The sequence below is a fragment of the Phoenix dactylifera genome, chromosome 10 (genome assembly GCF_009389715.1).
Source record: "Phoenix dactylifera cultivar Barhee BC4 chromosome 10, palm_55x_up_171113_PBpolish2nd_filt_p, whole genome shotgun sequence".
Lineage (NCBI taxonomy): Eukaryota > Viridiplantae > Streptophyta > Magnoliopsida > Arecales > Arecaceae > Phoenix > Phoenix dactylifera.
In genome coordinates this window covers 6232741-6304829 of record NC_052401.1, presented here as the reverse complement: position 1 = coordinate 6304829, position 72089 = coordinate 6232741, and the positions used below count along the sequence as shown (strand labels likewise).

At 40.8% G+C, this 72089-nt stretch overlaps 2 protein-coding genes, 1 long non-coding RNA gene and 1 pseudogene across 4 annotated transcripts; 2 read left to right on the top strand and 2 right to left on the bottom strand.

Annotated features, from left to right (window-relative positions):
- Positions 1 to 7787: 7787 nt before the first annotated feature.
- Positions 7788 to 9886, bottom strand: LOC103697394 (annotated as a pseudogene).
- A 5888-nt stretch (positions 9887 to 15774) lies between these two features.
- Positions 15775 to 43187, top strand: LOC120112176. The gene is made up of 2 exons (XR_005513681.1): positions 15775 to 16057; positions 42894 to 43187. It is a non-coding gene; the product is annotated as an uncharacterized LOC120112176 (long non-coding RNA).
- Positions 43188 to 44135: 948 nt separating this feature from the next.
- LOC103705192 (cytochrome P450 71A1-like) lies at positions 44136 to 46477 on the bottom strand. The gene is made up of 2 exons (XM_008788827.4): positions 45171 to 46477; positions 44136 to 44983 (listed from the first exon to the last, which is right to left on the bottom strand). The coding sequence occupies exons 1-2, from the start codon at positions 46050 to 46052 to the stop codon at positions 44363 to 44365; spliced, it is 1503 nt and encodes a 500-aa protein (XP_008787049.1). The 5' UTR covers positions 46053 to 46477; the 3' UTR covers positions 44136 to 44362.
- Positions 46478 to 56153: 9676 nt separating this feature from the next.
- On the top strand, positions 56154 to 65315 carry LOC103721261 (protein transport protein Sec61 subunit alpha-like). Of its 2 annotated transcripts, none has more exons than XM_008811398.4 (8): positions 56154 to 56318; positions 56765 to 56822; positions 60361 to 60708; positions 62550 to 62777; positions 62854 to 63208; positions 63289 to 63413; positions 63647 to 63782; positions 64848 to 65315. In XM_008811398.4, the coding sequence occupies exons 3-8, from the start codon at positions 60365 to 60367 to the stop codon at positions 65085 to 65087; spliced, it is 1428 nt and encodes a 475-aa protein (XP_008809620.1). In that variant the 5' UTR covers positions 56154 to 56318; positions 56765 to 56822; positions 60361 to 60364; the 3' UTR covers positions 65088 to 65315. The 2 variants fall into 2 exon arrangements, with proteins under 2 accessions (XP_008809620.1, XP_008809619.1); XM_008811397.4 differs by having other exon boundaries at positions 56650 to 56822.
- The last annotated feature ends 6774 nt before the right edge of the window (positions 65316 to 72089 follow it).

Here is a 72089-nt window from a genome sequence, read left to right as displayed (position 1 = left end):
AAGTGATTAAAAATTTGACTTGATTCTTCTTATATACTTTCATTTACTTTGTCTTTCATTTTTAACTTTCTTATGCTCTATACTCTATTTGCTCCCTATCCGGTGGAGTTGGGAAGGGGCACGAGGTACTACCACTAGCCTTCCTCTTGTGCCGTCCCTAATATGCCCTACACCGAATAGTTGGGTCAAATAGTGCCGGGTACTACCACTAGCCTCCCCATTGGCACCATCCCTATGATGAGCAATATAGAAAGGTTAAAATGTTTACTTCAAACTCTCCCTGTTTAAGTATAATTAATTATGGATTTTATCCCTTCCAAAAGAATGCTCACAAATGTCCCAAATATATTATGCTTGTTTTGCTTTTCCTCAAGATTGAAGTATTTGCCTTTACTTAGATTTTACTTCTCTTGAATAATATCTATTTTCTTTTCTTTATCTCTCTCTCTTTTTGTTATTCTCAAGTAATTTACATGAAAGAGCAGAATAAAGAAATAATCTTATGTGTCATATAGATGTATATCATGCAAACAACATTTTCATTATGCTCAAGTATTCATAACTTCTCACAAGTTATTTTACATCAAAATTTAAGCATATACTTGTGTATTTCATGGTTATGATATAGGCAAAGAAATAATTTAGTTTGGGCAAACCATGAAACAGTTTCTAAAAGTATAAGTCAGTCAATACACACATAGACATGATATCAAAAATTAATAATTAAAGAATATAATCATGCCATAATAAGATTTAAGTTATTGACTTTGCTCAATTAATTTATGAGAAAGGTATCTAAAATTACCTATTCATTCTATATTCTTCAAGCCAAACTAGATTTCTTATGTGTGAACTTTTGGCTGAAGAAGATCCTCTCTCTTGTTTGCATGTAAATGTTTATTGTATCTTATGTGGAGGTTTCCTTCAAGTTGAAATCTCTCATTTTCTTGCTTAAAGATCCTGCATTATTAACAAAATTCTTTTCTTTCTTGAAGGAAAATCATTAGTTTCTTCAAGATACAAAACATTCATACCATATATTTCTTAACTAGATGACTCAACGTACGATATGACAATAATTGAGTGTTGAGTCATTTTACTCAAGAGATTGCCTAAATATAAGCAAGCATATGTCACTTGAACTTAAAGAGATAGTTTCATTAACCAAGATGGTTCAAAGACAAGCATGTGAAGCAATAGGAAGATTTATCAAGATCAATTCTTTTTTTTTATTTTCAGAATCAATTTAGCTTAGATTCTATTTGCTTAAGATAATTATCAATAAGACATGTTAGCTAAGTTTTAATCAACTTATCTTAAACGGTTGTTTCTATCAAAATTCAGATTATGATTTATTTGTTATCAATAAAATGTGATTCATTAAAGTTAGATTGAAGTCTTGCACAAGGGCACACAATGATCATACAATCTGGTCTACTAACTGTATGATAAAATAATTATTCTATCATGCTTCAATACAGCTTTAAAACAATAGATCTACTTTGCTCATCCTTTTCAAATTCTACAAGATGGGGTCATAGACATACCTTCTTCATGCCAATCTTCTATAAGAGTTGTCTTGTGGACTAACTTTGATCAATGAAGATCCCCTTTCTTGTTTGTTTTAATTTGGAGTTTGAGAGAAGATGTTAATTCATTCATCATATTTCAAACTCACTTTGCAATATAACTCTTCATTAGTAGAACCAAAAATGATGTCATCAATGCATACTTTGAGCAAATAAGATATCACAAATTCATCTTTTTGATGCATAGATTTATCACTATTACTTTCTATCAAAAAGGTTGCTTAAGCTTTTATATATCATGCTTTTGATGCTTGTTCTAAATCATATATTGCTTTATCATATATGTAATGTGTATTTTTAAATATGGTGGTTATTTTTCATAGATCTCCTTTTTAATGAAGTAACCACTTAGGAGTGAATTCTACACATTCATTTGACAGAATATAAAGCTCATGAAGCAAGCACATGATAATGATGATCTTTACTTCTAATCATGCAAGAATCTTTATCAAGATCTATTTCCTCTTTTCTTGATTTAGTCTTTTAGTAGTCATAAATTTTTCTTCATTAAGTGCATATGTAAAAGATTAACCATATAATTTGATTTTAGTATTTTGATAATAAATCATTAGTCTCATAAAGAATAAAATGAATTGATACTTCTACAACTAGAATTTTTCATGAATGTTCTATATGCATTGCTTGATGAATGATATCCAAGGATAGAAGTATCTTTATCAGATTTGGCATTATTTTCATAAGAGCATATCAAGCATAACATGTACGACTGAAAAATATGAAAGATATGCAATGGTTCATTTTTCATTTTTCAGAAGATCAAAATTTTCATCAAAAATAGAAATCATATGTATGACAAGCAGTGATGATAGTCTTTTAAAAATTATTTAAGTAGATGACTATCATACATAATTATCTTTTTCATTTCTTCAAGAATTCTATTAATCCTATTTTGCTTATGGTGTCCTTGGTGCTGAAATCATTGGATTTAATATTATTTTCTGTATAACCTTTATCATTTGAACCACTTTTACAAGATTTAGTAAATACAGAAAAATACTTCAGTTTTATTTTTCAAGAATAAATCCAATGTAAGCTTTTGAAAAACTTGGAGATGGAAACAACATCTTTAGATTTAGAAATGATTTTTGTTTGTTTCCTTAGTTAGCATGCATAGCAAAACTTTGACCTTTAAGTAGATAATCTAAGTAAGCCTATGGCAAGGTCTTTTGAGATTAAGTACATACTAGCATGAGTTGATTTTATATGCCAAGGATGGTTTCTTGGTATTCATAGTGCATATATTCAAAAGCATACCAAGTACACATTATCATATCTATGATCAATAAACAATAATGCCATGGATAATAACTCTCAATCAAGCATATAGAGAATTCATAGAGTTATTCTTAATAAATTGATTAATCATTTAGCAACTTATCCAATAGTGAGTAAAGTATACTAAAAAATGAAGAGATTTGATTATATTTCCAAAAGTATTTTCTATATCACAAAATTGATCACTACTAGCAAATCATATCAAATACTAAAGCACAAATAATGATGAGATGCAAGAATTACTGATTTCATTATTATTTTTTTGTTAATAACTTTTTAAGTTTCTTTATGTTCCATAGGTACCTTGGTACACCTATGTGTACATCCTTATTTTCTCATTTTGGGTACCCAAGCTTGCTTGAGTCCTTGAGAGTTAGGACATATGGTTCCTTTTGGAACCCATATCTGTTTAATAGTAATAACTTTACCATTTGATTTAATTATACTAGAACGATAGGTAAAGTTGTTATTCCCATCCTTTTCATTTTTGAAATAAGTTATCTTATTTAATGGTTTGCTTGGTAAATTGATAACCTTTTTCTCTAGAGATTTATGGCTAAGTGAAGGAGTCAAGCTAAATTTTGATTTATCAAAATCAGCATGTTGGCTTTCAAACATCATTTTTAATCTTTCTGAACTTACAGTGAATTTGTTAATAAAACATCTTAATTGGTTAATTTCTTTACTTAAGTTTTGATTTTCTTTAATTAAGCTATGATTTTTCTGAATCAATTCTTCTGAAAATGACCTTAAGCTTTCATTTTCAGAATTTAGTTTCTTAAGATTTTTATTCTTTACAGTTAATTTTCTACATTCACTATACAACTCATGAAAAGCATTTAATAATTCATCATAAGAGAATTCTTCTTGAAAATCATTTGAGGTAAGAGTAGATTCAGATTTTACCTTGTCTTCTTGTGCCATAAAGCACAAGTCAGTTACCTCTTGTAGTTTCTTGGAGCTAATATCATCATTGTTGCTCCTAACCTTTATTTTTTGGCTTGACTCTTTCTTGGTCAAGGCTTTCTTCCTTTTTATCTCTTTCTTCCTTTCTTCTTGCTTCCTCTTTTTCTTTGTCTTTAGGAAGCTGATTTGCCTCGGAGTCGACTCGGACCTTATTGGAGTCGACTCGGCTAGCTTGGGAGTCGACTCGGAACTACTTGGAGTCGACTCGTTCACAGGGTCTTCAAGACTGTGTCTCTGCCTTTCAGACTGTTCTTCTCTAGGAGTCGACTCGGACAAACTGGGAGTCGACTCGGCTACTGTGGAGGATTCTGCAATCTCATTGTTAGTACGCAATTGAAGCACATGTGAGCTAATCTGAGATTTATCATAAATAGTTTCTAAAGTATCCCAGATCTCCTTAGCAGATAAGCATGCAGAAATTTCATTAAACTTCGTTTCATGAATAGCACAATATAATATGTTCATAGCATTAGCATTCAATTGTGCTAAGTCCTTTTCATTAATAGTTTGAGAGAGTGTATGAAGGTCATTTATTATGATTTTCCATAAATAATAGTTTTGTGATTGAATAAAAATGCGCATGCGTGCTTTCCAATATGTGTAGTCTATGCCATTAAACAGTGGAGGCCTATCAATTAACTGTCCCTCTCCTAGAAAACTATCTATTTGAGTTGTCATGATCTTTGGCTCTTGATCGTGAGATCAATAATTAATCTTGAGCACCTGCCTGATACCACTTGTTGCCCAGTAGATACAACCCAAGAGGGGGGTGAATTGGGTCTTTTTAAAACTTTTAAACTACTTCTAGTACTTTTTGATTAATTATGCTAAGTTGTATATATGCGCAGTGAAAGTTAAACTTAGCAACAGTTTGATGTATAGAATGTGACTTGATTAAATATGCTTGCAACTAAAGGATGTCCAGATAAGAGTTAAGCAAGCAGTTTATCTAAGTAAGTGAGTGTGTTAGTTAGACAATAAGCAGAAGCATTACAAACACAACAAACATATAGTGGTTCGGTGCACCCCAGCACCTACATCCACTCCCCAAGACTTCTTGGAAATTTCACTATAATCCTACAGATTACAGTCGGTTGTTTTACAAGCTCACAACCCAACTTGTTGTTTTACGAGGTCACAACGAACTCGGTCGGTTTTCCCAGGCTCACCGACTAGAACCACTCCGATTGTTTTTTCCGGGATCACAATCAAACCCTTACACCGTTGGTTTTTCCTTTGGCTCACCAACAAACCTTTAACCCCTTGATTCAATCCCTTGATTGAATCAAGTTACAAGATATTAAAACAAAGAATAAAACAAATCAAAGCTTCTTAAACAAGCAAATATAACAATATAAACAAATAGAGTAAAGTGAAGTCCTCAAACGAGTTTTGAAGATGAAGGAGCTCGACTTCTTCTTTACTTGACCCTCTTCTGATTTGGCACGAAGTAGAGGATCACCGAGGCAGCACACTGATGGAGAGGAAGCTTTGGGATTCACTTGGAAGCTCTTCTTCTCTCTATTTCTCTTTGGATGGCCCTTTTTGTGCTTATGGGAGATTTCCCTTGTAATCTCTTTCCTAAATATTTTCTCCCACTTCCATTAGTTCTCCCCTAGCTCTCTTCTTGTTTTTATAGCTTTAGATGGCGTGGAAACAAGAATATAGCCGTTAGAGACAAAAATAGAGCCGTTGGACACAGTCTGCACTTCCTGACAATATTACCGTTGGGATTGGAGTCGACTCGCGCGATCAGGAGTCGACTCGCCTGTTGCAGGAGTCGGCTCGTGCTTTACTGGAGACGACTCGGCCACTGTTCCAAATTTGAATTAAAGTGCATGCCTTGACTGGGAGTCGACTCGTCTTATCCTGGAGTCGACTCGCCAACTTCTGGAGCTGACTTGGCAATTTCGGAGTCGGCTCATCCACTGAAGTCCGTGGATCCAATTTTGAATTTGATCCACTCGAGTCGACTCGACTGTCCTGGGAGTCGACTCGAATCTCAGAGCCCGAACTCCCGATTCTCTGTCTTTTGGCTCATCCAGTCTTGGAGTCGACTCGAACTTCCTCGGAGTCGACTCGGCTCTCAGTTTCTGAAAGTTGGTCTTCTGCCTTTTGACGTGAAGCTATCGTGGAGTCGACTCGAGCTGTCTGGGAGTCGACTCGAATCTCAGAGGCAGTAACTTGATCTTCTGTCTGTTGATGGTCGCGCAGTCTCGGAGTCGACTCGTGTATTGCGGGAGTCGACTCGAATCTCAGAGTCCATGAAATGCTCTCTGACTTTTTCTTTATGTACCGCTGAGAGTCGACTCTTGCTTTCTTTGGAGTCGACCTGCCAACCATCGGAGTCGACTCGCGTTCCACTGGAGTCGACTCGAATTTCAGACCCGAAAACTGCTCTCTGACTTTTCTGCCTGTGACTCCTAGGAGTCGACTCATACTTCCCCGGAGTCGACTCGGTAAACATTGGAGTCGACTTGAATTCCTTAGGAGTCGACTCGAAGACTATTCTTTCGAATTTTTCCTTTTGATTTTACTCCTCCAATTTGAACCTTTTGAACTTTAAACTTGGGCCAATGAATTGTAGCTTTCTTCTAACTTTTCTTGAGAGCTTTTGGAGGCCTTCTTGTGTTCTTCCAACTTGCTATGTTCCTTGCAAAATAAATATCTTTCTCCTTGCAACATAAACATTAGTATCTATACTTCAAGGTTTTGTGATCATCAAAATCAATCTATGAATCAATCTTTGGGTCATCAAGGGCCATATCCATCATAATTGCAAAGTGATCAGTCAGCAGCCAATTTCACTAAAAGTTTTGGTAGGTCTGCTACGTCAATCTCTATAAATTTGGAAGGGCCTCCATTTTATTTTAATTATCACTTATGGCAAATCACTTTGGGGTTCATTAGCACAACAAAATCCTTGTATTTATTTTCTAAATGTTTTTTTTTTCTTTTGTGGTGCATGTAGATGGTTCACCTCACTTGTTTTTCCTTTCTGTAGTTGGAGAACCATGAATTGAAAACTTTGCTAGAATATTGTACCCTTAAGGCATATTACTCTAACTTTTAGTTGCTTGTAACTTCCATTGAATCTTTAGCCAGGAAGATCCAAATTCTTAGATTATGTATAAGAAGACAGGATGATGTTGACTTTCATGACAAATGCATTGGTGGATGTCAACAGTTTCAGCTCGAGCGAGAACGATGGAGGAGGAAAGGAAGCTTGACAAGGAAATGTTACTAATACTAATGAGTCACGGCAACATTTACTTTGAGATTCCAAAGGAAAGATTTTTCATTAATCTTAATCTTTTGCCCAAATCATCCATAGAGGGCCCTTAAGACTTGGTTGTCAATGAAGAATCAACAATATTATCATACAAAAACCTGAAACATATGCGGTAGAAAATTGACAAGAGGGTGATATGATACACCTCGGGGAGGGCATATTATCCAACTATATCACTGCCCGCTGGACATATTTGAATAAAGTTTTAGACACCATCTAAAGCTTTACTTTTGTAAGTCTAGTAGGCAGTGCATAACACAAGAATAGCATCGACCATGAGGAAGAAGAGGTTGGTCCTATCTGGAAAACAAGCAGTGGATGAATTATCAAGTGAAACCAGCTAACTTACAACGGAAGATGTTTGACAGTAGCGTGATGTATGGCAGAAAGATTTTTTAAGTGTTAATGTCAAAGTGTCCTTTCAAGAAAACTAAGAGCTCAAGATGTTTGAGAGCATTGTGGGCATCATTTGGTATATATAAAACTGGAAATCACGTTTGTAACTATCTAATCAATATTATCATAAAAAAAAAGCTATCTAATCAATATTATAAAGAAGGCATTAACAATGAATCAATGATTGATCTTTCCCCTCATAAGCATGCTAATGTCGTCAAAAGGAAAAAAAGCTATCTAATCAATATTATAAAGAAGGCATTTAACAATGATCGATCTTTCCCCACATAAGCATGCTAATGTCTATCAGCAAATCAATCTGGAGTAATATTTATCACTTCAGACAACATCCGTCCTCTCAAATTCCATAGATGAAAGTTCAGCACATGCAAATTCCAAGCAAAGACTTTTCTCTTTGGTTAGAGCATTATAACTCTAGCCATGATATTCACAGATCATAAAACATTATGCACATAATTTTTCCCTTGGTTCTGCAATCTCTTCTTGCGCCTAATCTTACATGAGTAGATGACTAAGCAATATAACTTAAATGATTTATGGCTATTTCATTTTGTGGTTTATGGCTACGAGGTGAAGAGCAGAACTCATGTGCACCGTAATTCCTGGCGCTTCATTCATGTCGATGTCTTCTCTGCTCGTCCCAACAGGCAGTTCCCAGTCGAAATGGTATAACAAGCTCGCAAGTGCTAGCTCCACTGTCAAAGCCCCCAGATTCAGTGCAGGGCAGATTCTTCGACCAGAACCAAATGGTATGAACTCGAAATTATGGCCTTTGTAGTCGACAGAACCATCCATGAATCTCTCAGGAATGAACTCTTCAGGGTCATCCCATGATCTAGGATCTTTTTGCTATCCCCCAAGCATTGACATACACTCTTGTGTTCGGCAGGATATCATATCCATGAATCCGAGAGTGTCTCATGGACTCTCGAGGAACCAGCAATGGGACAGGAGTGTGCAGCCTCAGAGTTTCTTTCAGCACCAACTTGAGGTACTGCAGCTGCTGAAGATCTCCTTCTTCCACCTCTCCTCTAGTTCCTAAAGAAGCTCTTATTTCTTCTTGTGCTTTCTTCATCACTGTCGGGTGTCTTACAAGCTCCGCCATGGCCCATTCTAAGGTCGCAGAAGCTGTATCCGTTCCAGCAATGAAGATATCCTAAGCAAAAGAAGAGAACAAAATTCGCTTTAAAATCCAGTTCAGTGAAACTCCACAAGAATCTTAAGAAAGGACATGAGTAGCAAAGCCTTGCATAGAACACAGTTTTTTTCGCAACAAAGAAGCGAAAGCAAATCCAAGTATGCAAAGTTTGATGAATAATATGAAGGTGCAAGAAACGGATACCGTTAGCACTGCTTTGATGTTATCTTTTGTTAGATTTCCATCCTTGTGCAGCCGAAGCAATACATCCACTATGTCTTCATGCTGGGGTCTCGTTCTCTTGGGGTCAAGGTGCTCCCTGATGACCTGCTCATAGAAAGCATCAAGCATACTAAAGTTCTTCTCGAGCCTACCTGCAACTCCACTTATCTTGTCCATCCAGCCTATTGATGGGAAGAAGTCTGCAATGAAAAAACCGCCTAACAACGCCTGCGCTTCGGTAAGAATCCTGTGAAATATACCCTTCTCATAATCGCTTTCTTGGTACTTCCTACCCATCGCAGTTCTGCAGATCATATTATTGGCCAGCGTCATCATCAGCTTGCTAAGATTTATAGGAGTTGGAGAAGAACGGGAGATACGATCGACCATTAGCGAGATCTCATCTTCCCTTATAGACTGAAATGATTGCACCCTCTTGGCACTGAAAAGTTCGAGGATGCATAACTTTCTCATCTCTCTCCAGTATTCACCATAGGGCGAGATGCTGATATCCAAGCAGTTGTAAGTCAACTTGCCGGCAGCAGCAAGGCGAGGCCTCGAGCACAGGTCGAGATCATGAGTTTTCAGTACTTCCCTGGCCATCTCCGCAGATGAGACTACTACTGTTGGCACGCTACCTAGTTTTAAGTACATGAGAGGGCCATATTTTTGAGAGAGCTGCCATAAGGAGTGATGAGGCTGCCTACCAAGTTGATGCAAGTTCCCGATTAAGGGAAGCCTCTTTGGGCCAGGAGGGAGCCTGTAATCTGCCTTTCCCTGCTCCATTCTTTTGTATCTGAAAGAAAGAAGAAGGGAGGCCAGTGTGACAAAAAGAAGCCATGCGAGTATGATGCAGATAGCCATTATCACTAGGAGGCAGAGCAAGGCAGTGAGCTGGAGGTCCATCTTATTTGTAGCAGCCCTGGTACTGGAGAGGATACTCCATTATGGGCTCTTACTGTTTCAGGAATTATTAAATGGATGAATATTGATGCCCATGACTTCTTATCTGATGGTGATCAGAAAATTCCAAGCTAGTTTTCAAAACATCGGCACATGAATTTGGACATAACTGGATTCAGATAGCAGAATTTTCACACTATGGCTGGACCAGCTGATAAGGGTGGTGGAAGGCTACTATAACTTTTCCTTTGGAGAAGAGTTTTTTAATTAAAGCAATAGTTGTGCACGGCTTAGGAAGAAGATACGTAGGCAATAAATGAAAGCGGCACGCATCTTTTTTGAAACTTTCTCCTTAGAAAATAATCCATGGACCCTGCTTAGCTGCTACGTAGCGGACACTTGCCGGCTAGCTGGAATCCTTATCTGTTGGAAAACTTTCTTCTCACTTTCTGAGATAATTCTATTTGCCGGCAGAGTGCATGTCATGCTCATTGTCATTCTCATGGGTGTTGAGTAAACTAAATGCTTAGGTGGGGAACATTGACTTCTTATCAAAGTATCTAATATTGTAAAACGCATGACGAATTGATGAGGTTCTCTTGGATTAATTTAAGTTCCTATAACATAGTATTTTCTTTCTATTCCATCTTCTTTAGATTAGCCAATAAAGAAATGTAGCAAGCACCTTCTTTGAATCTATTTGGCTGCTACCTAGTGAGCACTTGTTAGCTAACCGGAATCCTCCAATTTTGGAATAGGCAAAGGTACAGATTTTAGAGAGAAAACACAACCTTTTTGCCCTGGTTACTTGAGCAACAAAGCAAATTCAAACAATACACATACACATAATATATATTAGAGAAGAAAGAATTTCCTCAATCCGTTTAACTCGAATCTCTTAAAAAAAAAATTTAGAAGAAGATAGAAGAATTGTTAAAATAGAGCTTAAGTCCTCTTTTCTTTCATAGATATCCCACACCTCATAAATTGAGGTATATAGCCCCTATTTATAATACTAGCATCAAAATTTGGATTGAATTTCTCACCTCGTTTGGATAGAACTAGATCTCCAAACATAAATATGACTAATAGAAGTAATTAAGAAAGAAATTAAAATTTGAACAAACCGCTATCCAGATGTGTTAGCTCTCGATAGGCAACATAACAGATCTTTATCAATGACATTTTACGGCGAAAATGTACAGCTATCTATTACAGTCAATTATTAGCTTCTGTGTCCATTATCTTCCTTTCCTTTGAATCACATTCCCAGCCTTCTTAACTTCATTCAAAATTTTCAGGCTGATTCCATTGTATTCACACGACATAAACCTTGCCTTCAGTTTTCTCTTTTGTCTCAATCTTGTAACTATTGCTCTAAGGCTTAGGTTTTAACCTGCATGGATCTGTATGCATATAATTCTACTAAATATGATCAATCTTGTTACAAACTTTTGATCACACGAGCAAAAGTATGCATGCGGCGCAATTTTCTTGTAGTCACAGTGAAGTGAGCGATGCACAAGGAAGAGCTTTCAAATTTGAGGTACATTTTAAACTGAATTTTGCCGAGGAATTGGATGGTGAAATGAGGCACAAAGAGGTGGCATTACATAGGATCATTATTAATATGCTCATAGAGTTTCCTCTGCATTCCTTAATAAAGATGATATAATAATTATTGTTTTGACCAATAACATACCAAATTCTGCATTTGGGGAAAAAATGTAATGAGTCTACCAGCCACTGAAATGTTTCATCACAACATTGCTCTTACTTTAATTTATTTTAAAAACAAAATAAAGTAGTGAACATATTATTATAAATGTTTCAATGAGTTAGGTATAAGCACCAACAAAGTACCCATGGCTTAGTAATTGCACCAGCTAGATGATGCACTCCTCTTTCTTTTCCTTGTGCTTGGAGAAGAAGAATATTTTTCTTATTACAATAAAAGAAGCTATTGCTAGCTTTTTCAAGTTACATCATGAGACTGACATTAAAGTTGAAAGATCCCACATCGGCTAGACTCGTTTCAGAGCTTGAGCTTATGAGGCGGGTGTCTCCAAATCCTGCATACACATTTTGGATGGAAAACAAAATCGGAGAGGGGTCTGAGCGGCGCGTGTGCGCACATGCAGATCCCGGAATCGGACAATATCTGGCAAGGAAGCTCCGTGTTTCCCTCCTCATGTAGCCCCCACATGGGCACTGGGTGCCTCACGTGCCCCGCGCTGGTGGGGGCATGACATTTGGTATCAGAGCCGAGGACGGTTCTAATTCGAGGATGGGTGAATGAAAGATCTCATATCGGCTAGACTCATTTCAGAGCCTGGGCATATGAGGCGGGTGTCTTCAAATCCTGCAAACACATTTTGGGTGGAAAACCAAACCAGGGAGGGGTCTAAGTGGCGCGCGCGTACGTGCGGGCTCTGAAACCGGACAATATCTGGTAGGGGAGCCCCGTGTTCCCCTCCCCTCATATGGCCCCCACGTAGGCACTAGATGCCTCACGTGCCCCGCGCAGGCGGGGGCGTGACAAAAGTCATATAGACTTCTTTAAATTTGGACAAGCTTTAATCCCCTCTAGATTAATATTATCCTTCATTTAGAGGTCGTCAATCATGCATAACAATCCATATGACTTTCTTAAAGTAATAAAGAACACTTCAACAACTATGATAACAACATAGGACTTACATAATATCAGAAGCAACCCACCTACTTGAAGAGAAACACCTCAACACCCTTGAAATAAAGACATGTTTAGCTGTATCTCTTGAAGTATAAATTATTAGCTGACATCTGACACTTTGCCTTACCGTTCTGTTTAAATGGAAGCATTTATTCTGCCACACATTCATTCTGCCTTTTCTCTCCAAGTTTTTCAAAACTTTAAACTGTTCTCTAGCCAAAAATTAACTCATGAACCAGAGGTTTAAGGATAATTTAACTTCAAAAGTGTAGCTTTCCTTCTTTATCTTATCTAATGTATGAAATTTTAGAACTGAAATTCTGCAGAAAAGCAAAATCTGGAAACATAATGTAAATGAAAGAAAGAGAAATCTTGTAAGCTTAAAAAATTCTACCCGAAGTATAAATTTCCAGATATCCATTAATTTATATATGTTATGGATTGCTGAAACAAACCCAAACAAACACCTTTTTCATGCAATCAATATTTATATAAATAATATGCAAGATCTCAAAATTTTGTGATGGTGTAGTATAATCAAAGCACTTAAATATAATTCACCCAATCAGTCATTAAGGGTGTAAGGTATTTCCATATTAATTAGCAATCTTAACCAACATATTCTTATTGGTTTTGTTCATCAAATTGGTAGGTCTAGCAATGAATTCAACATATCTTTCAAGATTGTGAATGTAATCAATCATATTTAGAGAACAACCAAATTTGACATTTTGGTATTAAGTATGATAGAATTTGTGGCGGGGGTGCATCTAGATTTTCTTGATTCTTCATAAAAATAGAGGATTCATTTTAGTGTCTTTTCTTTAATTCAAGGTGATTATGTATGATACTTATAGTGGCCAAAGTGATTCATATCGTATTTAATGATTCTCCTAAATATTCATAGTAGTCAAAGTGGTCCACATCGAGCCTGGTGATTCTCCTGGATTAATCTTGCATTCCCTAATGGAGGGATTATGGAGTTACCAGAAATTGATAATATTTAACAATAAAAGCCTGGTAATTGCATAAATACTTTAAAACTATTAAGTAGATATTTGATTCATCTCTTCTTTTTTTTAAAATCCCAATCAAATGGATACTGGAAATTTATTTTGCAAGAATGCTGAGAGTAAGAGAGAAGGTTATTGGAAATAAATTATAGTCGTATCGTGGGGTCGGATTTTACTAAAATACTTCACGTTTAAAACTCATCTTACATAACATGGCAGAATTTCCATTGAGATATGTTTCTCTTTTATAATTGCTTTTCCTTTTCCTCTTCCTCCCTTTGCTTTTATTGACTAATTACAAGCCTGACATGGACTCTTGCATTAAAAGAAGGATGGGAGTTGAGGGAAATTCACATAAGGGAAGACATCTTCAAGTGGATACAATGCTTTCCATGAAGGAAAAGAATCGATACTATCAAACCAGCATAGCTTGGAACCCTCAGGAATGTTATGCCCCAAATCCGGATCATGACATGGCCGTGCTATTGCAATCTTATGCACACAATAACACGAAGCCACTTAAAATTTCATAATAAAAATAAATAGTTTCATGTACTATGTCATAACATTATTCATGAAATTGGAACAGTACAGAGCTTCTAAAATTTGATTATTACATAATATTTTCAGTTACCCCAACCCTAAATAACACCAAACTCCCTGCTCCTAGTAGTGTTATTTATCTGTAGAAAAAAAAATAGATGAAAAGATATGAGCTACACAACTCAGTTAGTAACCAAGTACTATCTTATTGGATCAAGCACAATTATGCCAATGCAGTGTTTAAGAAGCTAAGAGTTATGGCAAAATAAAGCATTTTATAGATGATATACACAAATCAGGTTATAAAGTAATGCATGTTCCATCAATGAAAGTTCATAAAAATGAATATGCATCATATAAAATTCTTGCCATTATTCATGCTTTAAAATCCATAATCGCCATTATTCATGATTTGAAATCCGTACTTGTCATTATTCATGCTTCGAAAACCGTGCTCTTAGATGGTAGTGCAGCTATGGTCACTATTATTACCCGTGACAGGGCCGTAATATTTATCAACTACTATTACCCGTTGGCGGGGCCATATGCCGAGCTATTATAACCCGCTGGTGCGGGCCATAATCTTTGCCAACTATTATTTTCCATTGGCAGGGTCTACACCAAGCTATTATAACCCGCTGGTGAGGACCGTATGCCGAGCTATTATAATCTGCCGGCAAGGGCCATAATCTTTGCCAACTATTATTTTCCATTGGCAGAGTCTACACCAAGCTATTATAACCCGCTGGTGAGGGCCGTCTGCCGAGCTATTATAACCCGCTAGCGAGGGCCGTCTGCCGAGCTATTATAACACGCTGGCGAGGGTCGTACATAGCAATCTTAGAGTTCATAAATCATTATTCTTTTTCCTTCATAAATCATAATTATCATAAATATGTTGGAAAATAATAAATGGCATCATATAATTTAAAATGCATAAACATGCCTCAAAAATATCATTTTTCATGCAGTCATAATTTCATTACTCATACACCATTAAATATTCATGAAGGATGCTCTTTAATCAAATTCATAAATCATATGCAATCATATACTTGATCCTAATTTTGAGAAAAAATATATCATAACCAATATATTTTCATAATTGTAAATAAACAGTAATTTAAAACTTTAAGATCAGTGCCAAGGTTACTTACAGCAATTTGCTTTCCAATTCCTAAGTTTAGGTACCAATTCTTCAATTACCTGTTAATTGCATGTTCAATTTCATTTATTTACATTCTTTCTTAATTAATCCGTTTACAACCCAACTATAGAACTCAATTTCATTCTTAGGTCCCTAACCTAGTTCAGGTCTAGGTCAGCTTCTGGTTCAGACCTGATTCAATATTTGATTCATGTCTGATTCAGTTTGTGGCACAAGTCTGAGCCAATTTTATCTTCTGGTTTGGACCCAATAGCCTTCTATTAAGGTTTGTGTACTTTAGGCCCAAGTAGTTTTGAGTTCACAACTACTAGGCTCGGACTGAGCCCAGTCTGATTACGAGCCTACATCGATAATTCGGCCCATGGCTATTGAAGTCCTTTCTTCCTCGGATTTTCTAGTTTGAAATTGGAATATTGGGCTTTGAATCCAATAACCCAATTTCACATTTAAGTTCAACTATGGCCCACCATTTTTTTTTCTTTTCTTTTCTTTTTCTTTTCCTCTCTCCTCCTTTCTTCTTCCTTCCCGAAGCTTCTCCATTTCTTCTTCCATTTCCACCGCGATCTCCTCCCCCTCTTCTTCTCCTCTCCTCCCATGAGGCAAGGAGGCTCGGGAGGGACTGGCAACGGCCGATGGCGTTGGGCGGCCGGCCTGCGGCACCCACGGTCACGCCCGTGGCCGTGCTTGCAGTCGTGCCCGTGGCCGTGCCCGGGGCCGCTTCGGCGGCCCGTGGCCGCGTCGGCATCCCGCATCCCACGGCCCGCGGCCGAGCCGGGAGGTGCCTGTGGCTGAGGGTTGGACGCCGACGACTCCAGGTACGTCTCTCCCCTCTCTATCTCTGATTCTTCTTTCTTTAGTCTTGTTAACATCGGGTAAAAATAAAACAAGGGTTAGAGTTATCTCGCTCTGGAGAGAAGCTGCAGCTACTTTCTCCGACGGCACCGGTTGGGGGTTCGGAAAAGCCTATCCCTGGGAGAAACAAGAAGAAAGAGGCTCTGTGAGGGAGGTGATGAGATTTGGAGTCCCCTTTTCTTCTCTCTGTTGTTTTATAAGGCGATGCACCACGGTCATGGCCCGCTCACGACGGCGATGCTCGCGGCGGTTGAGCGGAATCCGTGGCCACTCAAGAGGCCGCGGAGTTGCTGCGACGTCTCCGCCCTCATCACGCACGCTGGAGTCGGCTGGGCCTGCCGGCTTCAGCCCTTTTTGGGGGCCTGTTCTTACAAGGACTAGTGTCATCGATGGAGAATGAAGTGCTGGAGCTGCTTGAAGGGTTGGCCTGAGGTTTCATCTCTTCAACATCCAAACTTTCCCATGACATCCCATCATGCAAAACGATCGTGTTATTTTTGCCAAATAGGACTTTCTCATCATTCATCAAATGTTCTTGGCTCTTTTCTTGGACTTCTGAGGGATTAGATTCTGCAACACTGTCACTCCTTGAGCTGTCATATTTTGCAAGATGTTCTATGGGATTGTGGGTCACACGGTCTAGAACAAGGAGCTTCAACCTCTTCTTGATTTGAGTATTCCAATGGTTCTTGAATTCATCATCGGTACGGCTTAGGAAGTATGAAGCTATCTTGGACCACCTACAATGCATAGAAGATCCTTTAGTCATGCGAAGAAGATCGGCGACCGACATGCTTCATTCCTTACCGGTGTGTTTATATAAATGATTAGTGCCTCAAGAAGATAATATGGTAATTGAGATAAAGACTAAGAGAAGAATTTCAAAGGAGGAGACCTGTTACCATGGCAGGATTGGAGTTGGACAATTTCATTCTCTTCATCCTCAGAGAATGCTCCTCTCTTAAGATCAGATCGAAGGTAATTAGTCCATCTTAGCTTGCAGCTCTTCTCACATCGGATCAAACCTCTGTGAAAAGGCGGCAACACCACATCATCTTATTAGATAATTACTCTAAACTAATTCCAACTCAAAATTATGTGCAAGCAACCAGAGGTGCACACATAAATGCAGGCATGCATCATGGTTGTTTTTTCTGAGTTTGTAATTTTATGGAAACTAGTGAGTCTAAATTCTCATTCATGCCAAAAAGATCTTTCCAAAAAAGAGTTCTAATTTTTTGAACAAGACGTCAACAATCTATCAACTTCCATATAGAATTTACAACAAGCAACCAACCAAGTAGTATTTTCATAAATCTCCCTCATTTAAGCCTTGTATAGACTAGTTTCCATAAAACTTATTTCTAACCAAAGAAAGAGAGATACCAGCAAGCTTTGGAACGAGTCGCCAACAATGTATCTCCTCATTCATGATGAAGTTGACGAGCTTCTGATCTTCCTCCATTGTCCATGGACCTCTCTTCAATCCAATCTTATCGCAGCATGGCTGTCTCCCCATGTCTACACACACACACACACAAAGAGAGAGAGAGGACCAAATAGAACAAGCACACAAGCTTTGGGTGGAGAGCTAGTGCATGAGAAGCATCCTTTAGAAGGTGTTATAGAATAGAGGACTGCCCAAGCCAAAAATGGCTTGGGGAAAATCACCTTCGAAAGTCTCGCTGAAAGATCCTTTGGATGGGCATGAAAAAGGAGAGGTGGTCGACAAGCACACATGCATGCAGCCAGGTCCATTTAGTCCCATGCCTTTTCTTTACAAAAACTTTGAAGGAGCGGACTCCCATTCGTGTCACAAGTGGGATGGAAGGGAAGAGGGATTACGGAGGGTTGTTTCCTAAAAGGGCATCATTTAGGATGCTGTTCTTTAGATATTGCTACCCATTTTAAGATTCCAATCATATCTTGCTATCGTGGTCATGTCTGATGGAATGGAAGTGGAAAGAACCTAACATTTGATTGAAGAGTGAGCCAATTGGAATTAGGTTGGCTGGTTCTTGAGCCAGAAGTGTTTGTTTTCTTTTTTTTGATTTTTGAGTGAGAGGGCGTTTGCTTGAATAGGGTCAGATTAATCATTTTCATAATAAACTAACATTGCAGTATGGATCGACATACACAAATTTATGTTATTCAAGTATATGTACACTTCTGGTTGGCTGGTGCAATCATATGACACTTTGTTTCATGATGACATTGAGTAGCAACCCTTTTGCAGCAGCTTGAGCTTGGCCATTCCTTAATCCCCTTCATGTATGTCTAACTACTATCCATCCTTGCATTCTAGCTCTGTAACTCCTAAAAATTTTGGGGAGGTCCATTTCCTTTCGGATTGATGGGTTTGATACATAGAGATATAGACATAGAAGTCTTTCATATTATGAAGGTTGTATGTGGTTGGAGAACAAATATACCTTGTTAGCTGCATCAGATAGAGTAAATTGGATGAAGAAATAGAGGTTTAAACTATTTCACGTTTTCGACGGGATAAATTATCATAAGTGAAGCAACAAATTGGAGCTTATGCAAGCTTCACTCAGAAAAGGAAAAGAATATTAGCTCAAATTCTCTGCTCATTGAAAATTTATAGCTTCATGTTGTAAGCAAGAGGCTAAAGAATTGACTAAGTCTTTCTTGAACAGCTCAAACTTAGCATGATTAGTGGCTCGACGAAGGCTCACATGGCTAACAAACTAAACAAGAGCATAAACCCATGAAGCATTAGAATTAACTTTCTGGCTCAAAAAGGAAAAAGATAGAAAAAAGAATCTAATGGGGACATCAGAGCTGACCACCCTGCCGTTTAGTCCCCAATTTTATTTGCATTTTATTTTCTTTTATTTCTGGGTTTGCTTGCAATTTATTACTGTTGGACTTTATTTATGTAGTTTGGGCTTATTGGAAATTATTTCGTGTAAGGGGGGTTTATTTTAATTGTTCTTATTGGGCCCTATTTATAGGAAACTTTTATGTTGATTAAGGTTAATGAAGGTTTCATAATCCCCCCCCCCCCATTTCCCCTGCTCTCTTCCTCCTCTCCTCTTCTCCCTCTTCTCTCTTCCTCTCTACCTATTTTCCTCTATCATTCTCCTCTTCTTTCTTCCTCTTCCTCAGTCGCTCTATTTTACAACAGCCACAACCATTCCGGGTCGACTCATCACCGTTGCAGCCACTTCTCCCGTGACAGTTCTTCATCAACTTCCTATCAGAGCCTCGGCTTTGCCCCTGTTGCCAAAGCCACGATCCAGCTCTTTTCTTTCCCCTCTCTCATGTCTTTCCTCTAGCCATTTTGTCCTCCTAAGCGTCGCGGCCTTCCCCTCTGCTCCTCCTGAAGCGTTCGGACTCGCGTGCTTCTCTCTCCCGGTGCTCACCAGAAAAGCAAAAAAAAAAAGGGAAAACCCCTGCGGCTGCTCCTCCCCTTCCACCCGTCACCGCGCCCGAGGTCACCACCACCCCGCATCGCACCACCTCCCCGCTGTCGAACTCTGCCGACGAGCACCCCACCCGAGCCACCCGCATCTGCCACCGGCCGCCTGCACCAGGTTCGCAAAGAAGACTGTCGTCGTGGAAACAACCCGTCGCCGGCCGCCGTCTGTCACCAAAAGTCCGCAGCCGCCACCAGCCGGAGCTCGTGATCGGCCGCCGCCCGTGATTGCCGCCCCATCCCGCGACCGCCACCGCAGGGATCGGTGTATCCTCCCAAACCCATCGGGAGGTTGAAGAAAGGATTAACAGGTAAGGCCTAAACTCGTTAACCCGAATTCGATAGCCCGGATTCAAAAAAAAGAAAAAAAAAGAAAAAAATAGCATGTGCCTTGCACGCGGAAAAAAAAATCCCTAGGATCACATGACCTGCACATGTCCCAAAAAAAAAAACTTACCTCTGTTCCCGATGAAGGAGAAACCCTAGGGGTTTCCGCCGTTGTCGCCACCGACGCCGTCTACGCCGAGCTGCCGTTCATCCACGGTGTTTCCCCACCGCCTGCGCCTCCCCGCCGACGAACACCGCCACCGAGCATCCCACTCGAGCTCCTCCGCCCGTGCCGCTCCGCCTTCGCCGCCTCCAACCGTGCCGCCTCCTGCCGCCGCCGAGATCCGCCATCGCCCGAGCCCCATCTTCGCCCTCCCCACCGAGCCGTGCCGCCTCCTGCCGCCGCCGAGATCCGCCATCGCCCGAGCCCCATCTTCTCCCTCCCCACCGAGCCGTGCCGCCTCGCCGTCGCCGTCCCCATCCCCGCCGCTCCCGCGACCGCCCGATTGCCACCACCGTTGCCTCCTTCCCCGCACCCACGTGCTCCACCACTGCCGCCGTGCGTCGTCGGCCGCTGCCTACTCCGGACGGACCGCTTGCAGCGCCCGTCGCCGAGACTTCATCCGAGCCGCTCCCATCCAGCTCTCATCCGCGATCAGGGACACCCCTGTGTGCCAGGCTGCCAGCCGAGAGGTGGCATCAGGCCACATCCGAGCCTGACCGGCCTGGCCCAGCTCTCCTCAGCAGGCCGCCAGCCCAGCCCGTGCGCCGTACTGTAGCGCGGTCCAAGCCCAATCGGCTGCAGACCCTGTTTCAGGCCCAATCCAACACCTTTTTTCAGCCCATTTCAGAAGTCCAGGAGCCCTTGTAATCTAAAGAATGGAGGTATGCTCATGGGCATCCTAAGGAACTAATTCTAGATGATCCATCTCAACCCGTTAGGACTAGAGCATCCCTTAGAAATTTGAATAACCATCTAGCTTTTGTTTCACACTTTGAGCCCAAACATATAGAAGAAGCCGAAAATGATGTAAATTGGATAAATGCAATGCAAGAAGAACTAAACCAATTTACTAGAAACAAAGTGTGGGATCTAGTAGAGAGACCTTCTGAATATTCAATTATAGGTACAAAATGGATATATAAAAATAAGCTAGATGAAAATGGAATTGTTATAAGGAATAAGGCTAGACTAGTAGCAAAGGGTTATAATCAAGAAGAAGGTATAGACTTTGATGAAACCTTTGCTCCCGTAGCTAGACTTGAGGCTATTAGACTATTATTAGCATATGCATGCTCTAAGGACTTCAAGCTATATCAAATGGATGTAAAAAGTGCTTTTCTAAATGGGTTTATTAATGAGGAGGTGTATGTAGAACAACCTCCTGGTTTTGAAAATCATCAATACCCCAATCATGTGTATAAACTGAACAAAGCACTTTATGGACTAAAACAAGTACCTAGAGCATGGTATGAGAGACTTAGTAAATTCCTATTAGAACATGAATTCTCTAGGGAAAATGTAGATACAACGTTATTTCTGAAAAAGAAAAATAAGGATATGTTATTAGTACAGATTTATGTTGATGATATCATTTTCGGCGCTACTAACAATCGCCTCTGCGAAGAGTTTGCTGATTTGATGCAGAGTGAGTTTGAGATGAGCATGATGGGAGAGCTGAACTACTTCCTCGGACTTCAAATCAAACAATCTGAGGGAGGCATCTTCATCAATCAAGCTAAATATATCAAGGAGATGCTCAAGAAGTTCGATATGGAGGGAAACAAATCAATCAGCACCCCCATGAGCTCATCATGTAAGTTAGACCAAGATGAATCAGGTAAATCTGTAGATCAAAAACTTTATAGAGGTATGATAGGTTCTTTACTGTATCTTACTGCAAGTAGACCTGATATTATGTTTAGTGTGTGCATGTGTGCTAGATATCAGGCTAATCCCAAAGAATCACACCTAGCTGCAGTTAGGAGAATCTTTAAATACTTAATAGGAACTAAGAACATAGGGCTGTGGTACTCTAAAGAATCTAGCCTAAACTTAATAGGGTACACAGATTCAGACTTCGCTGGATGTAAACTTGATAGAAAAAGTACCAGTGGGTCTTGTCAATTTCTAGGAGAAAACCTAATCTCATGGTTTAGCAAGAAACAAAACTTGGTTGCATTATCCACTGCAGAAGCTGAATATGTTGCAGTCGGGGGTTGTTATGCTCAAATCTTATGGATTAAACAACAATTAGAAGATTATGGCATTAAACAAGATAAAATTCCCATTAATTGTGATAACACAAGTGCCATAAATCTCACTAAAAATCCAATTCAACACTCCAGAACTAAACACATTGAGATAAGACATCACTTCATAAGAGATCATGTATTGAATGGTGATGTGTCACTTCATTTTGTGTGTACCGATAATCAATTAGCAGACATTTTTACAAAACCTCTAAGTGAAGAGAGGTTTAGTGTGCTTAGAAGGGGATTAGGAGTGATTGATCCATCCTAGTGGGAGTTTCCACTAGATTAATTGATTGATCATCAAATCAGATCCCAATTAGGTAATTTTCCCTCATTTAGCACGGTTATGGCATGGTTTTTAGGTGCGTGCCAAGGTTAGAGACGACTCGAGTAAGTTTCAGAGCCGGCTCCTAAGGGGGAGTCGACTCGCACATTGTCGGGAGTCGACTCGAAGTCTACATGCGCATAAGGAGAGTCGACTCGCGCATTTTCTGGAGTCGACTCGAGATCGAGTCGACTCGCGACTCAGGGGAGTCGACTCGCAGTCGGGATCCGACTACTTAACCCTAGGTTTGTCGTTTCGCAAACACTTTTCCTCAAGCCGCCACTGTTCAAAAAGCCCTAGAGCCGACTCCTAGGTCATCTCCGATCGTCTCCAAGCCTTTTTCCCGTCGATTCTTCGCTAACAGTGGCAGCTGCGGAATCTGCTATTGGATCAGCCATTTTCGTTAACACTTTTCGAGTCCGAGGGACTATTGCAGTCGAATCCATAAATTTGGACATTGAGTTTCCGTCCGTTCCTAGGTCATTTCCGGTACGTCCCGAGCTTCCTCTGTCGGTCCTTCACCGTCCTCTAGGTATTTTTCTTCCCGTTTAGGTCAAGATGCCTCGTAAGGCCGTCGTTAGGAAGAGGTCCCGTCCCGAGGCCGGTCCCGAGCGACGCTCCAAGGCGCGGCACGATCCCGCGAGGCAACCACCTCCGGATCGTTCCCCGCCTAGGGTGGTTCTTGTTAGGCCGTTGGCCGGGAAGGCCGTCACCTCCGGGAGGTTTGTCAATTTCGACTATCTCGCCCGGGAAGGGTTCACCATAGGAGATAGACTTAGAGCCCAGGGCCTAGAGTACTTCCTCACCTTGGACCTTCCCACCTATCCTGGCCTAGTTCAAGAATTTTACAGTACCGTCCATCGGGGAGATGGAGGTATCGAGGGCACGGTACTAGGTGTCCCGTTGCGTGTCACAGAGGACCTCATTGCCCATATCCTCCACCTTCCCCTAGTAGGGGTGGCTCCCGCACACCCTGAGGATAGAGTTGCGGCCCTTACGGTCGTCTTAGGGCATCCACCTCAGTCCCCCCTAGATGAGGTATCTGCTAGCTCACTTCCTATTGAAGTGAGAATCCTTTTGAGCATTTTGTCCAGGTCCATCTTCCCTAAGACAGGGAGATTTGATTTTGTGAATGAGAGGGACTTAGCTATTATGTCTTATATCCTTCAGGACACCCCGATCAACTTCCCCAAGCTCATTTATAGGTATATGTGTGAGCCCCTAGATAGACCTAGGCTCACCCTCCCATACGGCATGATTTTTACTCTTCTCTTTAGGCAGTACGAGATTCCCATTTCTGAGAGGGAACCCTCTCGTGCACTGCGATGGACATATTTTATATCTATATCCAAAGAGGGTATAAAATTAGAAAAAAGATTACAATCCTATGCTCACTTCAAGTGCCAATCCAAGTGAGCTTGGGTACGGGGACCATGCATAAGATGGGATTTCGGAAGAGAGAAGGGATCTGGGTTAGGAAGTCCACTCTCACTGCTCAGACCACCAGACCATCACCCAGTCCTGAGCCAGATTCAGACTACCCAGACCTTCCAGACCATCCAGACCTCCCATCCACTCCTCCTGCTCCTACCACCTCTGCCGGACCTTCCTCCTCAGTTCCACCATCTATGGAGGTCCGTATTGATCCAGAGCAACTCCGGGAGCTGCGGCAGGAGATCGTCCGAGATCTGAGGGACGAGCTGCTTCGGGAGCTCCGAGGTGCGGTGCCTGCTCCCACTCCTGCACCCGTATCCTCTCAGTTGGTCCCTTCCTTGACAGCCGTGACTGACATGACGAGAGGGTTTACATCTGATCTTTTGTTTGCTATTTGGCCTATAATCTAAACCGGCTTTGTTAAAAACAGCTCTTTGATTGTTCAAAATTATTTCTAATTTTTCTGAGTTATAAGTGAACTTTTTTACAATAAGTTTATATTAATCTACTTCTTTCTTTAGCTTTTAGTTTTCATTAGTCAAAGTCTTCATTCTGTTTTGCTAAGGTCAGTTTTTCAGATTTTAGCTTTTGAGTTTCATTGATTAAACATTCTTTTTTCTTATCAAGTTTTTCAGAATGATCAACAAAAGTTTGATTTACAGCTTTTAGTTCTTTGTTTTTCATTCCAAGTTTTCTATAATCATCAATTAGTTCATGGACAGCATCATGTAATTCTTCCAAAGTAAAGTTTAAGAAGGGTTCAGATCTTACCTCATTTTCGTGTGCCATGAGACAAAGGTTTGCCATTTCTTGAGGTTCATCTTCGGATGATGTCTCCTTACTATGACTCCACGTTGCTACAAAAGCCTTTTTCTTCTTCTTAAACGTTTTTTTTAGTAGAGGACACTCTTGCTTGAAATGTCCAGGTTTCTTATATTCAAAGCATATTATAGGTTCTTTTCCTTTTCCTTTTTTTGATTCTCCTCTAACCATGAAATTTTTCTTGAAGTGTGGCTTCCTTCTCCTCATGAATTTGTTGAATTTTCTTGCTAGGAGTGCCACATCATCGTCTTCTTCTTCTTCTTCTTCACTGCTTTCCTCATATTCTTTTTGAGCAATGGCCTTCAAGGCTATAATCTTCTTTCTTTGGGTCTCATCCTTACTGTGTTGCTTCATGGTCAGCTCGTATGTCATTAGGGATCCAAGAAGCTCTTCTTGTGGAAGCATGTTGAGGTCTTTGGCCTCTTGAATCGCTGTCATCTTGGCTTCCCATGACCTTAGAAGGGACCTAAAAATTTTTCTGACAAGATCCATGTTGGCATATGATTTACCTAAACTTTTTAAAATATTAACAATGTTAGTAAATCTAGTAAACATAGCAGTTATGGATTCATTTGGTTCCATTTAAAACAATTCATACTTATGCACTAATATGTTAATCTTGGATTTCTTAACTTGATTGGTACCTTCATAGGTAACCTCAAGTCTATCCTATATTTTTTTTGGCAGAAATGCAGGTTGAAATTTTATTGAATTCATTAGAATCTAATACACAATATAAAAGATTCATTGCTTTGGCATTCAATTGTGCTAACTTTCTATCATTGTCATTCCAATCTCTTTCAGATTTGGGGATAACTACATTATCTATTATTTGTGTGAGAATGTGTGGAACAGGATCCTTAGAATTATCCTAACTAGACCATCATATCAAAAAGGAGGCCAAGTGAGCTCAGTTGACTGCATCCGCCACAGGTAACAGGTTCTTCTTTCTTTTGGGCTTGTTTATCTAATTATGTTCTAGTTCTCTTGCATGACAGTCCTATTTTGAAACTTATTTTCTTGTCAAACTGCAAAATCTAGAACATCTACTACCACACCCATCCTACTCACCATTTAAATCTATATATTAAATTAGTACACCTTAGCGACAGGATAATTCTCAACATCCGTCGATCAGATAACTTTAGGATTAAAACGACTGTAATACGTGTTTGCATCCTAACCTCTTATAGTCACTAATTTCCTACTTTAATTCTGAAATAACCAAAGTACAAATTAGTAACATTTAATTTTAAATTACTTTTATGAAAATTTGCTGATTTTTGAATTCATAGTAGGTTGCATTAGTAGGTCGTCCTGCATCACTTTTGGTCAGTTAGGGTTCATTAGTAGCATTGCATGTCACATTATCAACTAGGTAGTCCTTGCATGCCAACCCGTAGTGGTAGGGAGTACCTCCTCACTCACTCTAAGACCCCTTTAGCCACAATGGCTTCCAGAGTTCTGCAAGATCTTGTGGAACAAATCGCTGCCTTACGAGCTGATCATGATGAATTCAAGCGAGAGATCCGTGCTCTCGTGCAACATTCTAGGACTCCTGAACCGTCAACCCCAGTCACAGCTTATCCCGAGCTTAGTTTGGTTTCACCACCTGTAGGTCTTTCCCATCCCCTTAGGAACCAACATCCTCCTGATCACCGGCGCGATCTTGACGAGCGACTACTTCGTACCATAAGAGTAGATGCCCTTACATTCGCTGGTCAATTAGAGCTGAGTGTGTACCTTATTGGAGAGCAGCTTTGGATAATTATTTTGAGTAGTACGACATGACTGATGATAGAAAATTACGGTTCGTTAAAATGAAGCTTATTGGGCAAGCTCACTGGTACTGGCATAACATTGAACATATGCGCGAGACCCAAAGGCTTCCTCGTATCACCACCTGGGAGGATATGAAAGAAAAACTGAATGAGAAGTATCTGTCATTCTCTTACCGACAACGCCTTATGGATAGGTGGCAGAAACTAACTCAAGGAACTTCAACCGTTGCCGATTACATTGTACGATTTGAGGAGTTTCACATGAGGTGCGGTGTAATCGGAGAGGAGACTGTTACTCTCTCTAGGTTTCGAGCAAGACTCCGCGAGGAGATCCAAAAAGAACTAATCCTTCGAGAGATTATTACTCTTGGCTAAGCATACCAGTTGGCTCAAGATGTAGATAGTTTCTTACAAGCCCCTGTAGTAAGACGTACCGACCCTCGACCTATAGCCCCAAGAGCCCGACCTAATCAAAACTACCTCCCACAACCCAGGCAACTTCCCAATCCTTCTAACCAGCCCGGCCCTAGCCAAGCACCAATTCAGACATCCCCGATACCTGTCCAGAACCCTTCAAATGATAAAGAAAAGGGCAAACTAGGTTCCAATCATCGTTCTAGAAGCCAAACCCAATGTTTCAGGTGCCAAAAATTTGGCCATATAGCATCCCAATGTAATACCAAAACCTACCTCATGACTGAACTAGAAGTTGGGACTCCAACGAATGAATGTGTCGAAGAAGTCTATGAGCCAAACATTGAGAATTTTGTAGAAGACTTTAGAGACGACAAGACCGGATTAGAGTTTTTCCAGGCTGAATCCCAAAAGGAGCCCACTAATCCAAATAACCAAAATCCTAGGTTTCATGTGGTTAGGTGCACTCTAAATCAGACTAAGACCGAACAAGATTGGCGTAGGATCTTCCTATTTTACACGCTCATTAAGATCAATGGTAAAACATGCAAAATCCTATTTGATAGCGGAAGTTGTATTAATGCCATTGCTTTCGGAGTTGTCTCCCGCCTCGGCCTGAAATCTACCCCTCATCCCAACCCATATAAAGTAGCTTGGGTAGATAAGACCTCTTTCGGTGTCAGAAAGATGCCTCGTCCAGATTCAATTCCTATCCTATAAAGATGAAATCTGGTGCGACTGCATTCCGATGGACGTAGGTCAAGTCATCCTAGGGAGGCCTTGGCTATACGATATGGACGTCACACTTCATGGGCGTTCGAATTCGTGTAGCTTTATGTTCCAGGGTCGGAAAATTATACTGAACTCATTGCCTCCTAGAGAGTCCGCCCCTGAAAAGAAGAGTGACACTCTACGAAAAGATGAATCACTTTACATCATTATTTCGAAAGAGGTAATGAAAGATATCGAAAGCCATTCATCTGTGTTTGCCCTCGTGGCTAGGGTTATCAATGTGGAGTCGAGCCCTAAGCAACCACCGGCAGTAGTTCCCCTGCTGGAGGAGTTTCACTCTGTTTTCCCTAAGGATCTTCCAGATACACTTCCTCCGATGCGTGATGTGGAGTGATTGATTAAAACCCCATTTGATTTTGATGAGCTCAAAGCATTTGAGTATATCTTGTGATTACTAATGAATTCAATTGAGTGTTTCAGTGAAAATTCTGTCCAAGTGTCTCTAGATTTGGTTCATAGTATTTTGGATAAGTTAAGAAGTCTGCTGAACCAAAGTCTGAGACTCGAGTCGACTCCCGAGTATCACGAGTCGACTCCAAGCGTATCAAGTTCACTGGCACGAGCTCGAGTCGACTCCAGACTAGTACGAGTCGACTCCGACTGAGAACAGAAAGAAGAACAGAAAGCCTCATCTCAGAACCTTCAACGAGTCGACTCCTGAAGTGCGCGAGTCGACTCCAATGGTCAACGAGTCGACTCCAGGGTAGTAAGAGTCGACTCCAAGAGGTACACAAAGAAAAGTCAGAGAGCAGTTTTCGAGTCTGAGATTCGAGTCGACTCCAGTGGAACGCGAGTCGACTCCGATGGTTGGCAAGTCGACTCCAGAGAAAGCAAGAGTCGACTCTCAGCGGTACACAAAGAAAAGGTTAGAGAGCATCTTATGGACTCTGAGATTCGAGTCGACTCTCGCAATACGCGAGTCGACTCCGAGACTGTGCGACCAATGACAGACAGAAAACCATGTTACTGCCTCTGAGATTCGAGTCGACTCCCAGACAGCTCGAGTCGACTCCAAGACAAGCTTCACGTCAAAAGGCAGAAGACCAACTTTCGGAAACTGAGAGCCGAGTCGACTCCAAGGAAGTTCGAGTCGACTCCAAGACTGGATGAGCCAAAAGACAGAGAATCGGGAGTTCGGGCTCTGAGATTCGAGTCGACTCCAAGGACAGTCGAGTCGACTCGAGTGGACAAAATTCAAAATTGGATCCACGGACTTCTGTGGATGAGGCGACTCCAAAATTGCCAGGTCAGCTCCAGAAGTTGGCGAGTCGACTCCGGGTCAAGACGAGTCGACTCCCAGTCGTGACGGCAACTTTAATTCTAATTTGAAACAGTTGCCGAGTCGACTCCGGAAAAGCTTGAGTCGACTCCCGCTACAGCCGAGTCGACTCCTGATCGCGCGAGTCGACTCCAACCCACCAACGGTCATATTGTCAGGCTGCGCAGAGTGTGCAGAACGGGCAGAAAAAGCAGTGTAACGGCTAGTTTCCGTGGTGGTTGGCTTAAATAGCCACAGAAGACTGTAGCAAGGCAGAGAACAGTCATTCCACTCCAACTAATCAAGGATTCAAGCTCTGCAACGTGCTCTTCAACGAAAAAGGGAAGATCTGCATTTACAGCTCCACCTACATCTTTCCAGCAATTAAAGCCTTCTCCTCCAGCATTCAAGTCGACTACACATTCAAGAGGAGACCGGAGTTCAAGAAGCCTTACCTCTTCTTCAGCTTAAAAGCGTTTGAGGGCTTCTAAACTTCTCTTTGATTATATTGTTTTATATCTGCTTTTGAGAAGCTTATTTTCCTTTCTGTCTATAACTTGTATTTACTTGGTTCAATCGTGGGATTGAATCAAGGGGATTAAGGTTGGTTGGTGAGCCAAGTTAAAACCAACGTGTGTAAGGGTTTGATTGTGAGCCCGGAAAAACAATCGGGGTTGGTTCTAGTCGGTGAGCCTGGGAAAACCGACCGAGTTTGTTGTGAGCTCGTAAAACAACAAGTTTGGTTGTGAGCTTGCAAAACAACCAGCTGTAATCCAAGGGGGTTATAGTGAATTCCCAAGAGAGACTTGGGGAGTGGACGTAGGAGCAAGGGGTAGCTCCGAACCACTATAAAACTCTGTGTTTGCATTGGATTGTCTCTTCTCTTCTTCCTCTCACATCACTCACAGCACTTAGCATTAATTAAATAACTTGCAAGAGTTTTTAATTAATCATCCTTAAAGTTTTAAATATCTAAATTAATTTAAAACCCAATTCACCCCCCCCCCCTCTTGGGTTGTTTATCTGGGCAACAAGTGGTATCAGAGCCAAAAACTCTTCCACTCAAGAGTTAAAAGATCAAAATGACAACCCCATTTGGATCTTCTCACATTGAGGGTCAGTCCACCCAAAGACCCCCTTTCTTCAATGGATCCGACTACTCATACTGGAAGGCTAGGATGAGAATATTCGTCCAAGCCCAAGACTATGAGATGTGGACCATTGTAGTGAATGGCCCATACATCCCATCCACATATGTAGAGGGTGTTAAGGTACCCAAATTAGAAAAGGATTGGGATGAACATGACATGAGGAAGGCACAATTAAACTCTAAAGCTATGAATGTGTTTTATTGTGCCTTAGATAGAAATGAATTCAATAGGGTCTCTACTTGCAACTCTGCAAAAGAGATCTGGGATAGACTTGAAGTGACCCATGAGGGCACGAATCAAGTTAAAGAATCCAAAATTAATATATTGGTTCATAAGTATGAACTATTTAAAATGGATTCTAATGAGACAATCACTAGCATGTTCACTAGGTTTACTGACATTGTCAATGGCCTAAAAAGCCTTGGCAAGAGCTATACTAACAGTGATCTTGTCAGGAAAATACTTCGCTGTCTACCAAGGTCATGGGAAGCCAAGGTGACGGCAATCCAAGAAGCTAAAGACTTGAACAAGCTTCCACTCGAAGAGCTCCTTGGATCCCTAATGACTCACGAGCTAACCATGAAGCAACACAGCGAAGAAGAGTCCTCCCATAAGAAAAAGGTAATAGCACTTAAATCTACTTCATCTAACAAGGACTTGTCCTGCAGTAGCAGCAGTGAAGAAGAAGAACATGAGGAAGATGATGGTGAGGCTCTTCTTGTGCGCAAGTTCAAGAGATTCATCAACCACAAGAAGTCCTATCATCAAAGGAGAGGCCCCTCAAATTTCTACCGCAAGGACAAAGGTAAGGAAAGGGAAAACGAGGGGATTGGGTGTTACGAGTGCAAGAAGCCGGGTCACATAAGAGCAGAGTGCCCCTTACTGAAGAAGGGGAGTAAGTACAAGAAGAAGAAGGCTCTTGTCACTACACTATCCGACTCCGACTCATCATCCTCCTCATCAGATGATGAACAAGAAGAGAAGGCCAATTTCTGCTTCATGGCCAACGAAAACGAGGTAACTTCCGATACGCATCTTGATTTTTCTTTTGATGAACTTTATGATGCATTTAATGAGTTAATGGTAGAATATAAGGCTATAAATCTTAAGAATAAAGAACTGAAAATAGCTAATCAATCATACCTACATAAATACGATAAATTAGTTAAGGATAAGGACTTAATCACCAAAGAAAATATTGAACTTAAAACAAGCAACCAACTTTTAACTCAAAAGACTAACACCTTAACTAAAGATAATGAAAAACTAACTAAGGAACTTTCAGAACTTAAAAAATATAAACAAACCTTAGATAAGGATCTTACAAAAGAACTTAATGATCTAAAAGCAGAAAATCAAACACTAACTAAAGAACTTAACAAATACAAACCCTTAGTTGAAAAATTTACATATAGTTCTGAAAAATTAAACATGATACTAAATAGTCAACGAGCAGTATTTAATAAAGCGGGTTTAGGGTATAAACCAAGAAATAAACAAAAACTTCTTAGTAACTTCTTTGTTAAAGCTGGAGAAACTAAAACTAAGAAAATAACCTGCTTTTGTTGTGGAACTATAGGACATAAGGCAAATGCATGTGACTATAGGAAAAGTAAAACAAAAAGGAAAATTAAAAGGGTATGGGTTCCAAAAGGAACCAACTTGACTAACCATGAAGGACCCAAGAAAACTTGGGTACCTAAGATGACATGATTTGCTTGTGTAGGAGTGTCTTGCAGCCAAGGTCAACAAAAACCGCTGGTATTTGGATAGTGGCTGCTCAAGGCACATGACGGGTGATAAAGATCAATTTTTCACCCTTGAAGCTAAGAAGGGAGGTGCTGTGACTTTTGGAGACAACAACCAAGGTCATATCATTGGTATTGGTAAAGTTCAAATCACCCCTTCTACTTTTATAGATAATGTTAGATATGTTGATGGTCTTAAGCATAACTTGTTAAGCATTAGTCAATTATGTGATATAGGATATGATGTTATGTTTAAACCATCACTATGCATTATAACAAATCCTAATGATAATAGTTTAGTTTTTAAAGGAATTAGACGTGGAAATGTATATGTTGTAGACCTAGAAGATCTTGCAAAACATAACCAATGTCTAGTTGTAAATGAAACTAAAGATAATGATGCTAGTTGGTTATGGCACCGTAAGTTAGGTCATGCAAGCATGGACACAATAACTAAACTAGTTAAAAGAGACTCCGTGATAGGTTTGCCAAAATTAAAATTTGAAAAGAACAAAATATGTGAAGCATGTCAATTTGGCAAACAATCTAGGAACTCTTTTAAATCCATAAAATGTGTCTCTACCTCTAGGCCTCTAGAATTATTACACATGGACCTATTTGGTCCAACTAGAACAACAAGCCTAGGTGGAAATAAATATGGTCTAGTTATAGTAGATGATTACTCTAGGTACACATGGGTCATGTTCCTAGCACATAAGGATCAAGCATTTTCTGTGTTTAAGAAGTTCCATAAGGAAGTAACAAATGCTAGAGAGTCTTCAGTCATAGCCATTAGAAGTGACCATGGTACCGAATTCGAAAATCAATCATTTGATGAATTTTGTAGTAAAAAGGGGATAACCCATAATTTCTCAGCACCTAGGACACCACAACAAAATGGAGTTGTGGAAAGGAAGAATAGAACACTAGAGGAAATGGCTAGAACTATGTTATGTGAAAGTAACCTCCCTAAGTACTTTTGGGGAGAAGCCATTAATACCTCTTGTCACATATTAAATAGAGTTCTATTGAGACCCATTATAAAGAAAACACCTTATGAACTGTGGAAAAACAGAAAACCAAAGGTTAATTATTTTCATGTTTTTGGATGTAGGTGTTTTGTGCATAATAATGGGAAAGATAATCTAGGAAAATTTGACCCTAAATCTGATGAAGGAATATTCTTAGGTTATTCTACAACTAGTAAAGCCTATAGAGTATTTAATAAAAGAACCTTAGTCATAGAAGAATCTATACATGTAGTATTTGATGACTCTAGTGACATCTCCTCTAGTAAGAAAGTTAATTTTGATGATGATGTTGAAATACTTGAGGAAAAGATAGATGAGATGGGATTACAAGATGATAATCAAAAGTTGATTGAAGGAGAATCATCAAGCCAAGAGGCTATTGTGGATCATGGGCTAACAAAAGCTTGGAGGTATGCTCACGGGCATCCTAAGGAACTCATTCTAGATGATCCATCTCAACCGGTTAGGACTAGAGCTTCACTTAGAAATCTAAATAACCATTTAGCTTTTGTTTCACACTTTGAGCCCAAACATATAGAAGAAGCCGAAAATGATGTAAATTGGATAAATGCAATGCAAGAAGAACTAAACCAATTTACTAGAAACAAAGTGTGGGATCTAGTAGAGAGACCTTCTAAATATCCAATTATAGGTACAAAATGGATATATAAAAATAAGCTAGATGAAAATGGAATTGTTATAAGGAATAAGGCTAGACTAGTGGCAAAGGGTTATAATCAAGAAGAAGGCATAGATTTTGATGAAACCTTTGCTCCCGTAGCTAGACTTGAGGCTATTAGACTATTATTAGCATATGCATGCTCTAAGGATTTCAAACTATTTCAAATGGATGTAAAAAGTGCATTTTTAAATGGGTATATTAATGAGGAAGTGTATGTAGAACAACCTCCTGGTTTTGAAAATCATCAATACCCTAATCATGTGTATAAACTGAACAAAGCACTTTATGGATTAAAACAAGCACCTAGAGCATGGTATGAGAGACTTAGTAAATTCCTATTAGAACATGAATTCTCTAGGGGAAATGTAGACACAACATTATTCCTGAAAAAGCAAAATAAGGAGATGCTATTAGTACAGATTTATGTTGATGATATCATTTTCGGTGCTACTAACAATCGCCTCTGCGAAGAGTTTGCTGATTTGATGCAGAGTGAGTTTGAGATGAGCATGATGGGAGAGCTGAACTACTTCCTCGGGCTTCAAATCAAACAATCTGAAGGAGGCATCTTCATCAATCAAGCAAAATATGTCAAGGAGATGCTCAAGAAGTTTGATATGGAAGGAAACAAATCAATCAGCACCCCCATGAGCTCATCATGCAAATTAGATCAAGATGAATCAGGTAAATCTGTAGATCAAAAACTTTATAGAGGTATGATAGGATCTTTACTATATCTTACTGCAAGTAGACCTGATATTATGTTTAGTGTTTGCATGTGTGCTAGATATCAGGCTAATCCTAAAGAATCACACCTAGCTGCAGTTAAGAGAATTTTTAAATACTTAATAGGAACTAAGAACATAGGGCTATGGTACTCTAAAGAATCTAGCCTAAACTTAATAGGGTACACAGATTCAGACTTCGCTGGATGTAAGCTTGATAGAAAAAGTACCAGCGGGTCGTGTCAGTTTCTAGGAGAAAACCTAATCTCATGGTTTAGCAAGAAACAAAACTCGGTTGCATTATCCACTGCAGAAGCTGAATATGTGGCAGCCGGGAGTTGTTGTGCTCAAATCTTGTGGATTAAACGACAATTAGAAGATTATGGCATTAAACAAGATAAAATTCCCATTAATTGTGATAATACAAGTGCCATAAATCTAACTAAAAATCCAATTCAACATTCAAGAACTAAACACATTGAGATAAGACATCACTTCATAAGAGATCATGTATTGAATGGTGATGTGACACTCCAATTTGTTTGTACTGATAATCAATTAGCAGATATTTTTACAAAACCCCTAAGTGAAGAGAGGTTTAGCGTGCTTAGGAGGGGATTAGGAGTGATTGATCCATCCTAGTGGGAGTTTCCACTAGATTAATTGATTTTGATGATTAGAATGCGGTTAAAATAGAGTTTCTATTCAATGATCATCAAATCAGATCCCAATTAGGTGATTTTCCCTCATTTGGCACGGTTATAGCATGACTTTTAGGTGCGTGCCAAGGTTAGAGACGACTCGAGTAAGTTTCAGAGCCGGCTCCTAAGGGGGAGTCGACTCGCGCATTTGCGGGAGTCGACTCGCAAAGATGGCAGCTGAGGGGGAGTCGACTCGCACATTGTCGGGAGTCGACTCGAAGTCTACAGGCGCATAAGGAGAGTCGACTCGCGCATATTCTGGAGTCGACTCGAGGTCGAGTCGACTCGCGACTCAGGGGAGTCGACTCGCAGTCGGGATCCGACTTTTTAACCCTAGGTTTGTCGTTTCGCAAATACTTTTCTTTCAAGCCGCCACTGTTCAAAAAGCCCTAGAGCCGACTCCTAGGTCGTCCCCGATCGTCTCCAACCTCTGTTCGGTCGATTTTTCACCGGTTCTTAGGGTTTTCGTCCGTTCCTAGGTCGTCTCCGGTCCGTTCCGAGTCTCCTCCGTCGACCTTTCTCCGTCCTTTAGGTGTTTCTTCCCGTTTAGGTCAAGATGCCTCGTAAGACCGTGGTTAGGAAGAGGTCCCGTCCCGAGGCCGGTCCCGAGCGGCGCTCCAAGGCGCGGCACGATCCCGCGAGGCAACCACCTCCGGCTTGTTCCCCGCCTAGGGCGGTTCCCGCAAGGCCGTTGGCCGGGAAGGCCGTCACCACCGGGAGGTATGTCGACTTTGACTATCTCTCCCGGGAAGGGTTCACCATAGGTGATAGGCTTAGAGCCCAGGGCCTAGAGTACTTCCTCACTTTGGATCTCCCCACTTACCCTGGCCTTGTTCAAGAGTTTTATAGTACCGTCCATCGGGGAGATGGAGGTATCGAGGGCACAGTAGTAGGTGTCCCTGTGCGTGTCACGGAGGATCTCATTGCCCACATCCTCCACCTTCCATTAGTAGGGGTGGCTCCCGCACACCCTGAGGATAGAGTTGAGGCCCTTACGGTCGTCTTAGGGCATCCACCTCAGTCCCCCCTAGACGAGGTATCTGCTAGCTCACTTCCTATTGAAGTGAGAATCCTTTTGAGTATTCTGTCCAGGTCCATCTTCCCTAAGACAGGAAGATTTGATTTTGTAAATGAGAGGGACCTAGCTATTATGTCTTACATTCTTCAGGACACCCCGGTCAACTTCTCCAAACTCATATATAGGTATATGTGTGAGCCCCTAGATAGACCTAGGCTCACCCTCCCATACAGCATGATTTTTACTCTTCTCTTTAGGGAGTACGAGATTCCCATTCCTGAGAGGGAACCCTCTCGTGCATTGCGATGGACAGATCGCTTGTGTACGGGGACCATGCACAGGATGGGGTTTCGGAAGAGAGAGGGGGTATGGGTTAGGAAGTCTACCCTCACCGCTCAGACCACCAGACCTTCACCCAGTCCTGAGCCCGATTCAGACTACCCAGACCTTCCAGACCATCCAGAACTTCCATCCAATCCTCCTGCTCCTACCACCTCCGCCGGACCTTCCTCCTCGGCACCACCCTCTATGGCGGTCCGGATTGATCCTGAGCAGCTCCGGGAGCTGCGACAGGAGATAGTCAGAGAGGTGAGGGATGAGCTGCTTCGGGAGCTCCGAGGTGCGGTGCCTGCTCCCACTCCTGCACCCGTATCTTCTCAGTTGGTCCCTTCCTTGACAGCCGTGACTGACATGACGGCTCATGTACGGGAAGAGATCTACAATGTCCGGAGTTTGGTCCAGGCCCAGTTCCACAGCATGAGTGAGGTCACGAGCTCCACTCGACAGATGCGAGAGGAGATAGGTCGTGACATGCACACCACCACCGAGGGGGCCGAGCGCTTGGCGAATGTACTCATCGACAAGCTGGACGCACTTCAGACATCGGTGACTGGGCTTCAGGCGTCGGTGACAGAGCTCTCCACTACACATAGCAGAGCCACCACGTCTATCATCACACAGCTTGGCCATGTCACAGATGCAGTCACCCTCCTCATGGAGCAGAGCCGATTGAGAGGAGGAGCACCATCCTCGAGAGGAGGAGCCACATCCTCCAGAGGAGGAGATGCATCCTCGAGAGGGGGAGCTTCATCCTCGAGGAAGACATAGATGTGTTTGAGTTCTGTTTTGTATTGTTTTACTTTACTTATTGTATGCTCAAATCTACTTCAATTCATATCAATACAATGAGTAGACATCTTATCTTCAATTATGTGCCATTTGATGATTGTTTGTACCATTGATTGTGGTTGATTACCTCCTTTTTGGTATGATGACAAAAAGGGGGAGAAATATGTATAAAATGTGTAAAAGGGGAGAAAAATAAAAAAATATATGTAAAAGAAATCAATGAAAATAAATAAAAAGATAAACTCTTAAAAACATACACAAATTTGTTCTAAGTGGATTCGGTACCTCGAGGCTCATTATCTCTCTTTTGGGGCTCCTAATGGAGTAATCTCCAGAATCTATTCAAGGGATATTCGGAGATTAGCTGAATCCTACTCAAGAACAAATTGACAGATTTTCCCTCTAAAAACAAAAAATTCAGTTCAAAAACTTCAAAGCATTAAAAGGAAATTCAGAGAATCAAAACATAGTTGAATGCATATGTTGAGGGGGAGAATCTGAATCTTAATCAAGCTAAATCATTAATGACATATAAGCCAAACAATTGATTGCATAATATGAAGGCTTATATAATTCCAAATGAAAGGGGGAGCTTTAACTCCGAAATTTGTTGTTTCACTCCTTTCAAACTTGGATAAATTAAATTATCAGACATTTGAATTCATTTATGGATTTTATTTCATTATTTATTGAGCAAGTCATTTTACATATACTCAAAGTTTTGTCATCATCAAAAAGGGGGAGATTGTGGAGTGATTGATTAAAACCCCATTTGATTTTGATGAGCTCAAAGCATTTGAGTATATCTTGTGATTACTAATGAATTCAATTGAGTGTTTCAGTGAAAATCCTGTCCAAGTGTCTCTAGATTTGGTTCATAGTATTTTGGATAAGTTAAGAAGTCTGCTGAACCAAAGTCTGAGACTCGAGTCGACTCCCGAGTATCACGAGTCGACTCCAAGCGTATCAAGTTCACTGGCACGAGCTCGAGTCGACTCCAGACTAGTACGAGTCGACTCCGACTGAGAACAGAAAGAAGAACAGAAAGCCTCATCTCAGAACCTTCAACGAGTCGACTCCTGAAGTGCGCGAGTCGACTCCAATGGTCAACGAGTCGACTCCAGGGTAGTAAGAGTCGACTCCAAGAGGTACATAAAGAAAAGTCAGAGAGCAGTTTTCGAGTCTGAGATTCGAGTCGACTCCAGTGGAACGCGAGTCGACTCCGATGGTTGGCAAGTCGACTCCAGAGAAAGCAAGAGTCGACTCTCAGCGGTACACAAAGAAAAAGTCAGAGAGCATCTTATGGACTCTGAGATTCGAGTCGACTCCCGCAATACGCGAGTCGACTCCGAGACTGTGCGACCAATGACAGACAGAAAACCATGTTACTGCCTCTGAGATTCGAGTCGACTCCCAGACAGCTCGAGTCGACTCCAAGACAAGCTTCACGTCAAAAGGCAGAAGACCAACTTTCGGAAACTGAGAGCCGAGTCGACTCCAAGGAAGTTCGAGTCGACTCCAAGACTGGATGAGCCAAAAGACAGAGAATCGGGAGTTCGGGCTCTGAGATTCGAGTCGACTCCAAGGACAGTCGAGTCGACTCGAATGGACAAAATTCAAAATTGGATCCACGGACTTCTGTGGATGAGGCGACTCCAAAATTGCCAGGTCAGCTCCAGAAGTTGGCGAGTCGACTCCGGGTCAAGACGAGTCGACTCCCAGTCGTGACGGCAACTTTAATTCAAATTTGGAACAGTTGCCGAGTCGACTCCGGAAAAGCTTGAGTCGACTCCCGCTACAGCCGAGTCGACTCCTGATCGCGCGAGTCGACTCCAACCCACCAACGGTCATATTGTCAGGCTGCGCAGAGTGTGCAGAACGGGCAGAAAAAGCAGTGTAACGGCTAGTTTCCATGGTGGTTGGCTTAAATAGCCACAGAAGACTGTAGCAAGGCAGAGAACAGTCATTCCACTCCAACTAATCAAGGATTCAAGCTCTGCAACGTGCTCTTCAACGAAAAAGGGAAGATCTGCATTTACAGCTCCACCTACATCTTCCCAGCAATTAAAGCCTTCTCCTCCAGCATTCAAGTCGACTACACATTCAAGAGGAGACCGGAGTTCAAGAAGCCTTACCTCTTCTTCAGCTTAAAAGCGTTTGAGGGCTTCTAAACTCCTCTTTGATTATATTGTTTTATATCTGCTTTTGAGAAGCTTATTTTTCTTTCTGTCTATAACTTGTATTTACTTGGTTCAATCGGGGGATTGAATCAAGGGGATTAAGGTTGGTTGGTGAGCCAAGTTAAAACCAACGTGTGTAAGGGTTTGATTGTGAGCCCGGAAAAACAATCGGGGTTGGTTCTAGTCGGTGAGCCTGGGAAAACCGACCGAGTTCGTTGTGAGCTCGTAAAACAACAAGTTTGGTTGTGAGCTTGCAAAACAACCAGCTGTAATCCAAGGGGGTTATAGTGAATTCCCAAGAGAGACTTGGGGAGTGGACGTAGGAGCAAGGGGTAGCTCCGAACCACTATAAAACTCTGTGTTTGCATTGGATTGTCTCTTCTCTTCTTCCTCTCACATCACTCACAGCACTTAGCATTAATTAAATAACTTGCAAGAGTTTTTAATTAATCATCCTTAAAGTTTTAAATATCTAAATTAATTTAAAACCCAATTCACCCCCCCCCCCCTCTTGGGTTGTCTATCTGGGCAACACGTGATATCCAGCACGCAATTGATCTCGTTTCCGGAGCATCCTTACCCAATCTTTCTCATCATAGGCTCAACCCAAACGAGCACACTGAACTGAAACGTCAAGTTGACGAACTTTTCACCCAAGGATATGTTCGTGAGAGTCTGAGCTCCTGTGCTATACCCACATTCCTCACCCCCAATAAAATTACGGTTAAGTATCGTTTTTCCATTCCTAGGCTGAACGACCTCTTAGATTTTATGTCTAGTGACACGATCCCATGGTAAGATGTCAATATGACTAGAGTTGCCAAACTTTATTTCAATGAAGTCATTAGACCTCCTGACCTTCCAAAATCTATTATATCTGATAGAGATGTTAGATTCGTGAGCTCCTTTAGAAAAATTCTTGGGCACATGATTGGCACTAAATTAAAATTTTCGTCGGCCTATGCTAGGACTTGGGATTTAATATTACCAACCACCGAGTTTGCATATAATAGTTCGGTCAATAGGTCCTTACGCATGAGTCCCTTCGAAGTCGTGAATGGATATAAACCTAGGCAGCCCATAGACTTGATTTTCATGTCTCATCAACATAGAGTCTCTGAGTTTGCACAATCATTTGCATCACACTTGCATTCATTGCATCAGGAAATCAGCAAACGTATTCACTCTAATAACTTAAAATATAAATCCCTTGCTGATTTGTACAGACGTTATAAAGAGTTGAATATAGGAGATTCTGTCACGGTGAGAATTAGTCCAGAACGACTTTCTTCGAGAACGTTCAAAAAGTTACAATCTCGTAGTGCGAGACTGTTCAAAGTCTTAAAGAAAATCAGTTTGAATGCTTATGTTGTAGATCTTCCTGAAGCCTATAGGATTAGTGCGACATTTAATATTGAAGATTTAGTCTCATACAAAAGGTCCATATTCATTTCTTCTAACCCTTTTGTTGATACACCCGCCTCTGTTGATCACCTTGACCCAACACCTGCTATTGAGCCTCCACCTTCAAAGTTTCATGCACGCAGAGAACATATAGAACATATATTAGATGAGCAGGTTATATCTACCAGGAGAGGAAGCTACCAACGTTACCTTGTTCGGTGGAAAGGTCGACTCGAATCGGATGTGACGTGAATTTCGCGAGCCGAGTTGCAGCGCCTTGATTCTGACCTTCCGGAGCAGTACGACAGCCGGCCAGACCTGCACTCGACGGAGTCGAGCTTCTCCCACCCAGGAGGAGTTGATGGGGACATCAGAGCTGACCACCCTGACGTTTAGTCCCCAATTTTATTTGCATCTTATTTTCTTTTATTTCTGGGTTTGCTTGCAATTTTATTATTGTTGGACTTTATTTGTGTAGTTTGGGCTTATTGGGAATTATTTTGTTTAAGGGGGGTTTATTTTAATTGGTCTTATTGGGCCCTATTTATAGGAAATTTTATGTTGATTAGGGTTAATGAAGGTTTAACAATTCCCCCCTCCCCCCCCCCCCCCGCACGTTTCCCCTGCTCTCTTCCTCCTCTCCTCTTCTCCCTCTTCTCTCTTCCTCTCTACCTATTTTCCTCTCTCATTCTCCTCCTCTTCTTTCTTCCTCTTCCTCAGTCGCTCAATTTTACAGCAGCCACAACCATTCCGGGTCGACTCATCACCGTTGCAGCCACTTCTCCCGTGACAGTTCTGCATCAACTTATGGCAGTTGATGGGGATATCAGAGCTGACTACCTTGCCGTTTAGTCCCCAATTTTATTTGCATTTATTTTCTTTTATTTCTGGGTTTGCTTGCAACTTTATTATTGTTGAACTTTATTTGTGTAGTTTGGGCTTATTGGGAATTATTTTGTGTAAGGGGGGTTTATTTTAATTGTTCTTATTAGGCCCTATTTATAGGAAATTTTTATGTTGATTAGGGTAAATGAAGGTTTAACAATTCCCCCCCCCCCCCCCCCACGTTTCCCCTGCTCTCTTCCTCCTCTCCTCTTCTCCCTCTTCTCTCTTCCTCTCTACCTATTTTCCTCTCTCATTCTCCTCCTCTTCTTTCTTCCTCTTCCTCAGTCGCTCTATTTTACAGCAGCCACAACCATTTCGGGTCGACTCATCACCGTTGCAGCCACTTCTCCCGTGACAGTTTAGAGTTCTGCATCAGAATCGAATTTAAAATCGTTTCCAGCGAAGTTTGAGAAATGCCATGCTAGCTCACTAGTCACTTTTTAGCGCGAAATGTAAATATGTAAAAATAACTATCGGTAATTTAGTTACTATGTATTATGCTAATTTGTTTATTCGATAGCAATATCAATATCTAAGAACAAAGTTCATTAATAAATAAACATTAGAGCCATTAAGTTGAATTCTAAAACTGATGCCCTGCAGGGCATCTTAATTATATGATTCTCATATGGAGCACAGAATTTCATAAGGTGTCATTTTGGTTTTCTATGGAACATTTAACACCATCTTCTAAACCATTTAGGGGCATTTTAACTCCGAAAGGCAGGCCAAAGTGATGAAAATCTACTTTGATCATCTAAAGGCCAATAAAGGTGCCATTTCAGTCATTAATATGGCTATATTTTTGGAGGTTCAGGGGAAAAAGAGTATCATAGGAGAATATTCTGCCATATTGAAGGATGAGATATGGCATGAACAGGAAAAGAGAGGGTCTCTTCCATATTGCTTTAAATTGTCCTATAAAAGAACAACCTTAACTAATATGGATAATGTTGTTTACAACTTGAGTCCTCAAGGGGGTCTCTTGTTATTTGTTTGCTTTGCTTTGCCACTCTATTACTTTGTACAAATTTGGGTTATTTTTCTTTATCAGATCTATTTATATTCATGTATGTGCTACTCTGTTGAGTTTACATTTTATGGCAGCCTATAAAGGAATTTGAGCATCATTTGGTCCAAAAGATTTTATTATCTTGCACGATTAAAACGAAATTAGTTGAAGCATTCCCCATGTTCCACTTAAGAAAGATAAAGTCGTTTTATCCCTAGATTTTGAATTAAACAAGACAAATTGCGACGTCAGGTTCATTGTAATCTTTTTTTTGACTGAACAGGTCCATTTTAGAAAGGGTCATGTTCTTCATAATTGCAAAGGGATCAGTCAGCAGCCAATTTCACTAAAAGTTTTGGTAGGTCTGCTACGTCGATCTCTTTAAATTTGGAATGGCCTCCTGTATGTTTATTTTAATTATCACTTATGGCAATCACTTTGGGGTTCATTAGCATAACAAAATCCATGTATTTATTTTCTAAATGTTTTTTTTTCTTTTGTGGTGCATGTAGATGGTTCACATCACTTGTTTTCCTTTCTGTAGTTGGTGAACAATGAATTGAAAACCTTTCTAGAATATTGTACCCTTAAGACATATTACTCTAACTTTTAGTTGCTTGTAACTTCCATTGAATCTTTAGCCAGGAAGATCCAAATTCTTAGATTATGTATAAGAAGACAGGATGATGTTGACTTTCATGACAAATGCATTGGTGGATGTCAACAGTTTCAGCTCGGATATGTTACTAATACTAATGAGTCACGGCAACATTTACTTTGAGATTCCAAAGGAAAGATTTTTCATTAATCTTAATCTTTTGCCCAAATAATCCATAGGGGGCCCTTAAGACTTAGGTGTCAATGAAGAATCAACAACATTATCATACAAAAACCTGAAACATATGCAATAGAAAATTGACAAGAGGGTGATATGATAAACCTCGGGGAGGGCATATTATCCAAGCATATCACTGCGCACTGGACATATTTGAATAAGTTTTAGACACTATCTAAAGCTTTACTTTTGTATATCTAGTAGTCAGTGCATAACACAAGAATAGCATCGACCATGAGGAAGAAGAGGTTGGTCCTATCTGGAAAACAAGCAGTGGATGAATTATCAAATGAAACCAGCTAACTTACAATGGATGATGTTTGAGAGGATGAGCATGATGTATGGCAGAAAGATTTTTTAAGTATTAATGTCAAAGTGTCCTTTTAAGAAAACTATGAGCTCAAGATGTTTGAGAGCATTGTGGGCATCATTTGCAATATATAAAACTAGAAATCATGTTTGTAGCTATCTAATCAATATTATCATCAAAAAAAAAAGCTATCTAATCAATATTATAAAGAAGGCATTAACAATGAATCAATGATTGATCTTTCCCCTCATAAGCATGCTAATGTCGTCAAAAGGAAAAAAAGCTATCTAATCAATATTATAAAGAAGGCATTTAACAATGATCGATCTTTCCCCACATAAGCATGCTAATGTCTATCAGCAAATCAATCTGGAGCAATATTTATCACTTCAGACAACATCAGTCCTCTCAAATTCCATAGATGAAAGTTCAGCACATGCAAATTCCAAGCAAAGACTTTTCTCTTTGCAGTTAGAGCATTATAACTCTAGCCATGATATTTACATATCATAAAACATCATGCACATAATTTTTCCCTTGGTTCTGCAATCTCTTCTTGCGCCTAATCTTACATGAGTAGATGACTAAGCAATATAACTTAAATGATTTATGGCTCTTTCATGATGTGGTTTATGGCTACGAGGTGAAGAGCAGAACTCATGTGCACCGTAATTCCTGGCGCTTCATTCATGTCGATGTCTTCTCTGCTCGTCCCAACAGGCAGTTCCCAGTCGAAATGGTATAACAAGCTCGCAAGTGCTAGCTCCACTGTCAAAGCCCCCAGATTCAGTGCAGGGCAGATTCTTCGACCAGAACCAAATGGTATGAACTCGAAATTATGGCCTTGGTAGTCGACAGAACTATCCATGAATCTCTCAGGAATGAACTCTTCAGGGTCATCCCATGATCTAGGATCTTTTGCTATCCCCCAAGCATTGACATACACTCTTGTGTTCAGCGGGATATCATATCCATGAATCCGAGAGTGTCTCATGGACTCTCGAGGAAGCAGCAATGGGGCAGGAGTGTGCAGCCTCAGTGTTTCTTTCACCACCAACTTGAGGTACTGCAGCTGCTGAAGATCTCCTTCTTCCACCTCTCCTCTAGTTCCTAAAGAAGCTCTTATTTCTTCTTGTGCTTTCTTCATCACTCTCGGGTGCCTTACAAGCTCTGCCATGGCCCATTCTAAGGTCGCAGAAGCTGCATCCGTTCCAGCAATGAAGATATCCTAAGCAAAAGAAGAGAACAAAATTCGCTTTAAAATCCAGTTCAGTGAAACTCCACAAGAATCTTAGTGAAAGGACATGAGTAGCAAAGCCTTGTATAGAGCACAGTTTTTTTCGCAACAAAGAAGCGAAAGCAAATCCAAGTATGCAAAGTTTGATGAAATATATGAAGGTGCAAGAAACGGATACCGTTAGCACTGCTTTGATGTTATCTTTTGTTAGATTTCCATCCTTGTGCAGCCGAAGCAATACATCGACTATGTCTTCATGCTGGGGTCTCGTTCTCTCGGGGTCAAGGTGCTCCCTGATGACCTGCTCATAGAAAGCATCAAGCATACTAAAGTTCTTCTCAAGCCTACCTGCAACTCCACTTATCTTGTCCATCCAGCCTATTGATGGGAAGAAGTCCGCAATGAAAGAACTGCCTAGCAACGCCTGCGCTTCGGTAAGAATCCTGTGAAATATACCCTTCTCATAATCACTTTCTTGGTACTTCCTACCCATCGCAGTTCTGCAGATCATATTATTGGCCAGCATCATCATCAGCTTGCTAAGATTTATAGGAGTTGGAGAAGAACGGGAGATACGATCGATCATTAGTGAGATCTCTTCTTCCCTTATAAACTGAAATGATTGCACCCTCTTGGCACTGAAAAGTTCGAGGATGCATAACTTTCTCATCTCTCTCCAGTATTCACCATAGGGCGAGAAGCTGATATCCAAACAGTTGTAAGACAACTTGCCAGCAGCAACAAGGCGAGGCCTCGAGCACAGGTCGAGATCATGAGTTTTCAGTACTTCCCTGGCCATCTCCGCAGATGAGACTACTACTGCTGGGGCGCTACCTAGTTTTAAGTACATGAGAGGGCCATATTTTTGAGAGAGCTGCCATAAGGAGTGATGAGGCTGCCTACCAAGTTGATGCAAGTTCCCGATTAAGGGAAGCTTCTTTGGGCCAGGAGGGAGCCTGTAATCTGCCTTTCCCTGCTCCATTCTTTTGTATCTGAAAGAAAGAAGAAGGGAGGCAAGTGTGACAAAAAGAAGCCATGCGAGTATGATGCAGATAGCCATTACTACTGGGAGGCAGAGCAAGGCAATCTTATTTGTAGCAGCCCTGGTACTAGAGACGATACTCCATTATGGTTTCTTACTGTTTCAGAAATTATTAAGTGGATGAAAATTCCAAGCTAGTGGCTGCTACGTAGCGGACGCTTGCCGGCCAGCTGGGAATCCTCATCTATTGGAAAACTTTCTCCTCACTTTCTGAGATAATTCTACTTACTGGCAGAGTGCATGTCATGCTCATTGTCGTGCTCATGGGTGTTGAGTAAAACGCATTAGCTTAGGTGGGGAACATTGACTTCTTATCAGAGTATCTAATATTGTAAAACGCATTAGCTTAGGTGGGGAACATTGACTTCTTATCAAAGTATCTAATATTGTAAAACGCATTAGCTTAGGTGGGGAACATTGACTTCTTATATGAAGAATTGATGAGGTTCTCTTGAATTAATTTAAATTCCTATAACATAGTATCTTCTTTACATTAGCTTATAGATTATTTACAAGTCATTTTAAAAATCCAGAACCAGACTAACTAATAAGATGCCCGAGCTGAACAACCAACCGATTCATTGTATCGTTTTCTGTGCGCAGTATACCCCAAATTGTAAAGATTCGCTGAAGCCGGCAGAAGGGAAGTATATGTTTACTGAGACAAGCAGGTGTTGGATAACCACGCATAATAGTATAGTAAAACAAAGGACAAACACGAGACTCGATGAAGTCTTGGAGAAGAAGATGCAATATCCGATTAAGACTCGTTGAAGTGTACGCTAGAGGACAATCTTTTATATATATATATATATATATATATATATATATATATATATATATATATATATATATATATATATATATATATATATATATATATATATATATATATATATATATATATATATATATATATATCGGAGATTGATAATCTACTCTCTGTTATAATAGGTTATCAATTTACCAATTTTTTATTGGATAAAAAATATCCTTATTTTTTATAACTTTTAAGGATATTTTATGTCTTTTTACAATTTCACATTAACTCACCCTCTCAACCCCCAATTAATGCTCTATCCTCCTCTCTCTCTCTCTCTGGTATATATGTATGCATATATATAATTGAGGGGTTGAGAGGGTGAGTTAATGTGGGATTGTAAAAAGACATAAAATATCCTTAAGAGTTATAGTAGGTTATCAATCTACCTATTTTTCATTGTACAAAAAACATCTTTACATTTTAAGGGTATCTATGTTTTTTTACAATTCCACATTAACTCACCCTCTCAACCCCCAATTAATACTCTCTCTCTCCTTGGTATATAAATATATATATATATATATATATATATATATATATATATATATATATATATATATATATTAACTCACCCTTGATGAAGTAGACGCTAGTGAAGAATCTTTATATATATATATATATATATATATATATATATATATATATATATATATATATATATATATGACGACGGCGATGATGGTGATGATAGAAAAAAATATTTTTTTTTTGAAGCTCCATCCTTAACAAGAGATAAGCATATGGCCTACGGACTCTATTTGGCTGCTACCTACTGGACACTTGCTGGCTAGCTACAATTTTTATATTTTGAAAAAAAAAAAAATCTAGTTTTACGTCATTATCGAAGTACACATCTTTCATTATCGAAGCTATAACTGACTTACAATTTTAATTGGGTATAGTGATCAGGAAAAGTAGGCCCAAATGGACAAATTGAATTTCCAACGAGCAAGCATCTAAATTCTTTTCCTCCTTACTTTCTGAGATAATTCTACTTATTGGCAAAGTGCATGTCATTTTCATGGGTGAAAAGGAAAGGATGTTATGGAAACTAAATGCTAGGTGGCTGACATTTACTTCTTATCAAAATATCCAATATTGTAAAAAGCATGAAGAATCGAGGAGGCCCTCTTAGATCAATTTAAGTTCCTATAACATAGTATTTTCTTTCTATTCCATCTTCTTTAGATTAGGCAATAAAGAAATGTAGCAAGCACCTTCTTTGAATCTATTTGGCTGCTACCAAGTGGATACTTGTTAGCTAGTTGGAATCCTCCTATTTTGGAACATGCAAAGGTACAAATTTTAGAGGAAACACACAACCTTTTTGCCGCAGTTACTTTAGCAACAAAACAAATTTAAACAATACACACACATACTATGTATTAGAGAAGGAAGAATTTTTCTCAATCCGCTCAACTAAAATCTCTTTAAAAAAAATTAGAAGAAGATAGAAGAATTGTTAAAATAGGGCTTAAGTCCTCTTTTCTATCATGAATACTCCACACTTCATAAATTGAGGTATATAGCCCCTATTTATAATACTAGTATCACAATTCGGATTGAATTTCTCTCCTCATTTGGATAGAACTAGATCTCCAAACATAAATATGACTAATAGAAATAGATCTCAACTTCTATATCAACTTTGCCTTCGGGCACTCTACCTAATTCTTCACAAATTGGAAGATAACGTCCGGTCAAAATTTTTTATAAAAAGAAAAGTTTCGGTTTGACCAGTCTATTTTGGAGCCCAAAAAATAAAATTTCAGCCCAATTCAACTCCTAAGAGGCCCAAAGTTGTAGATCTTGAAAAGCTATCATATTTCAAAGAAAAAGACCATCTCAATCGGGCATCGCATGGCCGAGTTATGGTCTCCTGAAGTTTGGCATTCAATTCAATTTTTCGATATGACGGATCTTGCTTCTAGACCTTATCCAGCCCTACTCGTAGTAGTCAAAATAGTCTACATCAAGTTTGGGTCCTCCTAGATCAAGAAATACAAAAAAAAAAATCATCATTATGGGCTTAGGTCATAATTTTATCTCTAACTTTTTTGATCTATTGTCTTCTAGCATAGTCATGATATTAGCTTTTCAATCAATTCCATAAGCACATCCCTATCCTCTCCCCTAGTTGCTATAACTTAAATCTAAGTAACATGTGCTAGTTTTGATTCTAAACTAATTACATCAGTGCAGTAGGGTAATCTCTTCTCAAATAAATTTGATATTATTTTATCATTGGTAATCCTTCAAAATTTGGCTTACTATTCATTATAGAATGAATAATCTTGATTACTGTCATGGTAACAAGGAATAGTTGGGGAAAAATCCAAGTACGAGTGGCAAGTACCTTAATTTGGGCAAAATGCAAGGGCCATAATTAATACCTTGTATGTGGTAAGTACTATAATTTTGGCAACATTCAAGGGTCACAATTGATCCATTAGATGATCTATTCCATCTTGATTGATTGCTCATCCGGCCCTTCATCTTTCTCATCAATCTACTCCACCTGTTGATGGCTCACCGAAAAAAGGCCTCCTCTCTTCCACGATATTGGCTAACTTTTTATCTTCCCCACTCAATCTTCTCTAGATATCGATGGTTGACCAAAATAGTGTTGTCGGTCTCCCACAATGTCAGCCAACCTTTCATCTTTCTCTCCCGATCTTCTCCATTTGTCGATGCCTGACCAAAAAATGGCAGCAGCCATGGATTCAAGCTTCAACCATGGAGATGCAGGGATGGAGGAGGTCGAGGAGAGGCTTCTCATTCACCTCCATAAGACAGGCAAACTAAATGAAGCTCGTGCTCCCTCTTCCCATGAATGAGTTATTGGAGGTGTCAACAGTGAGGCCATGCAAAATTAATGCAATATGAGGACAAGGAGCTCTTGTGAAACTAGATATACTAGCTTACATTTAAAAATGTTATAACAAAAAACCCATTACTTCAATATTATTATAATGATAGTGGATCCAAGATTTGCTATATCTATACTATTCCTTTCTCATTTCTGTTTAATAGATTTATATTCTTAAATTTCTCATATTTATCACTAATGGTGCTTTATGAGGACTTTGGCTTTGCTTACAATCATGGCCTAATCCACCACCTCTCTATCCCCTTTGGATTTCATTACTGAACCAAAAATTTGTATGATTGTAGCAATTCATTTAGGTTTTCATGATCTAATCATCGTTATCTTTGGTCCTTAATTTCTTAGATAATATAATCAATTCTACTAGTTATTGTTCTTTTTAGTTTTTTGAAAATAATGTTCGATCTTTGATCTCTTCTTTGCTTTAAATAGATTTCATTTAAGGGCGTCTATTTGTGACCCAACCCATTTATCCAATGTGACCCGTTCTGGACCGCATCCACCTAACTTGACTTGTTGCATTCATAGTCGGTTATGTGATAACCAATAGATGGTCATGTAGGGTTTGGGTTTTACTTTGTTATATCAAAACTATGAAAAAATAGCCTACCTCTACAATACATCCTAAAATAAGATGGGCTTGGGCAAGTAAAACAAAACATCAAGTTGGCTGCGAGTCAGGTCCGAGTCAAGCATTCTTGACCTATTAGCAGGTTGGGTCGGATTTGATTCAAGCTCTATGGGCTTTGATATATGACCTCAATGTGACCCAAAACCGATCCAATGTAGATTGCCACCTCTAATTTAATTTAATACAAAAAAACTTGTAATCAAAATAAACCAGCAATATTCTACCCCTCATTCATATTAAAGATGCATTTTTTAGGCTTCAACTATACACTTCTGGCTCTGTAGGCTTCTTTTGTTGTTGTCCTCCTCAAGATTTACTTGATGATGATCTCATCCATTACTTGATCATTTGCCCTTTTAATTCTCTAAATCCATCATTCTATACTTGTGCATACTCCCTCTGATCAGCTATTATTGGATAGATGTTTTTGAGTAAGTCGCAAACTTTTGAAATCCAAATAACCATTGAATTTGGGTAGCCCAATAGTTGGAGATATTTCATATGAACATTCCGAGTTATTGTTGTAACATGTCAATTATAGCCAAGATCAATTGTTAATATTAGATTTGTGTTGCTCGTAGATTGGTTTTTGCCAAATTTAAGATATTTCATCATTTTGACCTCTTTAACAAATGCTCACTTTACTAGTAACTTTAACCTGATTTTAAATGGTCATGGTATAATCATTTATCCTTGTGATTTTTCTGCAAAATACAAAATCACAAGGTTCTATAATTTACAATTTACTTTCTTAATCGGTAAAATCTAAAAGAAGAGCAAGGATGACAGGAAGAATATATATAATTGAGAGAACTTAAAAGATTATTAAAACATTTTTAACTCATTGCTACACTACACTCAGACTTATATATATTAAGACCACCCCATTAGACTTTAAACTTTATGAGTTGTTTTATCAAGATTTATTTGTATCTAACCTAACCGACAAGACAAAAACAAGATAAAAAAGTACCAACCGTAAGGGTCCATCTTATATTCTTATTACTGGGTCTGAGCCGGTCTATGGGCCGCAACACATGCGTGGCACGTGTGACAGGGGGAGGGAGACTCCCGATCGGAGTCTTCCTCTTCCCCTGTTCCAATTCCCTCCAATTCCACCGGAAGAGGGGACTGGGGTGATCGCAAGCTTACCTTGTTTGAGCCGATATTCATCTATTAAAGGCTCTCTTGCCCTCTTCTTTAGCACCAACCTTGGGAGCTCTTCCATTAGAGGCATAAATCGCTAGGTGTTCTGTGGGAGGAACTCGGAGTTTTCGCCATCAATCTGGCCGGAGGAGCTCGCCGGAGACAAGGTGATCTATCTCTCCTTCTTTTTCCGGTCTTTGGGCCACTGTTCCCCTTGACTCCGGCCGGCAAGCTGTTGGATTGATGTTAAACAGGACTCCCCTATTTTGTTGGTTTTTTCCCGTTCAGTGGACCGTCACTAAGCGTGGCATGCCGCCAGCACCGCCATTGGCCGTCGTCGGGTGTGGCGCGTTGCCGGCACTTCCATCAGCTATCGACCATGGGGCATTGCCGACCATGGGCGACTGCCTGCTGTCGAACACCCGAGAGAGAGAGCCACCCGTCCTCTTTCCTTTTGTTCTCTCTCCTCGCTTTAGTTTCTCTTCATGTTGGCATCTCCAGCTTGATTCAGGAAAATCATTAGTTGAGAGGGTTGTTGGATATTGTTGGGTTGCTACGTGATGGTGGACCTTTAAAGGATCAGTAGAGGATTCTGAGTTGTCGAATACCTTAGATAATTTTTGATATTGATTTGGTTATGTAGGAGAACAATCTTTTGGACAAGAGAATATTGAGCAGAGTTCTGCGCACCCCAGCTCATAGATCGTGGGATGGACAGATGATTAGTCTGTCTGAGTTGTCAGCAAAAAAGTAAGAATCCTTGTACACCGACCTGCATGATATAGATATTTTGTACATATATGCATGATATGTTAATAATCAAAATAAGTAAGAAGCAGAAATAGTTTTATGACGATTTTTGTATTAAATCATATTTTGATTATATATGCTTGTGACTGATAGTATGATGGATGCATATATGAGTATAACTTACACTTGCATAATCAGATTAACGAATATAGTGCTCTGGACTAACCATATTATATTTATTGCCCCATCATAGACGAAAAATATGACCGTGGTTAGTCTAAAGCTGGAAATAAAAAGAATTGAAGTGTGGATGTCCACTTGATTGAATGAACAAAGACTTTGGGCTTATCTCGTTATCATCGGTTGCCCCATTACAGGTTAGAAATGTGATACTATGGCATGCCCTGTTACAAGCTAGAAATGTAATACCTTGGCAGGCCTTGTCATAGACTAGAAATGTGATACTATTAGTTGCCCATCATGGGCTAGAAATGTGACCAAAATTTGGCCCAAAGTCAAAAAGATAATTGATCCGGATCAAGTTAAAAAGAAATGGAATAAAAAGTATTGAAAATACTATTGAATAATTATGAGATATCACATGATATATCACTCTTGAGTATCTGGATTCTTATTAATATTTGATGTATGTACGTATACTATTTGTTCGAGTATTATTGATAGTTAGTTTGTGATTTTATAATGTGTGTAACGATATCTGGCTATTTTCAAACTTATATTATTATTATTTAGATATGATGAATTTATTTATTTAGATTAATTAATTAATTGTAGAGTTATCAGATTTTTATTCATTTTAAGCCTTTCATCTTAAGCCTTGTATGATGTTTTAGGACACTGCTTTAGGGCTCATGCAGCCGTGTCATATAATCGACCCAAGTGATGGATTTGGGGCGTGATACCAACTATATAACGCTCTTGGTAACAAATTGGTTACCTTTAACAAACTCTTATGGCATCTACAACAACTTGTAACTAGATGTGAAAATTTTTTCATGATATTTCAATTAACCTATAATATCTTGACAACTATATATATATATATATATATATATATATATATATATATATATATATATATATATATATATATATATATATATATATATATATTCTTAACTTTTGTATATTTTCCCCAAAATAACACATATTTAGCTAAACTTACAAAGGTTGGTGTCTTGGCCTGAGTCATGGCTAAACAATGTTCCACCAATCTCCTTCATAACTACAGTCCAATCAATATCATGTTCTCGACTTTAAACATTACATCTTACATATCACTACATAAAAGGGTAGACTTTGAGACCTGCCTGATTTTTTTTCCCTTTTAGGTAATGTTGTGGTTCAAATCTGGCTCGAGGGTGACCACGCCAGAGAAGTCGAGGGAGTTGCCGGTGAGTGGAAGAAGAGGACGAGCGCCACCTCCTGCGCGGCGACGGACCTGCACAAAGCCTTATCGGTGGGGTTCCGATGAAGGCCCTCCGACGCTTAAGTTAGAGTGGGGTATCTTTGGTCCAGCCAAAAAAAGTTCTTTTGGAGTTACCTGACAGGGCTATTTATAGTCTCTGTAGGGGCGTCCAGATGGCGGAGGTATGGCCCGTTCCCATCATGAGTGGAGATGGCACGCAGCCAGAGCTCGCTTGTGGCGCAAAGTGCAGCTCGTCCTTGTGAATGGTAAGGCGTTGACAGTCGTAACAAGGTATGGCCGGAAAAGCAGGGCATGGTCCCTGGTTGATATATCGTCGCGTGGCCAGCAAGCAAAGTATGGTGCGGTGAGGCTACTGCAGGGCATGGCCGCAGCATGTGGATGACAAGGTCAGTCTTCTGAGGTCGGCCTTCTGGAGTTGGCCTTCTGGGCTCGGCCTTCTTAGGTCGGCCTTATGGGGTTGGTCTTCTGGAGTTGGCCTTCTGAGGTCGGCCTTATGGGGTTGGCCTTCTGAGCTCAGCCTTCTGAGCTTATCCTTCTGAGGTCGGCCTTCTGAGCTCGGCCTTCTGGGGTTGGTCCTCTGAGCTCGGTCTTCTGGAGTTGGTCTTCTAAGCTTGGCCTTTTGGGCTCGGCCTTCTGAGGTTGGCCTTATGGGGTTGGCCTTCTGAGCTCGGCTCGGCCTTCTGAGCTCAGCTTGGCCAAAATTGGGTAACTTATGCCGAAAAATAGGACGATCCATTTTGCCCCCCATCAGGTAAGAAGATATGCTCTATTTGAAAGAGAAGAGACAGAAATCTTGCATGATTTGTTAATTTAGGATGATGTTATGAGTTCTGGCATTTTCATGGCTAAAACCTCTCCATCCATCTTGATGTTGTCCAATTAGCAGTCCATCTTATAAAAATTAGATTGCATTATCAAGTTATATAAGTAACATAAAATATTTTATTTTTTAATGACATGAGGAATGACCATTGATTGTGCAATATAGATGCCCCTCAAGAGAGAATGCAAATAGATACTAGTAGCAGCTTAAGTACGTAGTTGCCCCTTCCATCAAAAGTTAAAAATGAGTCTTACCAAGTAAATTATAAGTCCGGTTAATTAACTAACAAGAATAATACCCGCACACAATGTTGAAGAGATATTGAAAATGTAAATATAAATTTATACAATAGAAGAATAAATAATTCTTCAAAAAATAGAATGAAAAATAAATGATACATATAATGTATTTAATAATTTATGATGATTCCATGATCACCTAATGACACTCTAACCTTTTCAATCTTTTTGATCGTCGTGACACCGACTAAAAGACATTTTTTTAAAAATTCTTTAGCATGTCAAATTTAAATAGGGATCTACAAAAAATAATTAAGAAGAGTTTATATATTCCATAAAATAATCAAACAAAGCTTCTTTGTTTCCTAAAATGATGAAGAAATATTTGCACAACTAGCATATATTTTTTTAAGAATTTTTTCTTATGTCAATAGAGATCTGTAAAAATAAATTAAAAGAGGTTCTACATTTTATAAAATAATTAATAAGATTTTCTATATTTCCTAAAATAAGTAAGAAATTTCTAGGCGGAAGAAAATATTTTCTAAAATAATTAAAAAGAAAGATTCCCGAAATAATTTTTTCTCTAAGAAATTTCCAAATAGATGGTTAAATAGGAGACGTTTATTTTTTATTTTTTTTTGCTAAAACAAAAGAAAAGAGAGGAGTGAGGAGGACCTCACCAGTGTAGCAACCCCCACTGGGTCTCCTTCCTGCTGGAGAGTGTTCGATGCGGGTAGACAAGTTTTACTCATATCCTTTCTACCCATAGAGAAGCTCCACCAACATGGCAGCCCCTTCCATGTGTGAGTATGTCACATCAGCACCACCTAAGTACCAGCAGACCAGATGATGACTCCATCGGACAAACCAGATGGAGGGCATCCGATCTCCGTATTTAATCGATGCCCATGCATTTCGAACCTAGGCCATTTCGGTAGAATCTTAGCTCCGTTCCAACTATGCTACCATCTCTGGTGGTTTTATTCGTTTTTTGGATGAAGCTTTTTTTTTTTTTTTAGCGGACCAGATGACGAGTCCATCGGACAAACCAGATGGAGGGCATCCGATCTCCGTATTTAATCGATGCCCATGCATTTCGAACCTAGGCCATTTCGGTAGAATCTTAGCTCCGTTCCAACTATGCTATCATCTCTGGTGGTTTTATTCGTTTTTTGGATGAAGCTTTTTTCCTTTTTTTTTTTTTTTTTTTTAAGCGAACCAAAGGAGCCCTGAGCATGGAAGGAATCATATCAGATTAGCCGGGTCAAATCGGCAAGTTTGAATCGTTCCCAAACCCGAGCGAAGACCGTGTCCATTTGCGAGTCTTGACAAAACGGGTCGCCATTTACCAATTTTCCAGCCCTACAATTAGCTCTCTTTTTCGATCGAAACCCTTCTCCCCCCGATTTTTCCACCTGCTCGCGCGCTCGCTCTCCGTCTGCCTCGGCTCTTGCCAACCGTGGCTTCAGACCAGATCCGACGAAATCCGACCTCGTCTCCGACCAAATCCCACGTTGGAGTCTGCTCCCTTGGTCTGTTACCTCTCCCTCAATCGCTCTCTCCTTGGTTCTTTCTTTGTGTATTTACGATTTGAACACAGGAAAATGGTGCCCCTAAGGCCAAGGTTCTAAACTTCTAATCAAGAACCAACTTTAATTCCAAACCCTAAAAATTGAGATTTCATCTCTGTGATTCTTGTTTATTTTTTTCTGAAAAATGCGACTTCTGATCGCTTTTTTTGGTTTTAAAAGGTCATTTTTTATGATTTGGGCTTGCTCATGGCAGAAATTTGATTTTTTTAATCTGGGTATCTGATAGTTATTCGGATTTTTGGTTACTATTCGTTTTTAACCCCTCCCGCAGGCGGTGATTTGAGATCTACTTCATAAATTTGTGAGCTTCGTGATTTGGAGTCGTAAAGAGCAAATGTGGAATTGTTAACTCGGGAGGCTAAATACGGATCTCTGGATTTAATCAGGTCTTCTGTGAGAAGGGAGAGGAAAACAAAAGAAGAAGAAACCTGATCAAAAGCCTAGGTAAGTTCTCTTCTTTTTGTTTTTTCCGCTTTTCTTCTGCAATCAAATTCTTCTTCTTTCTCTGTGCCTCTGCTGTTTGCTATTTTATCAATCAGATTATATACTAATTCTTCTGCTGCTGTATCTTTCTTGGTTATATTTTGATATCTATTATGTTTCTTAATTGATTTAACTGCAGTTGATTAAGCTAGATTCCTTCAGATATAAATATAATATTAGGACATTCTAACATCAATAATTTGAAAAAGTCGGGTGAATATTAATGTTGTTCCAGAATCTCTTGAAATAAAGTTATTGATATGAAGTTGACATTATTTTATTTGATTTTGCTAAATTGATTTTCTTTTTAGTGATTTAAGATTTGATAAGTTTATCTAAGAAGCCATTGAATTCATGGTCATTGATCACCATGTGATAAAGTGCCTATATGTTAAGACTTTGCCACTGATATATGTATATATGCATACATCTGTGTGTGCACACATATGCACGCCTGTGTCTACACACATGTGCATGCCTGTGTGTCTACACACATAGACACACGTTTAAGTGAGCGTGCAATATAAGTATGCATGCGTGCAATATAAGTATGCATGCATGTAATTTTACATGTTTGAACTCGTTCAGTTTGTTGTCTTGGAGTAATACACTCGGCTTTCTCTATCAGTTGCTCTCTTAATCTGGGTTATCAAAATTTGAGTTGTCGAAGTATAACCCCAGGCAGGATATTGACTTTAAAATTAAAAAAAAGCAAAACCACAGGAAACGCCGTACGAAAACTCAGTTGATCTAGTTGAAATTGAAACAGAAAGCAAGAATTTGGACCTTTCTTTGGGGTTATCATAGACTTGCCTTTGTTTATGTAAAAGACACTTGACCGCAATGTCGACGGAACTATCTCGAACCGGGCGGTTCCGATCGTATTGAGCCGTCCCAACGGCTAACCGGCACAGTTCCAGCAATGGAAACAAAATCCATTGCTAGAGGGGGAGAAGGAGAAGGAAAGAGAGAAAAAGAGAGAGCGAGCGAGGGAGGAAGAGAGAAGGAGAGGAAGGAAGAAAGAGGAAGGGCTGGCGGAGACCTATTTCATTTGAAACAGGGGTTCGGCCTCTTTTTTTTATTTCGCAATTAAGTGAATTAGGCAAACGATCTGTTTTCCGGCTGCGGAGGTTTTCTCCGCCTCCTGCCCTTGTCGCCAGCTTTCGACAGCCCTCCATCGGCCCTCCGCCAGCCTCCTTCCCTCTCTCCCCTTTCTCTCTCTCTTTTTTTTCTCTCTCCAGACTCATCTACTGTCGGGCTTGTACCGACTCGTCCCACCGGACAACCGGTATGGTGCTCGGTACCGGTTCCGCCGATATTGCTTAACTGCCTCTTTATATATGAATCTAGGCTTGGTTAATGGGCCTATCTATAGAGCATTTTTCGATATAGTGGGAGACACCAGTGTCTCAAAGAATTGGCGTTGCTACAGAATTCTTATATCTGTTAATGACTTAATGCAAAAACTACTATTTTTTGGTTATATATGGATGGATTGAGCCAATTTATGCCCCAAAAAAACATTTTTTAGAAATGTTGAAAATTATTTTCACATAGTATATGATACCAGACCGAACTACCCGAATCAATAGGTATTGTACAAACCACGAACTTGGGTAGTTCGTGCTCTCGATATGAAATGAGGACCGAATCAGTGTGACCTGGCCCCTACCAAGCTGAACTACTCAGAATTGAGCAGTTCAACATGTAAGAGCCTGGTTAATCTCCACAAGAAATGGACCTCGAGTACTTAAAATTTTCTCTTTATAGGAATCTAGATCATGGGCAATCTTGTCGGTTTTTATTTTGGAATTTCCATTGGTCATGACTCAACTAAATTTGCCCTCAATTTAATCAAGTGTGGCCAAGTTCATCCCATGTATGTGCATATGTGCAGACATAGAAACATATGCACGTATGCACATATACCAGGATATTGATGTTAATATATATATGTACGTATGTGTGTGTATATATATATATATATATATATATATATATATATATATATATATATATATATATATATATATATATATATATATATGTTTCGCAGACATGCATAAATAAGTATATGAAGTAACTTATATGTAGTAGCATATGAATACTATTTTGCTTTTTTTTCCTGCCATACATGGATGTAATACATGTCACAAGCTATTATTGATTATATTATTATATGTTTACTTGTTATAGTCCACTAAGGTCCGCTAAAACTGTATCTCTACTTAATCTAACTTCACTTTTGTTATCTGAGCTCAAGTCCATGCATGAAATTTTAATGAGGTCAATGTAAGTTATTTGTTGCTTCTAGTTTTTATGAAACTCTTGCCAACTTGGTGATTTGCCATTATTTTTTTAAATTTCTTATTCCAGCTGATTTTCTTTAATAACTTGATGTGAACATGGCCACTAAATATAGGCTTATCCGGTCGATTTTAGGTCATTTTGGTGAATCCTTTGATTGTAATCATTCCTATTAATGGCTTCATGTACTATCCCTGGAAGCTTTTAGTCATTTGTTTATTTTTTTTTATTCTTGGTCCTATCACTTAATAATATAAATATAGAACACAATTACCTAGTACAGTTCATATTTGGAAATCATAAACCACCACAACTACATCTTTACAAAAGAAGAGAACAGTTAAAGAGAACAAAATTCCTTTTGAGATGGACCACAAGAAAAAAACAGTGATAAGCCATTTTGCCAACTATAGGAAACATCTAGATGGTACCCACGGGATTGGCATACAAGAACATCTTGAATCACTTCTCCACCACATCCAATTCCTACGAATAGGGCCAATCACTAGGTTGTTATAGTGTTTTGCATCTTTACTTTTTTCTTTTCTTTTAAAGTCCAAGATATCTATGTATTTTCATAAGGGACGTGTATAATTAGTGTCAGTTGTACTTTTCTGCTATGCCGACAAATGCATGTTGACAAACCAAAGTCAACTGTCAACAAAACCCATGATTTTCCTTTACAAAATCCATCCAAATCCATGCTTCGACTGCAGCCAGTAGTTAAGTATGTAGTATAGTTATAGAGTGCCCATTAAAGAAGATCTTCCAGACATATCAGTCAAAGAGGGTGGGTCTTTTGGCCTTCTATTTAAGTGCATAATCAAGGAGACTATACAACCGACCTATTGGCAAAGAAATCATATGGTAGTTAGCTTTTATTAGTAAGGAATCCTTTTTTCGCTTGAGGACTTTTTTGAGAGAAACACTTGAGGTTAGATATTTATTTCATGATTTTCTTTGGTTCTTCGTGAAAGGTGATACATTTATCCTCTTGCATAGTTATCTGTTGGCCAATTATGTCTCTTAGTTTTCTTAGCCTTGCTTTGTATCCTCTATCTTTCACAAGGTATGTGCAGTTTCTTTTCCCTGATTGTTTGTTCTTCATGAAGTAGTTATAAAACAAAACCACTGCTTCTGGCTTTTATATCAGTTAATGGTATGTTTATTGGACACTCTTTTCTGGGTGCAGGAAAATGGCTGGAGGGTTCAGAGTGCTTCATCTTGTTCGACCGTTTTTGGCATTCTTGCCTGAAGTTCAAAGTGCTGACCGAAAAATTCCATTCAGGGAGAAAGTGATCTATACCGTGATCTCTCTTTTCATTTTTCTGGTTTGCAGTCAGCTTCCCCTATATGGCATACACTCAACTACCGGAGCAGATCCTTTTTACTGGATGCGTGTTATTCTTGCATCAAACCGTGGAACTGTCATGGAGCTAGGAATCACTCCTATTGTGACTTCTGGATTGGTTATGCAACTCTTGGTTGGATCAAAGATCATTGAAGTAGACAATAGTGTTCGAGAGGATCGTGCTCTTTTGTAAGTGTTGTGTTGACTGTCAAAATGTTTGTCATTATAATCGAACACACCTGTTCTTTAATTTTTTCTTATTTTGCACAATCAGTATTAAAATCTTGAGTGATGATATTGCAGTAGTTAGATATGCCCAAAGAAATTCGGGTAAAAAAATCAGTGTTGCACAAGTTTATATGGGCTGTTTTAAAGTTTAAAGTAATATTCTATTGATATGATAAGGAAAAAAACAATAAAATGCCACTACCATTTTGCGTACAGGTTTTGTTTGGTTTTATTGCCTTTCAGACAAGCTATCATACAATCAAAGCAAGTACTGAAAAATTGCCCTTAGTCTTGGAAGAAATTTGTGGAAAGAAAAGGAAAAACCTAACTCAGTTTCCCTTGGCTTATATGAACATCTAAACACGCCATACAATAGACCTTTTCTAACTTGTTGGCAACTACAGTGATGCGATACTGGAATCCAACCATGTTAAATATGTGTAGCTATGTAATCATGTATTGTATACTATGATAAGGGAGTTTTGAATGCTAGAATATTCCCTGTAGGATTCTGCATCAACTTTTCTGACCAAAAGGTCCTTCAGTTAATTTTAGCATCCTTTACAGTCTCCAAAAATTATTCTTAGTTTGGAAACAAATCCCCATCTTTATTTTCTATATAATTGTTCTCTAAATGTCAGCTCTTCTCCTTGTTGAATTCTTTCCTGATGAACCAGTCTTCTACTTTTAATCCCCAATAACTGAGAAAACCAGTGAGGAAATATTGGATGTAATTGATCTTCTAATTTGTTTGGAAGAAACAGATTACAATCTGGGTAGCATGAGTAAATGCTTCTACTCCCTTGCAAATACTGCCAACTATGTGTTGTTTTTGACATCGCATGTCTACTAAAATTTAGGAAATTAAATTGGTAAAGTCATTTAGGGGACTCGTTTGACTTATTAGAGGCATTTCATTTCAACTTGAATGCAGTAGTAGTATCACAATGGTGCTACCTGGGTAGTGTCTAAGCTTCATCCAATTAGTAAATTCTGCAGTCTGACAGAGTGGACTATGAACAAGATGATGTTGACGATGGAAGTCAAGATTAAGTCTTTTTAATTTGTTTTCTTTTGTATGTAACTTATTTTTTATAATTTGTTTACTTCTTTTTGCTTTGTGTTGTTTATGTTTATATTTTACTCTATATAATTTTATATTTTAACTTTTTGTGCTTTAATTTTTTGTTTTCTCTTTTATTTTTTTTCCTATGTTCTGTATTACAAATATGTATTTTTTCCTATCTTTTGGTAAGTAATGTCTTTTAAATTAACGTGCACTGCATGTGCCAATCTGCCAGTATACAAAAATGTTATAAGAGATGTACAATAATTGTGAGAATAGAAGAATTTTTAAGAAAGACTTATATTTTATTGGGCTTATGCTATAATACTTGTAAAGAGATCATCATGATTAGTTGAGTTTAGAATGCACTCAAGGAGCTGGATGCATGAACCACCATATACGAGCAAGAAATAAGAGGCTATATGACTGCTCATGTTGCTATGAAGTATGTGCATTTCCTGAAAATATATATCTTATTTTTATTATATATTGTTCGACCACTTGCCCATTTACTTCTTGTATCATTAACAAGAAAAGCAAATAACATGTGATTGCTTTTCTTTTTGGCATCTGTTGCTTTCAAACATGTTGCCTTTAAAGACAGTTGTTGTTGAGTCTTTTTTGCATACTCTGTATATAAAATATCCTTTTTTTACAGGCAATGAGATGCAATCCATCAGTAGAGCAAGTCAAATGGGTAGTTGACCTGATAGTAGTTTTCATGTTTAATTTTCAGAAATGGTGCACAAAAATTACTTGGCATCTTGATCGCTATCGGGGAGGCAGTTGCATATGTTCTATCTGGAATGTATGGTAGTGTCAGCCAGCTAGGAACTGGAAATGCTATTCTCATTATACTTCAACTTTTCTTTGCTGGTATCATTGTCATTTGTTTAGATGAACTTCTCCAGAAGGGATATGGTTTGGGATCCGGTATTTCTTTATTCATTGCCACCAATATATGGTAAGTTCATGATTTTTTTTTTATCGTTATTGCCTCCTCTAGGACATAATATTATTTCTCTTACTGTATCTTGCAGTGAAAATATTATCTGGAAGGCATTTAGCCCCACGACCATTAACAGTGGGCGTGGTGCTGAATTTGAAGGTGCTGTCATTGCTTTGTTCCACCTACTGATTACTCGAACAGATAAAGTCCGTGCTCTTCGTGAGGCTTTCTATCGTCATAATCTTCCAAATGTAACCAATTTGCTTGCCACAGTTTTGGTCTTCCTTATTGTTATCTATTTCCAAGGCTTCCGTGTGGTGCTGCCTGTGAGGTCAAAGAATGCCCGTGGACAACAAGGATCCTACCCAATTAAGCTGTTTTACACATCTAATATGCCCATCATTTTACAGTCAGCACTTGTTTCTAACCTGTATTTTATCTCCCAGGTACTCAGGCAGACAAGTATGGAACTGTTGACCATATTAACATAAATCCAAAAATATTTATTTTTTTGTTTCCAATGCAGTTATTATACAGGAGGTACAGTGGCAATTTCCTTGTAAATCTGCTTGGTAAGTGGAAAGAATCTGAGTATTCTGGTCAATCTGTCCCTGTAGGTGGTCTGGCTTACTACATCACAGCACCATCAAGGTGATTAAAATGTTAAATTTTATTTCACTCTCCTCTCTCTCCTCTCTCTCTCTCTCTCTCTCAGCATGCACAAGCACACATGCATGTTTGTCCAGGATGTGTGCATGCTTGCTGTTTGTTTCATTATGCTAGTTTTTTTTTCTTGTGTTAATGCATGCCTTGATGAATTTTTTGGAGCGTGTTCATACATTTACTGTTGCTTACTATATTAATCTTTGGAGCCAACTATGCAGCTTGGCAGATCTGGCTGCAAATCCATTCCATGCACTTTTCTATATCGTGTTTATGCTCTCAGCTTGTGCACTTTTCTCAAAGACTTGGATAGAAGTCTCTGGATCATCAGCAAGAGATGTGGCCAAGCAGCTTAAGGTACAGTTTCTTGCTATGGTTCTCTTACATTGCATTCCATGAATACACTGAGGTTCTGCAAATTTCGGTGGTGAGCCAGTAAGGATTTGGAGGTCATATGTGTAGATATGTGAACAAAAGGCTATTTGACAATATTCAGACATATCATCAAAAAAAAAAAAAGACAATGTTGAGACATAAGGATTGGCTATAGGTGGGGATTTGGAGTTGACTTAGGTAATGCCTGAAAGGAATGAGTTTTAACGTATGGGTTTGGAGAGGGAAGGTTTAATGTATATGTTAGAGATGAAAGAAAATGGTCATTTTAATGTAGGCAACAAGGAACAAGAGAGGTACAAGACTGGTGATAAAAGATAGATTTTTGTAGTAGTTGATTTTAAATTTCCTTTTGATTTGTAATAAAAGCTGCACATTGTAAGTGAGCGCGTAGGCTATTGTTTGGAAAAGTTTTTCTGGCTAGTCAAAACATATCAATATTGGGTAAATATGCATTTCTGTCCATTTGACTGGTAGTATGTTGGCAGTTTTGTAGCCCAAACTTTGACTTGTCTGCTTGGAAACCATGATAAACATGGATTCCTTGCTTCCATTTTCTTCATGTGATTAGTTGGACTTTGTGATGTTGATAAGTTTATTGTCTTGATTCAGTCATGGGGACAGTTTGTTGACACAGTTTCTTTTGATGAGCAGCCATAACCTTTTCACAATAATTTCCAGAGGTCCTCTTCCAAGGTTGCAGGTTCTTTTTGTCTTGACTCAATTAAACTGCCTCAGTGCAGGCTAACTCAATTACTGATTAAGTAGCAATAATGCCTAGCAATTGTCTTAAGTCTGAACCCTAGGAGATCGCCATCTAACATCGCATTGATGGAAATCTCAAACTAGGTTATTTTCTGGAAGTTGCTTTTTGTGTTATGGCCATGTTGGTGTTGCATAGATGTGGACTGAGTCTTGAAGTCATATATGTTTCATGCTTTGATATTTTACTGACTGAATACTGTTACATGTGTTACATACTGGTAAATGTATTGCTCTTGGTGTATTTGAACTTTGGGCATTTTGCAGGAACAACAAATGGTGATGCCTGGTCATCGGGAGTCAAATTTACAGAAGGAATTGAACAGGTACATCCCTACTGCAGCAGCTTTTGGTGGGATGTGCATTGGTGCGTTAACAGTTCTAGCAGATTTTATGGGGGCCATTGGTTCTGGAACTGGTATCCTGCTTGCAGTGACAATCATATATCAGTACTTCGAGACATTTGAGAAGGAGAGAGCCAGTGAGCTTGGATTCTTTGGCCTTTGATCTCAATACTTTGTGCTTCCCCGATAAGCCTAGTCGCAATTTTGATTAGATGATACGGATGTAAGCCGTGGTTTAGCAATCTTTCTATGAAAGGCTTTTATGCTGCAGAAGTTCTGTTGACAAGGAAGTATACAATTTTTTTCAGTTGAGTAATGTTGAATCGTTGCCATTCCCAAATCTTAATGCTATTACTGCAGTATTAGTAAAGTTTGTTCAATCTTCATTTCATAGCATTTTCTTGTGGTTTGACTCCCAAGCTTTCATCCTAGCGGACAGTATGCCATGGCAATACAGTTGCCAATATTTCATCAGCAAGTCATAGATCTTGTATTGAAGTTAGCACAAAATGTGTTAACGGCATGGGCAACCTCTGCTTGCATAAATTTAATGCCTGGTTGTGTTTGAAATTGTAAGTGTGATCTTTGTTTGGTTGGATCTTAGATCATTCTTCTCTGGTTTGTCATTTATCGCCAAGAGTCATATGGTTGCTTGAATGGTTATTCTGTTTGTGATTAGTCTGTGAGATTGTCGGGCGGCTGTTATCATGTATGCTTTGGCTTGCTGGTCCATTGGCTAGACCTTGTTCAAGCCTTCGACATGGCACAATCATGCAACGCCCAATTGACCATATGTGATCATATGCGATTGTGGATGCCGGAGCTTCCTCTGCCAATGGTTACCATTCATTGACGATGCTCGACAAGGCATCCTTTCTTGTACATTGTGAAGCACTAGGCCAGACCTTGAACAGATGCATAATTTCCTTGCAATGATGTCTTGAAATCAAATTGATGGAACCAGCAGAATTATTCATATTGGAAGCAGGTCCGATCAACAAAATGCTGGTCCACACCATGAATTTAAAGCTGGAGTGATGTCAATTAAAGCAGTTTCAGAGGTCCCTCCTAGCATTAAAAGAATCGGATTTCAAACTTGCGTTTTTATTGAACTGTTATAGTGTTACAATTGTTGTTTTATTTTGAGAAAAGATTGTTGTTTATTGGAGTTGGTGGGGCTTAAAAAGCCCAAGGCTGAAGGCTATGCGGATATAGATTGGATTGATTGAAATTGCAAGGTCAAGTACAACTAATTTTTTATGGATTGACATTGTCGTCTTCACCTCTTCTCTTTCCTCCTCTTCTTCTCTCTTCTTCCACTTTTTTTTTTTTTTATAATGTGGGTGGATCATACCTGATGGGTACGGATACATTCAATAAATTCAAAAAATAGGATACCTCGGAGTGCCAAAGGCAGCTTCCCATCTTCAGTCCACAAGGTGCCTCCGGAATGACGAGCTACATACGCAGCCACCCAATCCGTAGCACCATTGGCTTCACGGTAAATATGCTTGGCTTGAAAGGCCCATCCATCCTTCACCATAGCCCAAATGTCCTGGAGCAAGGGATGGTCACTACCATCACCCCTAGGACCTTCCGGATCCAACTAATAACGGTGGCTGAATCACCCTCCATGATGATAGACCTGGCCTGCAACACACAACGGGCGTGGCGAAGGCCCGCCCCAATAGCTCTTAGCTCCGCACTCGGAACCGAAGTGTCAAATAACTGACTACCCCCAGCAGCCACAACCCTAGCAAACGGGTCCCGAATAACGAAACCCGCGCCTCCCATCGTGCCACCATCCAAGACTGACCTATCAAAGTTGACCTTGAGGAAGCTCGGAGGTGGGGGCTCGCAGGTGAAAAACACTGTACGGGATACTGCCGAAGTAGAGTGGGAGCCTCAGATGTCCCGGGCTATCAAGGTCCCTCCAGTGGAGGTGGTGTGACACAGCTCTGCCGCCTGACTGCGGGCACTCTCGACCACCAATTTCGGCGACATACGTCGTTCGCCGAATGTACGAGCATTCCTGGCCAACCAGATCTGGTAAGCGGTACAGCTTGCTCGAACCACCTCCTGACGAAGCGCCGAGGACTTCGAGCCCTGGCGCAAGGCCTGTAAGAACTGGCCTCTACAGCTCCACACCAGCTGTGGGACCCCTGCCAGATGCCAAGTATCCCTCGCCCATGTGCACCGAAACAGGGCATGGTCCACCGTCTCGACCACACCGCAAACCCCACACTCCAATGGGATCCTCACTCCTCGTCCTCCAAGTACAGCTCTCGTAGGAAGACGGTCCCAGACCACCTTCCAGAGAAACAACGCGACCCTCGGAAGGAGGCCCAATCGCCAGATCTAGGCACAATCAGGACCAGGCTCGTACTTCCACCTAAAAATATGGGAAAGATCGCCCATCCTGACTCTGGGACTAGCCAAGGAACTCCACACTCGTACATCTGGTCCACCACTCTTGGTAAAGAGAGGGAGCGGACTCGCTCCGCCAGATGCTCCTCGAAGAAACGGGCCAATCGAATCTCATCCCAGTCGGCCTCCCCGGGGGTCATAAGATCACAGGCATGTTAGACCCTCCCCAGCCTCGACACTAACTGTAGTCGGCCAAAGGCGCAGGGGGAGGCCATCAACCCATGGGTCCCCGGTCACGTCGATGCTGCGCCTGTCGCCTATCAGCCATCGGGTGTGATCCGACACCATAGGCACATACCTCGCTATCTCACGCCATAGAAAGGAACTTCTCTGCCCTCCTCGAGCCCAGCCCTCCGGGCCTACCCCCCCATAGCGGGCAATCATGATCCGGCTCCAAAACCTCTGCGGCTCCAGGATGAAGCGGGAAGCATGCCGGGCAAAGAGCAGCTCTCGTCTCTCCATGAGAGACAACACTCCTAGACCACCCTCTCTAAGAGGAAGGCAGATACTCTCTCATGCCACCAGGTGCACCCCACGGCCCCCACCATGCGAGCCCCATAAGAAGCCCCGAAGAGGTCGCTTGATCTTCAATAGGACTGATCTTGGCGCCACCGTGTTTTCCATGAGATAGATGGGCATGGAGCCCAATACATATCTAATCAGCGTTACTTTACCCATCATAGATAGAGATGCTGCCCGCCAACCCTCTAGCCTACTCTGGACCTGTTGCACCATCCCGGTGCACTCGGATACTCGCAGTCTCCTACCTGTGATCGGAACACCCAGATAGTCTAGGTCTCGTCCTGCTCGGGCATCTCCAGAATCCTCCGAATCCCCTGTCGAACCCCGGGTGGCGTACTTGGGTTAAAGAAGATGGCGGATTTCTGGGCATTCACTCTCTGACCGGATGCATAGCAGTAGGCAGCCAAAATCCGCCTGATAGCCTGAGCGTCTGCTACGCGAGCACGAGTCAGGAGGAGGCAGTCATGGGCAAAATGTAAATGTGATATCGGCTGGGGCCCTGGAGCTGGGACGTAAGCCTCCAGCTCTCCAGCGGCACACGCAGCCCGCAATGACCGAGACAAGACATCAGAACAGATGATAAACAAGTACGGGGATAATGGGCATCCCTATCGAAGCTCCATAATAGATCTAAAGAATGGGGACGGTGAGTCGTTGACCAAGATAGAAAACCTCAGATCACGGACACACCCCATAACCCAACCAATCCAGGTCTCATGGAAACCCAGGCTCTCCAGAGCTAGCCTAAGAAAACTCCACCTGATTTTATCATAAACTCGTTCCATATCCAGCTAGATAGCCATCAGGCTTCGTCGCTTCGAGGCCCGTCGAAGATCCTACATCATCTCTTGGGCCACCATGACGTTATCGGAAATACTCCTACCACCCACAAAAGCACCTTGCTCTTGACAGATAATGCCAGGGAGAAAGGGCTACATGTAATCCATCAGTATTCTTGCCACAACTTTGTATAAAGTTGTGCACAAATTGATCGGTCTAAAGTGGCTCGGCTCGGACGCGTTTTAACGCTTTGGTATCAGCGTGACAAATGTGGCCTTCCAGTCGTCAGGCATCCCTGCCCGACTGAAGAAACACAAGACCGCTTCCACCACTGCAATCTGGACAATACCCCAGTATCTCCAAAAAAAGAAAGGAGGAAAGTCATCTGGACCCGGAGCCCTATCCTTACCCAGTGCCCAGATCGCCTCTCGCACCTCCCCCTCCGTCATTGGTCGAACCAACAGTGCATTCTCAGCCGCACCGATTTGGGAATCAGCTCTCGGGAGCTGGCCGACGACGTCAGACCCACTATCCTTCGTCTAGCGAGAGCGAAAGAAATCGAGTAGGATATGGCTGATCGCCGAATCATCCTCCACCCTGTGGCCCCGCTCATCACGCAAGGGACGAATCATGTTCCTCTGCCTTCTGATGACCGTAGATCAGTGAAAGAAACTAGTGTTCCGGTCACCCTCTTTGACCCACTGAATTCTGGATTTTTATCTCCAGAAGATCTCAGGTTGACGCAGGATCGAGTGGTGGGTGGCGAGAAGTCCCGAAGGCTCACCATGTCTGCCTCGGGGAGCGCACCCACCTGATCTTCTCTTCTTTGGAGGTCAACAATCGCGGCTTCCACATCCTCCAGCTTCCTAAAAATGTCGCCCACTACCTCACGGTTCCAACGACGTAGCCGTCGCTTAGTCAACTCCAATTTGCGTGAAACCCTCTACATGGCATCATCGTGAACCGGCAAACCCCAAGCTCCCCGGACAATATCCCAGGATTGAGGGAAGACAGCCAAACCTTCTCGAAGCGGAATGGGCTCTGGTGACTCGAACCCGATACCGTCGAAAACAGCAAAGGACAATGATCCGAAGCAATCCGAGATAGATGACTAACCCTATAGGAGGAAAATCCGATGAGCCAGTCAGTGGAAGCAACAGCCCTATCCAGTTGCTCCCACATCCTAGCTCGTCCGAACTGGTTGTTACACCAAGTGAACTGTGGACCGGAGAAACCCAGATCTACTAGGCCGTTACGTGAGAGGAAATCGCGGAACTCCCTCCTATCCATAGTGTCAGTGAAGGCCATACGTCCTCGTTTCTCGCTCCCCTTCAACATGCAATTGAAGTCACCCACCATCGCAGTCGGAAGACCCTGAGCAATTAAGTGGGTGAGCTCATTGCACAGAACCCTCCTGGTCTGATGGTCAGTACTAGCATACACTCCACTTAAGACCCACAGTGCAACATTAGGTTCCGAGATAATCATAAGGACCTGTTGGGAGCAGTTATGGAATATATCGACTATAGCCACCCCCCGCTTCCACAGAGCCACAATGCCCCCGGACAGCCCCTGGAAATCTACTGCATATGACTCCCAGTCAACCTCAAACCGTCGTAAAACACGACAGAGTCCTCTACCGGATAGTCGTGTTTCATAGAGTAGGCAGATCTCTGGACTATGGATCTGGACCAACCTCCTAAAGGATGATATGAAGGCCGGCTTTGCCGCCCCCTACAGTTCCACGCAAGAATCCTCATGGGGAAAAGTCCAAGAGGTCGCCACAGGCACGTCAACCCTCTGGGTCGTAGGGTCCATCACCACCTCGTGATCAGGGTCGACCCGCTGACCCTTATCCACACTAGCCCCGGACATGACTCGCAACACTGCCGCCTTCACCCGTTGTACGACTGTCGAGTGATCCGCGGACCTGCTAGCAGCCCCCTCATGTCACCTACCCCCGGCTCCACAAGTGCAGGCGTATCCCGCCCCGCCAGAGAGTCACTCATAGGGCAGTCAGCGCAGACAGGAACCCCACTAGTCCTAGTCGCGTCACCCAGATCGGGCCCGCCCGAGACACCATCCCCCTGCCCCACATCCACCTCTAGAGGGCCTAGAGTAGTGAGGATAGCAGACGGCGGATCCGCCCCTGGGGCCTGGGCCCTAAACTGGAAACCACAAGCACTGGGCCCCGCAAACTGGGCCAGTGGATCAGGCCTTGTGTCAGGCCCCATAGGGCCCAGTTGGGCCATGAACAGTGGAAGGCCCCCGCCCACAGGGGCCTTCCCAGGGACTTCCGCGCGTGGCCCAGTCGAGTTGGGCCACGCGCCGACCTCCGCGCGAACCACGCAAGGCGCACGTGCCTCGCGGGTCGCTTGCCCGGCCAAGCCGCCCCTGTGGCCCGCCCGACCCCGGCCCAGGGAGCGGCCCACTTCCAGTGGCAGCCCAGAATTTCTGGGCCGCTTCTTGGGCTGAACCACGGCTGGCCCGCCGACCCAGAGCTCGGCCCGGCCTGATCCGACGAGCCGGCCTGAATCCTAGGCGGCCCGGTCCTATCCACCGCGGGCACCGAGTCAACACGTCCCACGAGCGAGTCGCCAGCCGTGTCAACTCGGAAGCCCTCCTCTTGCCCGCCGGAGGCCAAGGCCGCTGCCACCGGCGGGGAGTGGCGGCGGGCCATCTTGGTAGGCTTTTGCCAGCCCTCTAGATCCGGCGGGGACACCGGAGGGCTGGGCGGAAACTCTGAGGAGAGAGAAGATGTGTTATATTATAATTCTCTCGCAAGTTATATGGCAAGTACAAATTTTACTTTATTTTTTCTCTGAATCCTTCCTTTGACCGTGCATATTGTTGTTGCTGAAGAAATCGGCAAGCTCCAAATTGAAGAGATCAGATAAGCTCCGAGCTGAAAAAATTGGGAGTATATAAAAAAATATAAAATATATAAATAAATATATCTTATTCTATTAATTTAAGTTTTTAGGACCATTGGTGATTTTAACATGATATCAGAGTAGAGGTCCTGACTTCGCTTAAGCTTTTAGATTATGGGGTGATTTCAACGTAGTATCAGAATATAGGTGCGAAAGGTGACGCAAGCGCAGGCGGCAAATGCGCCGCACTCGGCTCTATAAACGACAGGCTCCGAGGTGATCCATCGCTGCTGCCGTCGCCGGACAATGGCAACTGCTGCATGCTCTCGGCAGAGGAGGATGAAGACTGTGTAAGGAGGTTGCGAGGGCCGAAGGGGTTCTCTTTAGCAGTTGTGGAAGCAGTGAAGAGGTGTGGAGGGAATGGCTTTGATCTCTATTTTGCAGTTGGCTGCGGCTGCCGGTATACCAAGTGGATTTTGGGGTGGAGATGGCCAGTGTGGGTGGGGATGGCGAACAAGCATGCGAAGAGGCGTGGGTGTCACTGGAGGAGGAGAAGGAGATGG

Excerpts from the sequence above, each read along its gene's own strand:
- LOC103721261 (XM_008811398.4), top strand. The coding sequence starts at position 60,365 with ATGGCTGGAGGGTTCAGAGTGCTTCATCTTGTTCGACCGTTTTTGGCA. Across the intron at positions 60,709-62,549 it reads CGAGAGGATCGTGCTCTTTT|AAATGGTGCACAAAAATTAC; the intron begins GTAAGTGTTGTG and ends TTTAATTTTCAG. Across the intron at positions 63,209-63,288 it reads ACCTGTATTTTATCTCCCAG|TTATTATACAGGAGGTACAG; the intron begins GTACTCAGGCAG and ends TTTCCAATGCAG.
- LOC103705192 (XM_008788827.4), bottom strand. The coding sequence starts at position 46,052 with ATGGCTATCTGCATCATACTCGCATGGCTTCTTTTTGTCACACTTGCC. Across the intron at positions 44,984-45,170 it reads ACATCAAAGCAGTGCTAACG|GATATCTTCATTGCTGGAAC; the intron begins GTATCCGTTTCT and ends TCTTTTGCTTAG.